The following is a 72,089-nucleotide window of genomic DNA, read 5'->3' as shown; positions in this document are numbered from 1 at the left end:
GTCGCGGGGGGGGAGGGGAGTGCAAATTGTAAACAAACTCGGTCGCTGTCCCATACAAAAATCCAACATGGCTGAATCATTAATTTGACACATTAGAACACCTATATGTAGTCACCTTGGTCATGACAGCAGCGATAAAAGCTCTGATGGTTTTCTGCTCGATTATCAAAGGTTATACAGCTATACAGGTAGGGTAGGATGGTGCAAAACGCACCGTTTAAGCAAAATCGTCAATTGCTGGCGTATGGAAGCTAAAATCAAGAAGAAAGTAATGGTGTTTGGTTCATTACCATGTTTTCTACGAAGATCAAGTGATTTCGAACTATAGAACGATGCATTTTCATGATTTTCAAGGTATTTTATAAATTGGTTCCAATATGATAGCGGGGCAAAACGCCTGATTCATGGTGATCTGACGCTTGATGATTATTCCTTTATGTTACATCAGAAATAAGGTCGCAAGAGTGTTAAGCTGTGATGCATTAAGTAAAACATCTAAAAAATATACGAAAAGTGAATTAGTTCAATTTTTTGCGATATATGCTGTTAAAAGCTTAATTTGAAGTCGACGATTTTAACAACTGTATCATATTTTGCACAAAATGCTATTTTCTAAGGGAATCAGTAGGTCAAAATATGATTTTATGATCAAGAATCAACTGTGAAACCTCTAGTTGAAAACAAACACAATCCGTTACCCGGAAAATGCATCTGAGGAAAAGTTATCGCTGTTTTTCTATAAGTGGGCATTTTACCCCAGGGGTGCATTATGGGCTGTTCTCCCTTACACACTTATCTAGTCAGTAATTTTTACCGAGTTTTTGAATTGCGGAACTGTTCGGTAAAATTTAAAAAATCTGTGGAATATTCAAAGTTGAGAAAATGTGTTACGGAAATTTACAGACTTACTTTTGTTAATTCCGATTAATGATGAAAAATAAAATTTGTCGGTTTAACGAATCTTTGCGAATAACGAACTGAATTTTAACCGAGTGTTTCAGGTATTCAAAAACCCAGTAAATAAATTCTGACTCCTGCACGCTTAATTTTGTTCGCCGAGATTCCAACAGCCGAGCAGTTCTGAAGTTATTTTGCTGAAATTCAGTAAAACAATTGCCGAGACTCAGCTAACAAATAACATTTTGCTGAGATATCAGCGAACAAACAGATACACCCAACCGGGGGATGTAAGATTTGCTTACAATTATGTGGAATTCATGATCAGAGGATGTTAGTGGAGACCGCATGAACCGAGGATGTGATATACCTAGCTGCGGTCCAATGCAAAAAAAATGGAGACCGAAAAATGTGATTGTTCTGCTGTTTTTTTTGATGATTGTTACACTATTCAATATCCAAACAGCTCAACATGCTTTTCTTCAGCAAGAAATCCCTCAACTATTGGTCGTAACTGATGTCAACTTTGTGGCCAATTGGTTACCCATGCTGACTTCGGTTCTGTTCACCTTTCAGTAACTTTTCAAATATCCTAAGAAATTATTTCTAATCCCAACAGCTCTACTTTCAACTACCGTAGAGCTGATTGGGAGCAATATCTAACATTTATGGAAAATAGCTTTGATCCAAACATTCATTTGCAAAGCAAAGATGATGTTAATTTTGTTCTTGAATCTCTGATTACTTCTATAGTCGGCTCTTGCTTCAACTGCTGCCTCATTATTAAAATGCGAGGTTAAATTCGATTCAATTATAATAGACGACGATCTTCAGCTCTTGATCCGTCTTTAAAATGTCCGTAAGAGGCAATATCAAAGAACACGTGATCCTGCCATGAAAGTTATCTGGCGGGATTTGCAAAACCAAATTAAAAAGCGATTCTCTGCAATGAGGAGCAAAACTTTTACTGGAATCTGGAAAAAGCTCAGAAACTTGCTAAGCAATTCGAGAGTTCCCATAATTTCAGTGTGGGTCTTACTAGTCCTATTGAGAATCATTCTCTGATTATCTGAATATTTTCTCTTGGGAAAGTATTTTTGATCATTCCTGGGGGACTGATTTGGCCGAAGTGAGATCTAAAATTAAAAAGTTTCATTATATGAAAGCTACAGATGATGATGGAATTTTCTATATCCTCATAAAAAAAACTCCCAGAGAGTACCTTGTCTTGCTTGGTAAAATTATTTAACAGATGGTTCCATTTGGCATACTTTCCTGATAAATGGAAAAATGCAAAAGTTGTTCCAATTTTGAAGCCGGATAAAAATCCAGCTCAAGCTTCTAGTCCAATAAGTTTGCTTTCTTCAATAAGTAAACTTTTTGAATAAGTAATTTTAAATAGAATGATGCTTCACATCAATACGAACTCAATTTTTGCAGATGAGCAGTCATCTTATCTTTTCTTTCTTTATTAAGGGGTTACGCCTACCTGCAAGACCGAAAAAAAGTGAAAGTTTGGATTTTCTTTTCTCGAAAACGACGCAACATATTGAAAATCGGTTTTCTGCCGTTTATTGAACACACATTAAATGGTACATTTATCAGTCGATGCTGTAAAAACGAGGTCCTGGTGCCCCGCACGGCTGCTCCCCGTGGACGATGTTCTAAAAAACGCTTTTTGTGGTGCCAACTGCGGTTTGTGATGTAATCATCTGAAATAAAAAAAAAAACCTTGCCAAATCGTTAAGCATGTGTTAAACTAGTCCTTGTTCGATCGTTTTTTTTTTTTAATTTTTTTGACAAAATGGCGGCCTTGCAAAGTTTAAGTGCCGATTTTTGATCCTTAAAATTTGTCTTTGATCGGCTGTAAAAAATCGAAATTAAATGATAGACGAAATCCGAACGATCGTGGACTGCACAAAATAGTACTGAACAGAAATCAAAACGAATCGGACGAATCGAATGTATACATTTCGAGAAATTTTTGGCACCGGTTTTGAAAATATGATCCCGAGATAATCGCGTTTAAAGTTTCAAGTTGGGTTTAGTCCACTATAAGTGAATATTTTTGTACGTCGCATAACTTTCACAATTTTCATCGGATCAACTTGATCTTTTGAGGAAATATTCTTGACTTTATATAATTTCGATTAGAGCAATATAAAAAAATCGATTTTTTGAAAGTTTGCAGGTAGGCGTAACCCCTTAAAGAGAATTTCAGCCGTGAGCAGTTTGGATATCGCCATGGGTAGAGGTACAAGTTACCAATTTAATTCGTTCAAACAAATCTGAAGGCTGCTCAACTGGAGTTGCTCTTCTAGACATAGAAAAAGCATTCGACAAGGTTTCATTCGTAATATGTAAAAGTTTTATTTTGAAATTAGTTCAAAATTATTTAACTGACAGAACTCTGCAGGTAAATTATCAAATTTTCAAATCTGATCGACTACCTGTTAACGCAGGAGTTCCTCAGGGTAGAGTTCTTGGGCCTATATTGTATAACATTTTCACTACGGACCTTCGGTTGCCACAAACCTTTGTTCGCTGATGACACAGGCACAGGCAACCCCTCACCGTCCCTTTCCAACTGGGGAGTTTGTTAAAGAGAGATGATCAACCCGATTCGTACCTTCCTCAAGTTTGCGGATACCAGTGGCATATTGAAAATCCAACATAATGGAGCAGTAAGTTCAGTTTCTAAAGTCTAAAAACTCCGTCAAGGCCAGGACCTTTAGATGCAGCTCAATTTTTTAAACCCTTTGAGATATATCGAACATTGATTTGACTCACGCTGATCATAATTGTAAATGTTGGATAAGATCCAAAATATTCACGGTTACTGTCCACTTTTGAAAACATAGTATAGATTTCTTGGAAGGAATTTGCAAACAAATTGCATATATCTTCCGAGTTCTCACTTACCCTATCGTCCAAATGAAGTAAAATTGTCAAATTTTAATTTGGTTTTCACGAAATTGAAGAAGTTTATAGGACAAGTTTTTAAATTGTGCTCCTCAAATGCCATATTTACGTCAGGAATTTAACTGATTGCTAATGTCTAAATAGTACACCAAAGATTCTACACTACTATATTTTTAAATTTTTTATTTACCTTTTGTACCAAGCCGGATGTTTTTCTCAAATAACACAGTATAGAATATGTTAACTGCACATTCAACATTTTCTGCAGTTCTCAATATTGCTTGCCAATCGACAATGTTCAATCTATTTCTAATGTTATCATAGTTTCCTGAATTTTAATCTAATATTTTATCAAAATCGCAGTCGAAGCTTCTTGCATTTTTGTGAACGAATAAAGAACAACTGCACCCAACCGGGGGATGTAAGCTTCGCTTACAATTATGTGGGATTCATCATCAGAGGATGTTAGTGGAGACCGCATGAACCGAGGATGCAATATACCTAGCTGCGGTCCAATGCAAGAAAATTGGAGGCCGAAAAATGTAGAGTGTATTAGTGAGGTAAATTAGTTATGTCGAAAAAATTGGGAACAGACTGCCGGCTGACTGGACTCGAACCACGAACGTTGCGATTATCAGATCTATGCTTTCTCCACTGCTCTCTCCATGCTTCTGAATATGGGAATCCTAAAAGCAAACATGAAGCGCTCATTTTCTCGCATACTCGACATCGTATGCTTTATCTGCTGGAGAGATTCGAGGCAAGTGTGTGTGTCGTTCTACAATGTTCTACAATGTGCGTCGTTCTACAATCTTACTGGTATAGTCGAAATATCCACGCTAACACGAAATAAAACAAGACAAAAAATCATTACATCGCTTGCATAGTCAATTCCTAACATTCGTTGCGATGTTCATGAACAGAGGATGATAGGAAACGGAACTAACATTTATTGTAATAGATTTTTGGTTTGCGTGGGAGTCGCTTTTTACGCAGTTTTTTTTTACGCGGATTTCGGAATTTACGCGGATTCTGAAATTTACTATTAGGATAACTGATGATGGTTGGACCTTTTTAGGCCGGTTTTACACGACGTCAACATTCATGTCGTATTTGTTTTATGAATTCAACATATAATTATAAAAAAATGCATGATTAGGGGAAAGATCTACCTTTCTTGTTCCTAATAATAACATAAAAAGTTAAATATTATGAACACATGATTTTATAAAAGGTTTTTATTCAGCAAAAAAATATGATGTTGGTTGGACCTATACTGATCTTGGTTGGACCTAAAAAATGATGATGGTTGGACCTATTTTTGCAAATGCTAGTTTAGCCCATAATTGTTCAAAAATTTTGTTTAGAGCTTATTGGTATCATGAAAAAACCCTTTTCATACAGTTTTTTATGAACTTGCTCTTTAAAAAAATCAAGAAATTTGAGTTTAACTTCGTTTTTAAAAAAATCCACTTTCCACGCATAAACTATTCATTATGGCTCATTTTCTCGGAAAATCATTGACGCGATTTGGAAAATTTTAAACGTCAAACTATAGATTATTGTGGTCCCGTTGAAAGCTATCGAATATTTTTGGAATCGGTCAACTGGTTCCGGAGATATGGCCGGAATAAGGTCCAGGGTATATGGAACATGGACCTAATTTTGACATGGAAGGAATAAAACCTATCATTCGATAACAAGATCAATAACAAAATTGAGTGCCTTGGACCACATTGGCCACTTCCGGGCATGTTTAGGGTGCCTCCGGGGAATTTAGGGGCTTAAAATGACGAAATATCAGAAATTCCGGTTTTATAGTTCTTTTAGCAATTTTTAGTTTGTTAACATTTTATTCCAAATTAATTCACACATAGAAGGTGTATGAGAAGTGCTTAATGTAAATTCATATTAACATATTCATTCGGTGCTTTCGTGGTAGTTTGGAAATCGGTGGTTACCCTTTCAGCCAACCTTACGATGGAATTCCTCCTTTAAATTTTCGCTCAACTAGTGACGCAAGGTCTTTAGCAGCTTCCTAGATGTTTTTTCCACTGCTCTCTCCATGCTTCTGAATATGGACAGACTAAAAGCAAACACGAAGCGCTCATTTCCTCTCATACTCGACTTCGTATGCTTTTTCTGCAAGTGTGCGCGTCGTTCTACCATGTTGTATGTATGTATGTAAGTAGCCACCATCCTAGCTTGGGTCTTGCCCTGCATGCGGCTCCACTCAACAGCAAGATCAAATTCTATCATCATTCTGAATTCAACATACTGCTGTATGAAGGGCCAAAAAGGGTTGGACGGGCCCGTAAGCAGAGGCACTTACGCGAAACCCGCGGGAATAAGAGAATCTCCTTCCAACAATATGATCCAACAAAATGAATAACGAAATTCGCAATACATGTTAAGCTTTCCACGGGATGGTTTGTTTAAGAAGAGCGCGTCAAATTCATTGCAACTGTTGGAGTGAAATGTAACTATCTAAAATGACAGTGCACATTCCCTCCTAGACTCCGGTTGGCACTCCACTCCATTGTCCAGTTACAACTTCAATGATGCCCTGATGCTCCCTCCCGTCCCAGTATTTATTGTAATTTACATTATGAATTTATATATAATCATGTGATATATAATGTATATAAAATATGTAGTAAAATGAAAAATATAATAAAAAAAAAGATGTTTTACAAAATACAAATAACCTAGATCGTTGGGTCCTATACACACACTTTTTGTTTTATGTGCCATGAAATGACATAATTCATCATTGTATGTTTTGAAAATATAATGCTAAAGTATTGAATCAATAGACCGAAAATTGAGGTTATATAGACATGAGACATTATATTTAAAAGGATACTACCAACCCGACCATCAAACGCACTGCCCACAAAAGCAGACACGTCCCCTCGAAAATGCAATCGAGAAATGTACAAGAACAATCCTCAACTGGAACGTACTCACCAAATCAATATATCCGGGAGCGCATTCCCGATGTCGTCGAACGGCAAAAAAAAGGGAACTCGGTGAGCAAATTTGTGATACGGAATTTTCACTGAAAACAACCACGAATTTCACCACACCCAACTGCGAAACCCGTTCAGAAGCACTTTTGGTACACTTTCGATATCAATTTCTTTCGAAAAACCTTTATTTTTTTTTTTTTGTAAATCGTTGACTTCACGTAGAAGTAATACAAAAAACATATAGTCAAAGTACTTATTTTTTTTTTTTTGCAAAAATAGTTGCAAGTGTACCAACATGAACACCGATCGTGCCAACTCTTTCACGCACCTTGCAGCGCGTACATAAACTGAAATTAAAATTTTCACTTGCGATGCCACAAATTTCTGGTCCACGAGAAACAATCAAACCACGCAGCGCCAAATCTTCTGATGCTTGCAATTTTGCAAACATGATGAATCATGTTTCTTTCTCGATTCTAAAACTTCTCGGAAAGCGAGAAAACCACCACTCACACACGAATAACCGTCCGGGAGGCAGAGTGCCAGCGCTAATCCGGCAAATGCAGCCGAAAACTATGAAAGCGAACGCACGCACAAAACAGAGAACAAACACAACCATATCCAAAGGGGTTCCGTGCGCAACTGTGCGCGTCGTTCTACCATGTTATACATAAAAAGCTTACTGGTATAGTCGAAAGCGTGGATAGAACACGAAATAAAAAAGAAAAAAAAACCATTACAATGCCTGCGTCGTCCATTTCTAACATTCGTTGCGATGTTCATGAACAGAGGATGATAGGAAACGGAACTAACATTCATTGTAATAGATTTTTGGTTTGCGTGTGGTCAGTTGTTCAGAATAAGTACCAAATACTCTACAGTATGGGTATTTTCGGAATGGGGACGAAAGGTAGATGCCGAAAATTAATGTCCGAAACCATTTTGGAATCCAAGATGGTGACCATCGGGTTCAGAAAAAGTGCCAAATAATCTGCAATATGGGTATTTTCAGAACGGGGACGACGTGTAGAGGCTAAAAATCGATCTCCGACACCTAATTGGAATCCAAATGGTGGCCATTGGTTTATACAAACCTGTGAAATAGCTAAAATCTGGGTATTTTCGGAAAAGGGGCAACTCATGAAGGCCGAAAGTCGATGTCCGATGCCATTTTGGAATGCAAGATGGAGGCAATCTGTTATAGAAAAAAATGTTAAGTATTATACGATATAGTCGCTATCCTGAATTCCAAAATGACGTAGGAGCATCAATTTTCGGCATCTACACGTATTCTCGTTCCGAAAAAAAACTTAAATTGACGGGTATTTAACACTTTATGAACCCAATAGTTGCATATTGGGTTCCAAAATGGCATCGGACATAAAGTTTCGTCATCTACACATCGTCCCCGTTCCGAAAATACCCATATTTTATGATATATGACACTTCTTATGAAACTGAAGCCGCCAGGACTTGAAGTTAGATATCAATTTCTGGCCTCCAGAAATTACCCCGATTCCAAAAATACCCATATTTGTATTTCAATCAGTACCAATTTTTGGCATCTACCGGTCGTCCCCATTCCGAAAATACCCATATTGTAGGGTATTTTGCACTTATTCTGAACCACTGGCTGCCAAATTGGATTCCTAAATGGCGTCAGACATCTATTTTTGGCATCTACACGTCGTCCCTGTTCCGAAAATACCCATATTGTAGGGTATTTGACACTTCTTATTAAACCGGAAGCCGCCATCTTGTATTTAAAAATGACGACAGATATCAATTTCCGGTCTCTGGAAATTACCCCGATTTCAAAAATACCCATATTGATGGGTATTTGATAGTATTTCTCACTTTCTATGAAACCGGAAGCTGCCATCTTGATTTTAAAACTGGCGTCAAATATTAATTTTTGACTTCTGGACATCACTCCGATTCCTTCCTTCTGAAAGAGAAGTTCAATTCCCCTACATCTGACAGAAAAGAACAGATAACAGTATTATCAGTATTGCCAAAGTCTTGGTCCGTGAATAAAGTCGTAGCAGAATTCAACGCACCAACGTATATGGTGAGGCAGGTCAAGAGCCTAAGCACACCCAACAAAAGAAGTGGGCATGGAATCAACGATGATAAAAAAAATAGTTAGGGAATGTTTTGATGACAATGACACCTATGCACAAATGATTTTGTTTCCGAGTTTAGAAATGGACTGAAAAGAATACGTTCAAAAAACGCCTGTTAATGATGTCTCTCAAAGAAGCGTACATGATTTTTGTTGATAAATATAAAGATATTAATATTGGTTTCACTGTATTTACACAATAGCGACCAAATTATTGCATTTTATTGGATTCTACTGGTATACATAATGTATGAATTTGTACATAAAAATGTAAAATTTATAATCAACAGTTTAAGAATTATGTCATAAGATGCAAATTTTCTTTTTCAACGAATGCAGTATTTTTTATTAAAAACATAAGGTTTATTCTTCAAAAAAACGTCAATGAATATTGAAGAAGGGGCCCTGGTCAGCCGTACGACGCAACTTAGTCGCGATGCTCTCACAAGAGCGCTAGACGGCACAGAAAACAGTGTCATTCTCATTTTTTTTTTTTATTAAACACCCGTTAATAGAAAAAAATGCTTTGTAATATTTCAACTAGAACAACTGATTGCTTTTTCCGTGCTTGCAAAAAGTGTGCTTCCAATGAACATATTGAAGAAGAACTTACTTTGCTATTAGAATCAAATGACAAACAAGATGTTGTGTTTCAACAGTGGCTGAATACTGATCGTTGTAATTTGGAAATGATTATCAAGCCTGTTGATGAATTTGTTCCATACCTCGTTGATAAAATTAACAAACTTATAACTCATGACTTTATTTACAAACAACAGTCATCTTTTCTAAGAAATAAAAAAAATCATTGAAGGAAGGGGTAATTCTAGCAATTAATGATTTTTCTGAAAATTATTCATTCATAATCCAAAACGCTGCTCAAGGATATCACTGGAATAATTCTCAAACAACAATACATCCATTTGAAGTTTATTATAATAAAGACAATAAACTTGAAAATGCTAGCCTCATTATCATATCAGAAGTAATGACTCACGATACAGTTGCAGTTCTGTTGTTCATCTAAAAAATGATAGATTTTATTAAACAATCGATGGATTTTTCTAAAATTACTTTTATGTCAGATGGGGCAGCATCGCAATACAAAAAAAAACTTTGCTAGTCTGTGTAGATTTCAGTCAAAGCATGTATTAGAAGCAGAATGGCATTTTTTTTGCAACGTCTCATGGGAAAAGTCCCTGTGAAGCCATTGGTGGCACTCTCAAGCGAATGGCAAAGAGAGCTAGTCTTGCTCGAGATTATGGAAACACCATAACAACTCCACTAGAATTATATAACTGGGTAGTTGAACAAACAGATAAAAATATCACGAAACTACGTTTCGAGTACATATACACTGAACAGTACATCGAAATGAACTATATAACAGCACAAAGACAATAACTGGCACACCTAAATTCCACAGTTTTGTGCCTAAAACTGGTGACAAAGAAGCGGCAAAAATTCAATTCAGAAGATGAACCAAAAATATTTAACTTGATTGGAAAAAGGAAAAAATAGCATGTATGAAAATAGATTTAAAACATTGAAAATATATGAATAAATGATAAATGAAAAATCTTCTCTTTTTCTCTCACATATTATCAGATTTTGCCTCAGTAGTAGACAACAAAATAAATGTTCACAAAAGCACTCTTATTAGTCCGCAAAGTGATAATTAAAATGTTATTCAATTGATTAAGAATTGTCGCGTAAAATTTGCGTGAATCATACATTACATGGTCAGGACCGTGGAGGCGAACCAGCCCCAGGCTGAAAGCCTCCCTAATAAAGTTAAATAATAATAATGGTCAGGACCTAGAATACTATGTCTAAATAACGTTTTGATGGGCATCATAAACCAAGCATAACGGTAAGCGACCAGGAGCACCTGTCGAATTAGCATCAGTTCTTTAATAAAGCACTGTATGGTAGAACAGGGGATAAATGCACGCCGAACAAAACGCCTGATTTTGTTCTTCATAGCTATTCCACTCTTAATTCTGGGATTTTTTGTGCCGAAATGCTAGTTTAAGTACTTAAATATCCCTGTGACTTGACAAATTTATGAATTAAAAACGCGAATGCTATGGACAATCGTATCGGGCGTTTTGTCCTGGGGTGCATTTTGGGCTGATTTCCCATATAGTTATAGCAAATAAGGGGCTGTTCATAAACTTCTCCATGAGAATGAACGAGATAGGAACGAATGGTGACCAAAGCAAATCAGGCATTACTGTCAATATTTGCGGGTGAGGAAAGGAGATGGGGAGATTTAGGTTAGATTTCGCGAAGTAATCTATATGGATTTTGATTTCATTCGCGTTTTTTATAGATGAACGATGTTTCAGTCCTGTGTGTCGAGTGTGTTAAGTTGCCATTTTTATAATGGATAGTGACGCTAGTTCTGAGAGTATCATTGATATTGATACGGCGGAAATAAATAGTGACGTAGAAAATGATGCTTCAGCGGAGTCAGCATTGTTTGAATCAGACATAGAGGAGGAAGAAAAAGACGAAATTTATTTTTCTAAATGTGGTACTGTACAGTGAATAAAATATTCAAGTTCATTTATTGAAAGTGCAGTGAGCGTTAGCGTTGTTATGATATACTTCGTAGATTGGATATTCTCAGTTAGACTACTTTTAGGAATAATGCTGAGGAGTAAACATTGGTTCCAAACTAAACAAGAGTAACAGAAGCATGACTGTCGCTATTCCCGGCCACGCCCATCTTTACCATAACTAGGGATAGGGAAGGAAATGTTGATGTAGTACTTACTTAACGAGAGGCCACCGACTTAGCGACACCCTCATAAGTGCTACGGATTTGGAGGGTTAAGTAGGGTATTCAGTTAGGATTCACCTCAAGTTGGCGATGCAACCAAAAGTATGTATTGTTTATTTGTTGTTTATTTAATCTCTCGATAGCCGGCTATCGAAAGAACATATTCATTTTGTTTAGTGATCATGAATTTTAAGAGTCATGACGAAGAGCTTGGGATTAAACCCATGATTTTCTGCTCAGTAAGCAAAATCGATCCCTCCAGGGTCATCGAGCATCTCATAATCCACAGCGCTTCGCGTCAAAGAACGAATATATGGATGGACTATCTATTATTGAATAACTATTATTTACGATAATTACATGAAAGAAATAAAATATAAACTACAAATAAAACGTGACTACTAAAATCTCAAAAAGATATTCTCACAAATATATTTCCTGCAACCAGCAATCTCAAAACCATAAGACGCTATAATGGTAATCTGCACATGTTAGACAAAAGAAGAGACCAAAAAGCAAGCGTCCGACACACAAAACCTGCCAAATCCACTTGCAGTCACAATCAACGATTCTACGAATCCCGAGCGCTCATAAATCATAAAACCGCTGACTGCGACACTCTGAAAGCGAAATTGACAGGCTCTATGCGTCAAACACCCGGCCTCCAATCTCCTCCCGCATCCAACAACACAAATCTCCATTACAACATCTAACGAATTCAAAACTTCGAAAATCACTCATCTATAGTAAGCGAGTGGAAGCAACCATTCTTCATGATACACTTTTTCTACTTATCTTTCTATTAGGCCTGTGAACATGCGTTAGCTTCGAAACTTCTAACCAAACTGGGAAATTTTCAAATCACAAATAAAAAAGAAAAAAAAAACTTAAAAAAACTTTCAAAGGTAACAAGTAAAATAAATATTGATTATTTTACGCAAAAACGAGCAAGTAATATTAAAACTCTTGTATCGTATGCTAATGCTAATTGACTGTAACAAAAATAATATGCTTAAATAAAATAAAATATTAATAAAATTATATGCAACATTTACTAGAAGATCATTACTTTATTGGTGAGAAGTTTCTAATAAGCCCTCCTAGTTCCTCTGTATACAGAACAAATCTGACACTATAATCAGAATTGCTCAGTCTGCATGAAGCAGCCGATTTCATCAAGGAAGTTCTATTAACAAACAAGAATTAATCGTTTGAGGCATACTGAAGCATTAAGAAGGTGATATGTGTCACTATAGGAAATCATCATCGTTGCAGATATAAAGAAATTAAACATAACCCTTTGCTTCAGTACCGTCAACCTCCATGTCCATGGGGAGGGCATTTATTAAAAGTGCAGTTGTGCGGCATAATCGCGTGGCCAATGTGAAAATGTCAACTCACTAAATCCATTACCTGCCGAGTTAAGAAAAACCATAACTTCGCGTATGAAGTAACATAAAAAAAAACACTTTGAACATAAAGTTTGATATGTCGCACGACTGGTTTTGGCTCTGGTCAAAAATTAAAAAATTACAATTAAATTTCTGGGGGCACCGTAACATTTCCTGGATGCCCAATGTGATCTTGGACAGTCGGTATAGCTGTCATTGGTCGATGGTACATCATTTGAGAAAAAAACATGATGTTCATCGTGTGTATACTTATTACAGAACAGTAAAGCTATATGCCGATCAAAAGTGACCCCGACGGGAACCGGAAAAACTCCGGAACCATGTATTGATCCAAATGTTTTAAGATGGATTAAAAAAAATTAATAGATCCCCGACAAAATGCAACTTGTTGTGAAGAAAAAGATTGAGAAATTATGTTTTTAGAGCTAATTTAATTTTGAAATCTATGCAAATTTAGACGTTAGGCACACAAAAGTTAACATGTCTTCGAAAAATTCAAAATTTTCTGAAATTTGGAAAGCATCTTTTTGATGACTATTTTCAAATCTGGCTCGAAATCTGACATCCAAAATTATCGTGGAGTTGTCATTATTTCATGCATCACAAAACTTTTCATCATAGACAAAATTTACCAACAAATAATAAAACCAAATAACAAGTCAACAGCATGACTTCTTCAAGGGCTACTCCACTGCTTATAATGCTAGGGTAATGGTAGCTCCGAAAAGCTCTTTACACTGACTTCAGCATTTGACAGAATTGACATAGAATTACTACTCTTCAATATCAGTAAGTAAAACATTGTAAATATTCTCACGCGTGATATTGCAGCAAAATATCATGCTTGATATTGATTTTACAAGCTCTTTTGATATTGCGAAACTATTCACAACGTGTAAAGTTTTTTTTTTTTTCCTTTGGTTTGTTTTTTCCGTCGATCTTGTTTTCCGTGCTGAGCACCAATGCTACCGACGTGCCAGGAAGGCAGCTCCCACACCTGGACCCTACCTATCGACCCATCAACTCATGAACCGGGGACCAACGGCTTTACTTCCCATCCGAAGGAAGAACGTGTAAAGTTGAAGTTATTCAAAAATTATTCCGTTGCACTTCGTTTTCATAGATAGAGAAAGCATAATAATGCTATCTCGTTTACTCTTCTCCGATGACAGACACGAAGCGACTGCAGCCAGTCGTTATGGAAGTTTCGGTAGCGTTCGGGTGTAAAGCAAAAATCAGGAAACTCAATCTCATCACAGTTTGGTGAGATTAGCAGTTGGTGAGTTTGGTTAGCTTGTTATTTCTAGCTGCGATATCACAGCTTGCAATATCAACCGCAGATGTTTGCTTGTTGATGTTTGTAAGAAATTGATGTCTGATCACATTGACGGCCGGCGGATTATATTGTGTCAGTTTATGTTAATGACGGGCTGTTCTTGAACGAGAACTTACGGATGGAGGACTTAGGTGAAGCTAAGAGCTGCTTGGGCATACACATCAGCCAGACTAAGGATACCATTACGTTAGATCAAGAAGCTTACGTTGAACCGAGTCTGACTAAATTCAACGTGTCTAGTGTTTACTACCTGGGACATCCCGGGAAATCAACAAAAATAGTAACTTCCCGTTTCCCGGGAAACCAGCCTTATTTCCCGGGAAATACCCGGACACTCTTTTGTGAATAAAAAAAATGCATAGGCGCTAAAAAGTTGTAGCGCATTATTTTATTCGTGTATACCATAGGCATACCTTCTTTTATTGTCCCTCAAATGTCATTCATCCACTTCCACTCGTCCGTCGCATTGTTTTTATTCGGCTGAAATTTCCATTCAACGATAAGGCACTGATTAAATTTTTAATTTGATTGCATTTTTTGGTTCGGAAATTTACAAAACAGTTGAATGTGCGTGATAATTCTACAATAAGAAGTGCTGTGGATGTAGTGCTGTGGTGCCAATTGAAACGACTATTTCATGTGTGGAATTTCCTTGAAGTAAGTGACAAACGAATTGTTGTTTTTATGCAGTTTGAAATTATTCATGGATCGCATGATATTGTTTCATTATAGAGCTTCAACTATGTCAAAAATATAGAAATACTTTCACAAAGTTCCGGGTGACACGGAGAAAGCCAAATGCGTAAAATGTTCTCAAATTCTCGCATGCAAGGGTTCTTCAACCAGCGGCTTACTGAGGCATCTGAGCTATAAACATAAACTTGTTCTAAAGCGTACTGCCGTCGATGACAAAGATGCTGGAACCTCCAGTGATAAGATTTCCAAGCCTGCATCAATGTTAAACTTTGTGAAACGTCGGCGCGGAGAAATCGGAGAGCAAATACATTCAAAATGCTCATTATTTTATCTCGAAATAAATAAATGAATTAAAGTGGTATTTTTCTTTGGATTTTACGTCCCAATTGGTGAGATGCACCTGCTCTCGTTTAACGCTAAATAAAATCGTTATTTGAGAGTAAAATTAAATCATTTTTAATTGATAAATAAAAAAAATTGTAAAATTTCCAGAATCCTGGGAAATGCCAATTTTTATTGCCCGTTTCCCGGGTAGTCAACATTGGTCGGGAAATGGAAACACTAAACATGTCTAACTGCAAATCAACGAAGACCCCGATGACCGACAAGCTTAACAAGGAAATGTCACCAAAACCCCAGACGAGACGAACCATATAGCAAACATCACGTATCAGGAAGCAATCGGCAGCCTAATGTACTTGGCTCAATGTATCCGACCAGATATTCTTTTCGCTGTGAACGTTACAATTAAAATCCAGGAATGCAACATTGGAGTGCTGTCAAGCATTTGTTTCGTTACCTCCGTAGAACTTTGAAAATGAAAGTGGTGTAAAAGAAGGATGCCAAGTTATTGGATACAGTGACGTGGACTGGGCAGGTGATCTGGAATTCAGGAAATCAACAAGTGGTTACATATTCAAGGTTGGTTGGTTGGTTGTCTTTAATAAGGAGATATTCAGCCAGACGCTAGTTCATCTCCGGGACTCAAGCTAAAGGGTGCAGCGATTTCCTGGTGCTGTAAGCGGCAGCCTACGATCGCTTTATCTACGTGTGAAGCTGAGTATTTGGGCCTATCTGCAGCAGTTCAAGAAGCAGCGTGGTGGAAAGGATTGATGTCACAATTCTAAGAGACTCGTTCGATCAAGATCCTTTGTGACAATCAAAGCACAATTGCCGTTGCTAACCCTAATAAAATTGTTATTGTTAAACCATTTGAAGAATAGCTCAATTGTTTGGGTTATCGTTCGTTTATGGTATTTTTTATTAGGGAAAGCTGGTGGTTATAATCCCAGGACAAAGCATACCGATATTAGGCATCACTATTTTCAAGATGCACTGAAGAAAGAAGTGGTCAACATTGATTATGACAACTCTGAAGACCCACTCGCTGATGGTCTCACGAAACCATTAACCCACGAAAAGCTAAGCAAAAATCGTGAAGCCATAGGATATTAGCTTAAGGGGGAGTATTAGAATAGTAAGCCATGACTCCAATCGACGAAGTAAATTTCGTCATTCAGTTATTGAACGTCAAACGAACAAGTCGTATTCTCAATAAATCATTACAATAAAAACACCTTGTTTCTCTAATTTGCAAAAATGTAACATATGACGTAATCAAAAAAACTTCCAAAGTTATTTTATCAATATTACTTAGTACCTAATGCATTGCTCAGCTTGAAGTTCAAAGGAATATTTAGCACTTATTATTCCTTTGAAATTCAAGCTGAACAAGTATTAGGTCCTAAGGAGGACCTATGAGGAAACAGCCAATGAGAATATCTCATAGCGAGAGTCACTTCTCAGTTGTATGATAAATTTATAAAAACTGCAGCGGTAATGGGGCCTATAGTCGCTATATTTATAGTCTGACGGATAGAATTCAATATATTGTAGACCAACAATTGAAAACGTACTATCAAGCTATATAAAAAAAACTTAGATATTTCTTTCCTCACCAACCGTTCGCAAATTAACAGCATCACCGGATAGTGGAAACTTTCCCTTACCCGATGATGGTGTTAGTTTGCGTATGCGAGCCATGAGTCACGAGAAAAGGGTTTCCAAAGTTTTGTTCGCAAAAGTTGATGTGCTTATTTCTGTTTTTGGTCGTGATATGCTCGATTGGTTCCGCTATTTGACAGCTCAACTGGTTCCCGAGATTCTATCCGCCAGACTATAAAATATACCGACTATAATGGGGCCACCCTTAGCTCAGTCGGAAAAGGCCCAGCTACAAAGCAAGACCATGCTTGAGGTGGCTGGGTGCGATTCCCGGTCAAGACTAGGAATTTTTCGGGAAGAAAAATTTCTTGACTTCCCTGGGCATAGAGTATGTTGAGAGTTGCCACACAATCATACAGTTAAATGGTACAGGCTCTCAATTAATAACTGTGGAAGTGCATCTAGAACACTAAGTTAAGAGCACGATATAAGCTAATATGCGATAAGCAATAAGCTTGAAATGCGATGAAGAAAAATAAAATATTCAGCGCTGAGTTCCTGCCGTTTTTAAAAATTTCTCCATACCTCTGAGAGGAAGTGACTCTCCCTTTCAAACTCACATTTATAAAACACTAACTGAGTGTGCCCGGCCTTGCTCGCAATTATATATTAGCTTGAGTTTATGCGCTGATTAAAAAAAAGCAAACTTTATTGTACGTAGCCCCCTCCCCCCTCTTACAGGGCTGGTAGCGATCACTGCTGTCAAAAATAGTGATTTTAGTGACCATGTTGAAGAAAAAAGTGACCAAATAGTGACATATAGTTGCAAAAATAGTGACTAAAAAGTGACCTAAGAGAAGAAAAGTAGTTGTTCTGATGGCACACCAAATAAATGTTTGATGTTTTAGACTTATTCAATAAATATCTCATAACACCTATGAACGATATGAACCTTTAAAGCGAAAGATCCAATAGAAAGTTTATGACCAAACCCACGGTATTAGTCAGGGTGTCTAATAACTGCAAAAACCGGGAATCCCCAGGAAATTTTCCTTAAATTACCTGGAAGGCTCAGAGAATTTAATAATTTTATGACTTAGGATATTTTAAAGAAAAAAATTAATTTCAAATACAAGCATTTAATTTGTCTCGTTATTTTCATTCACATTTTGAACATGGATGGGGTGGATTTATCTTCAGTAACAAATAAATGAAAAAAGGAGACTTGAAATGTTTTTTTTTTTGTTTTGTTTTTGAACATGCATGTTTCCTAGAAATTTTAAATTTGAACTAGTTCTGGACTTAAAAGCGACGGTACTTCAAGAAATTTTCAAAAATTTGGAGTCAAATTACATGCACAGTTTTAAAAGCTCATAGAATTTTATTATAATTTCTTAGGACCTCATTTCGAGTTCTGGGAAAAAAAAAATCTTTCAGAAAAACATCAAAGGCAATCTGCTTTCAAGGTAGTTCTGGGAATTTAAGATTTCTGGTGAAGCCTGATAGTTTTGAGTAGAATTTCAAGAAACCCTGAATTGAATTGAAAGCAAATTTTAATGAAAACTCTTAGTAAACAAATTATGAGAAGAAATCATAAGAATTTTTGAGGAGAAATGCCAATGAATTTTTAAGGAGACTTTCAATGTGAGTAGAATTCCAAGGGAAGGAGTGAGATTTAAACAGTAATCTGAAATGAATTCTAAAATAAATATTCGGAGAATTTTTCCAAAGGGTTTATTATTGTGGTGAATTTCAAGATATTTCCGAGGAAAACTGAAAGAAAATTGAATTCGAAGCTTCACCTAAAGGTTGAGGAAATCAGATTGGACTATTCGGAGGTCATCAGAACTACTTGAAAGTTCTCAAATTTGTTCTGAAGTTAATGAAACTGTTTTGCAGTTCTTTTTTGTTTGAGAAACTATCCTGATGTTCACAATACTTCTCATTAAATTATTGAACTTCTCTGAACTTTACAGGACTTCCTAAAGTTTCCTCAATTTTTCTAACGATCATAGATCTGTTCTAACGGTTTAACAATTCACTGAAGCTCTCTAAACTTCTTTAAAATTTATGTGACTTCTCTAATGTTAACGGAACTGCTTTGAGGTTCTCTGTTGTTTTCTGAACATTTCAATACTTCTATAAGGTTTTTTCAGTTCATGAAGGTTGTTGTACTGCGCTGAATTTAATTGAACCATCCTACAAATTTTTAGGCTTCACTTTACTTCTAAACTCATGGGAAGAATTAAAGTTTTAACGTATCTGAAGTTATCTGAAAATCTGGGAACTGCCTTAAATTTTCACTAATTTTCTGAAACTAATGGAACTGACCATCCCCTGAAATTTTTCCAATTTTCGAAGCTTACAAAACTTCTTTCAAATGCTCCAGAATTTTACTAATGTTCATACAAATTCCTGAAGTTCGCGGATCTCCTCTTAAGCTCTTTAGATTTCTATGAAGTTCTTGTTTCTGTTTCTGTTTCTGAAGAAGATTTCAAAGTTTTTCTAAATTTCTGGAACTTTTGTGCTCCTGCATTTTTTATGGAAAAAGAACGACATAATTAATAAACTTCTATGATTTTCTCTAAAGTTCTCATGATTTTTCTAAAGCTCATGAAACTTACCGTAAATTATTGGCACTAATTTAAAAAATTTTCAATGGTCTAGATTTTCTTGGTGGTATTAAAACTGCCTTAACCATTATTGAATTTCCTCAAAGTTCTCTAGACTGCCCTGAATTTATTAGTATTTTTTTAAGAACCCGCAATTTGACTGAAATTAAATGATTTGCCTTGAAGTTTCGACAATTTTTCTTGAGTATTAAAATAGTTATAAACGCTCACTAATTTTCCTTGCATTTATCTATGCCTACCTGTTGTCTCTAAATTTGTTTAATAATCCTTCAAATTTTCTGTTTTATATTCATAATTCCCTGACGCTTCTGACGTTTTCGGATCAATAGAATTCTAGGAATACCGCATAATTCCACGGAACTCCGTAAGTCGCTACAAATTTGCTTAAGTTAATGGGATTATTCTGAAACTATCTCATCGTCATCGAAGTACTCGGAACTTCACTGAATATCATGAAAACATCTAAAAATATCGAAATGTATTAGAAGTTCTTTGGATTTCTTAAAAGCTTGCTAAAAGTTCTCGCATTTTTTTTTTAATTATTGGAACTTCGTTGATGTTCTCTAATCAACTAAACTCAATTTTTGCTTTTTTTATGTTCTCACGTTTTTCGGATGTTCAAATAATTTTTCTCACGTTCCAGAAATTCTCTCGGAGCTTTGCTGAATTTTCCGGGTATTCTCTGAGTTTCTCGAAACTTGTTTAAGGTTTCAACAATTTCTTGAAATTATTTGAACAACCCTTTGATTCTCTAATCTGTCTTGATGTTCCTGAAGCTTCCCTAAAGCTCTAAATTGTTTTGAGGATCTCAGTTCTGCTCGAAAATCAATGGATTTTCCGTAAACACCTTTAAGTTTCCTTGAAATTCTTTGGGCTTCTGTGAACTTCCTGAAATATTTCTGAAGTTTTAATAATTTTTCTGAAGGCCTCTATATATCCCTGAAACGGAACATCTCAACAACTCGATTTTTTTTGGCACATCATGGAACTACCCTGGATTTCTAAATTTACGATTATAGATCTTTAAACTGCTCCAAAAGACAGGAACTGATCTTAACATCTGAAATTCCCCAAAGGATTCTGGATCTAGCTTTTCTGAGGTACTTAAAACTTGTTAACAATTTGCACAATACCGTTCAAGTTTCTATATTTCTCAATTTCGCTTGACACCTGTAAAGTTCTCTGAAATTCTACGAACTTTATAAAAGTTCCTGGAAATTTTCGGATGCTGAAGAACCGCTTTGAGGGTATTAATGCTTCCAGTAAGCTCTACATATTTTTAGCGTGTTAACTTCCATTATGTTCCCGCAGTTTGTTTATGGAACTTTACTGAAATTCTCAGCATTTCCTTTCATTCCTCAGAACTTCTCAAAAGTTCCTACAATTGTTGTGAAGTTAATGGACTGCAATGAAGATTTCTAATCTTTCATAATGTTACTTACGAACTTGAAATAAATCTTTTATTTTTTCATTAATTCTGACACTTTGAAAATTTTCAATATCTAGAACTAGTACATGGAAAACGGAACTTCAAGACATTGCATATTTTTAGATCTTGGACTTACTCAAATTATGTAAGTTTTTTTTTAACTTTATAAAGTGAGAAATTAAGTAATTGCTAAATTCAACATTCAATGGATTTGATTGTAAAGCGGTTTCTTTAAAACTGAATGCCATGTCTTAAAAATGTTTGGGTTAATTGCTATTACTTTGAAAGCATGTTTTTAAAAAATAGCAAATTTAAAATAGCTTTCTTATTATAAGCCTGGAATTTTTTCGTTAAAGTTCTGGAAAACTCAAGTAATTTTTAATTTAGACAGATGAGTAGGCACCCTGTAGATAGAGAAAGACGATTAAACGTCACAAAGCAAAGAATGATCCATCTTAAAATAAATTCACGCAAAAAAAGTTTAGTTGTCTTTATTATAGAGACTTTCAGCCTTATGCTGGTTCGAAAGTTGAAAATAGTGACTGATTACAAGAAAAAGTAACTGTAGTGACTTGGCCTTAAAATAAAAAGACGTTTTAGTGACAGGCTTGAAAAAAGTAACCAGCAGCAAGATCAATTTGAACTACCGATCTGAATTCACAATATCGCTGTATGAAGGGCCAAAAACGGCGGGGTGGACCCGTAAGCAGAGGCACTTACGCGAAATCCACGGGAATTTAAGAATTTCTTTCCAACGATACGATCCAACAAATCGAGTAACGCAATTCGCAATACTTATTAAGGATGCTTTGTTAAGAAGGGCGCGTCAATCTCTTTGAAACTGTTGGAGTAGAATTGACACCTCCACAATCCAATCGGTAGGATAAAAAAAATGATAGTGTTTATTCCCTCCTCGACTCCGCTTATCATACCACTCCAATTGTCCAGATGCAGGTCAAATGATACCCTGATGCTCCCCCAACCCAGTATTTATTTATATATATTAAATATATGTAATGGAGGAATGAAATATATTAGAACATTAAAATACGTAATAATGAAAATCCATTTACACTGAAGTAAAATAACACGGTTTGTTTTACGCGGTTTTTTTTTACACGGTTATTTTTACACGGTTTTTCGCGATTTACACGGTACGTTTTTAACGATTTCTCGACAACGATACAACCTATCGACTTGATTCCAATCACATTATCCGTTTCAAGCTATAGGTAATCGAATGGCGTACTTAGAAAAAATCACAATTTTTTGTGTAAATACAGAAATTTTTAAATTATGTCTATATGGACCATAGCATGCTATAATTAAAAATGGCATCAAAATCCGATTTTTTAAAAACATTTAAGCATGTGAAAAATCAAAATCTCGTAGGTTTTTTTTACACGGTACGTATCCCCGGTGTAAAAAAAGACCTGACTGTATATGGATAAATAATGGAAATGGAAAAGTTCACCGAAACTCATAATGACTCGCGAACTTTTCCCTTGGTGAACTTCGTGAAATATCGCAACATTTTCCAACGCTGATTGTGGGAGAACTTGGGAGTAAACCCATGATATTCTGTTCATTAAGCAAAACCGATCCCTCTAGGGTTATCGAGCATCTCAAAACTACAACACTCCACGGCAAAACACTTGGTATGTAATGAACAACAGAAATACGCGATAGGGTAATTGATTCTGGTTGGACCTATCCAAAAACTGATGATGGTTGGACCTATTTTTTCAATCGCTAGTTTAGTCAATCTTCGCTAATTTTTTATTTTCAAAGATCACTTTACTATCATAAAAAACTCATTTTCTTCAATTTGCATGGGTGTTTTATTGACAAAAAAAACTTCAAAACAATTGAGTTTCAATGTGTTTTCAAAACAGTTCGCTTTCCACGCATTAGCTCGTCATCATGCCTTACTTTCAAACATACAAAAAAGGAATATTTTTTACATTTATTTTTATTTTCATGCAGTAAAATACTGCTTTAAGGTGTAAACAACACGTTAGTACGCCATTTATCTATTGGTTTCACTAAAATGTTTGAATAATTGACGAAATTCGAATAGATAAATATGATCATGGTTGGACCTACGCATGATGATGGTTGGACCTATGTGTTTCCTAAGACGGCCGCTAGGTGCGCTTCTGTTTGTCTACATCCTTCATGCGCAGCTGATTTGAAATTCGATTTCGTTTTGGCCGAGTGATCAGTTTCTTCGATTGAAAAAATTGGTAAAGAAAAGAGTTATACGGTCGAAAATCTTCAAGAGGCTGTTCTTTTAGTAAGAAATAAATTACTTACCGCGTATCAGGCACAGAAAAGTTACAATATTCCGAAAACGACACTTCACGCAAAACAGCTAGCGGATTGGGTTTGTATGTGCGCTGCTTCTGGCAGTCTCAAGACGACCAAAAGGATCTTGGAAGCTGCTAAAGACCTTGCGTCACTAGTTCGGTGTAAATTTAAAGGAGGAATTCCATCTCAGGTTGGCTGAAAGGGTAACCACCGATTTCCGAACTACCACGAAAGCGCCGAAATAATCTGTTTATATGAATTTACATTAAGCAATTCTCATACACCTTCTGTGGGTGAATTAACTTAAAATAAAATGTTAACAAACTAAAAATTGCTAACTGAAACTTATTTCCCAAAAAAAAAAAACTCCTAGGAGAAAAAAAACTATAAAACCGGAATTAGGTTCTGATATTCTGTCATTTTAAGCCCCTAAATTCCCCGGGGGCACCCAGAACATGCCCGGAACTGGCCAATGTGGTCCAAGGCACTCAATTTTGTTATTGATCTTGTTATCGAATTTCGATGTAATGTGAAGTGTCACATGCTAGGTTTTATTCCTTCCATGTCAAATTTAGGTCCATGTTCCATATACAATTACCGCGGGATAACGTCGTTGAATGCTTGCTCCAAACTCTTTGAGATAATCGTGAACGATGCCTTGTTCGAAGCTAGCAAGAATTACATCTCTAGTGCCCAGCATGGATTTTTTCCAAAAAGATCTGTGACAACGAACCTCACTCAATTCACTTCATTGTGCATTCGATCGATGGACGCTGGCATGCAAGTAGATGCTATATACACTGATTTCAAAGCTGCATTCGACCGAGTGAACCATGCTATTCTGCTTCGAAAACTCGAGAAATTTGGAGTATCCGTCGCCTTTGTTCGTTGGTTCGAATCATACCTGTCAGGACGGTCTATGAAAGTTAAATTAGGCTCCTCACATTCAACCGCCTTCCCGATTGTATCCGGAGTTCCACAAGGGAGCAACCTAGGCCCCCTATTGTTTTCGCTTTTCATTAATGATGCATCGTTTGTTTTACCATCTGGAAATCGTGTTTTCTACGCCGATGATGTTAAGATTTACATGGTAATCACATGCATCGAGGACTGTGCCTACCTGCAGAGTTTGTTGGAGTCATTTGAGGATTGGAGCAAACGGAACTTACTGGAACTGTGTGTAACGAAATGCAACACTATTTCGTTTTCCAGAAAACGTCATCCGATCATCTTCCACTATCGTCTTGCTGGTCATGATCTAGAACGGCTGAATCAGGTTAGAGACCTTGGTGTGATATTGGACTCTGAACTTAACCTCCGGACACATTATGCTGATGTGATTTCAAAAGCGAATAGGCAGCTTGGATTTATCTTTAAACTTGCCGATGGATTCCGTGACCCTCTGTGTCTGAAATCACTGTACTGCGCCTTGGTTCGCTCGATCCTTGAATCTGCTGTAATAGTTTGGTGTCCGTACAGCAGTATATGGGTTGACCGTATAGAATCGGTTCAAAGAAAATTTGTGCGCCTAGCTCTTCGTTATCTACCTTGGCGTGAACATCTAAATCTACCTCCCTACGAACATCGATGCATGCTGTTAGGAATTGAAACACTGGAGAAACGAAGGTCTGACATGCAAGCGGTTTTTGTCGCCAAAGTATTAACTAGTGAGGTGGATGCACCTGCCATTCTTGCCGATATCAACGTTTATGTACCTGAACGCCCCCTTCGTCGGCGTAACTTCCTGCATTTGGCATCCCGCAACAGTCGATACGGGCAACACGACCCAATACGGTTCATGGCCTCTCGCTTCAATGATGTATCTGAGCTTTTCGACTTTGAAGCTTCTGCAGCTACTTTTCAACGCCGCCTAAGTAATCGATTGTAAAGCTGTTATGTGCATGGATTGATTATGAGCAGGTGAGTGACTGTCCATCCCCTGACGACTGTATGAATTGTGCTACCTGTTTTCATTTTTGTTTCCGGTTGCTTTCGACCCTTCCACGAGGACTTGACAATCAATGACGATGCTGCACTGTTGCTGACACACTTTTATGACACTGACCGCATTTTAACGTTTTTAATTTACACTGTAGTAATTATTGTATTTTGCATTGTTTTTGCTGTGAACTGTGTAATTGTTAATGTTTAGTTTCTGTTTCTATGTACTTAATTTAAGAAAAGAAACAGGGTTTTTATGCCAATTTGAGTTCACCATGACTCAATTTGGCTTTTCCCTGTCCAACTTCATTAAGACAACCTTGTCAGATGGAGGAATACAAATAAACAAATAAACAAATAAACAAATACCCTGGAATTTGTTCCGGCCATATCTCCGGAACCAGTTGACCGATTCGAAAAATATTCGAAAGCTTTCAATGGGACCACAATACCTATAGTTTGACGTTAAAAATTTTCCAAATCGGGTCAATGATTTCCGAGAAAATGCTAATGCTAATGCTTGCTAATGTGTGGAAAGTGAACATTTTTAAAAACGAAGTGAAACTCAAATTTATTGAGTTTTTTAAATAGTAAATTCATAAAAACTGTATAAAAAGGGTTTTAAACAAAGTTTTTGAACAAATATGGGCTAAACTAGCATTTGCAAAAATAGGTCCAACCAAGATCAGTATAGGTCCAACATCATAATTCTTTGCTGAATAAAAACGTTTTATAAAATCATTTGTTCATAATACTTAATTTTTTATGTTATTATTAGAAACAAGAAAGGTAAATCTTTCCCCTAATCACGCATTTTTCATAATTATATGTTGAATTCATAAAAAAAAAATACGACATGAATGTTGACGTCGTGTGAAACCGGCCTAAATAGGTCCAACCATCATCAGTTACCCTCATTCATACGCGATAACCATTCCGGCTGATGGTTAATTTTAAACATACAATATACATACAAAAAACATATTAATGTGTAATATTTCACACATTTCGTGAAAAAAGGAGGTTTGTTAAGAAGGGCGCGTCAATCGCCCTGAAACTGTTGGAGTAGAATTCACACCACCACAATCGAATCGGTAGGATAAAGAAAATGATAGTGTTTATTCCCTCCTAGACTCCGGCTGTCAATCATACCATCGTCCAGATTCAGTTTGAATGATACCCTGATGCTCCCTCCCAACCTGGTATTTATTTATATAATAAAAATATATGCAATGGAGAAATGAAATATATCAGAACATTAAAATATGACATAATGTAAATACATTTATATGAATAATATAGTTTTTTTGTTGTTTTTTTTTTTTTTTTTTTTATTATAGTCACTTTAACACTCTTGGGTCATTCGTGACTTGTTCGGGGGTGAGATTTGAACTCATGACTTTGGCGTGAGAGGTATGGATGTTAACCAGTACGCCGGGGTCGCCCCCGATAATATAGTTGCTACTGCAATGAAGAAGTATTTTACATATGCAGCTCTATACCTCCTCAGCTCACAATGACAGGTGGATGCAACACTGAAATGTATAGGATATATTAAGCAATTGAATATATTTTGCTCGAATGATACTAACAATAAAGCTAAAATTTGTGATGAATAACTAACATGATGAGAAAAAACCTGCTTAATAATTATATACATATAATATTATTTAATGTTGTTATTTCCTCTGCTCCGTCAGCTTTATATTAATTTCGATGACTTGCTTGAGTAAGCTGAAATATTAAGCTAAAAGTAATAGTATATCATGCAATGTATAATTTATATAATATATGTAGTGAAATGCAAAATGGATGTTTGTATGCAGGTATCTCATTAAAACACAGACGTCAAAATTCCAGATCCATCTCGTCAAAATCTAATTAATAAAATATAACAAAATACCAGTGGCGTCCCGTAACCTCACTTATTACCTGTGCACCAACTTTCAAAACCAGATTTAAAGCCATATTCATATTCGAATCGGTTGAAAATACACTTAATCTTCTAGTTTACTCGATATCTATCTATTGCAAGCAATATTTTGATTATTATTTATGCTTTGAGAGTTGGTGCACAGGTAGATCTAGGTAAAGGAAACGCCACTGGAAAATACAGACAACCTCGATTTTCGTCACTCAAATTGTTTCCACTCACTTGCTATAAAAAATTTTTTTTCGGAACTATGAAATCATGAAATAGAATAATGCAAATTAGTACTTGTAAGTTACAAGAAGAGGTCGTGAAGTATGTGTTTGACTCATAAAACGGCAAACATACTTTTGATTATAAAAACCAATAAATGATCCATAAAATATTGGAAAACGTTCCATAAAAAACATCAAAATGATCCATAAAACATCGGAGAAAATCCGTAGAAAAAGTGTGGATGATCCATAAAAAATATCAATATTATCAATATTCTATGTGAAATTTAGCAACACAATTGTAAAAATGTACCGCTAAATTTCTAGAGAATGAGCATTGAAATTGTACGAACTACCCATAAACATATTGCAATTGATCCATAAAACATTCAGCAATGAACTTTAAACTAAAGAAAGTGATCCATAAAAAATCAAGTTTGCGCTCTTAAAAAGATAGCCATGTTCGGATCAATGAAAGCAACTTCCTCAGAGCAGTATCGTTTTGGGCAGCTTAAAGCAGAAATAGGTTTTATTAAACTAATATAATGCTTATAATAAAACCTATTTCAGCTTCAAGCTGTCCAAAACGAGACTGCTCTGAGGAAGTTGCTTTCATTAATCCGAACATCCTTGAAGAACAACATCGGATATAACCTCAAAATGTCAGAGAAATCAACATCACCGTTGAGTGAAGAACTGAACAGCGATTGAAACTGTACGCTTTGTGAAGGCCATGACCACGTAGATGATATGGTCCAGTGTGATGTCTGCGATTTCTGGACCCATTATAGTTGTGCTGGTAGGACAGCAGCTGTAAAGGAGGTTCCGTAGACGTGCTCGAAGTGCACTCATATGCTGAAGGTGTCGAAAGGAACCAAGAAGTCTGTCCCAAAGAAACCACCTAGCAGAAAGAATAGTGCGAGGAGTGATACCGGATCCTAATCTGGAAAATGAAGTACCAATGAGGTCAACCTGGAGGAATCCCTAGACCATTTTCATCAGGAGAAAAGTGCAAAGGAGAAAGCGCTGGAGGAAGAAATATTCCTCCATGAAAAGCGATAGGAGGCTGAGCGGGATATTTTTCAAACCTAGAGTTATCTTCCGTCACTCTTTCAACAAAGATTTGACTAGATTAAGGAATTAGGGATTCAATTATTATTTTAGTTAAGCAAGCAAACGATGTAGAATGAGCTACTTACTAGTTACTTAGAGTAAATCATGGATATAGCGTTTAGGAACAAATTGTAGGTTACCAAATTTTAGGATCAAATTGAAGTATCTAGATTAAGCAAATATAGAGTTATTAAATTCAATATTTTCACGAACTCCTCCTTCAACTAACCTTCAATTAACTTAATTTAGCTGTAAAACGTGTTCAAGATGGTTTGGATAAACTCACAGTTCCGTTGAATCAAACGTGACGTCTGTCATTTCTGACACCGACCGTTACCGTAGCTCTCCGAATCTTCCACAGGGTTGTCACTGGGTTTGGCGGTACAGGGTTATCCCGATATTCCGAACAGTCATGATCCATAAATAAGACGTAAGTTATTCATGTTTTCGACACTATATTATTAATTTTGATCCATAAACCTCTAACTAAAATACACGGGCAGGACAGTAAATCTAAGTAGATATGCAGTGGAGCAATTTTTCAAGGTTTATGGATCAAAATTAAAAAAAAGTGTCCTAAACATGAATAATATAGTCTAATTTATGGATCAGCCTATCTTTTTAAGTGCGCAAACTTGATTTTTTATGGATCACTTTCTTTAGTTTAAAGTTCATTGCTGAATGTTTTATGGATCAATTGCAATATGTTTATGGGTAATTCTTACAATTTCAATGCTCATTCTTTAGAAATTTAGCGGTACATTTTTACAATTGTGTAGCTTAATTTCACATAAAATATTGATAATATTGATATTTTTTATGGATCATCCACACTTTTTTAGGGATTTTCTCCGATGTTTTATGGATCATTTGGATGTTTTTAATGGGACGTTTTTCTATATTTTATGGATCGTTTTATCAATTCTAAAGGTGCATACTTAGGGCTGCCTCATAAAACCTGTCAATTTCGCTTTGAGGGCGTCTCAATCAGCGGTCTTATGATTCGTGAGCGTTCACTCAGAGTGAGCGCTCACGAGTCGTAAAATCGCTGATTGTGACGCACTGAAAGCAATATTGACAGATTTTATGTGTCAAACATATACTTCACGACCTCATCTTGTAACTTACAAGTACTAATTTTCATTATACTATTTCATGATTTCATAATTCCGAAAAACATTTTTTTATAGCAAGTGAGTGGAAGTAAGCCTGCACTCAAGCTATATATATAAATATTTAAATTGCATGGTATGATTGAACTCAACTGTGCCTATTTATTGAATCAACAATTTAAGTAAAGAATCAGTTTGCTAAATAATCGAGGTTATTTGAGCATAGTTCAAAGCAAAGTTCACGATGCAACAATTGTGGAGTGCACAAGTGGACGGAATACGCAGTTCAAATCCCCTAGTACCTGGAAACGCACCGATATCAAAGCGAATAATAACATCTGTTTTCCTTTATTTTTTGATCTCAATGTACACCTACAAATGTACACCTTTTAATGTTTATTACCATGCTATTTGCAATCTACTCACATGACTGAATTATTAATTTTATTTTGTAGCGTCTCACAGGACGGTGATGCGAAAAATTAAATAAAAATTAAAGCAGGTTCAAAACTTCTTCCTCGTTTCCTTAGACACGCCCGAAAAATGAAAGAAATATTACATGCAAAATCGATAAAAATCGAACCCCATAAACAGTCGAATTCTTAAAAGATTCATGGTCAGTTATCAAACCCGTCACCGAGCAGGTATGGAACCAACTTGTTAATGCCATTGCGACCCTAGCATGCGCTACCTGTGGCACGCATAGTCAATTCCCTTGCGTTTGACGTTTACACACTACCGCCATTTGTTCAGCGTACTGCCAACCACAGTGTACTCAAGAGATGGTGGTTATGTTTTAGCGACGAGTGCGAAATATTCAATGTGCTATGTCTGTTCGTCTGTGCTAATATTTTGAGTAAACTGCGTAAGAGCTATGCAAAGAGCAGCAACGCTGACGATAAGTGTTTGTGCGCATTGAAGTGTTAGTTACTAAAGTTATTTGAAAAAAATATTTGATTGCAACCGTAATTTAATTAATTGAATTTAATTTCAACAACGACTAATACGAAGGGTGAGTATAATTAACTATCAATAATCTTAAAGAAATAAATATAAAAATTGGCTGGTGATGCAAGCAAAAACTAGCGTCACTTATGTGTTCGTAACTTTTCGACAAATATTTAGAACAGGAAAAAAGAAAATTGTTAGAGGGAGAATAAATTTAAATTTTCACTATCCGGGTATCCGGATAGTTACTATCCACATGATAACCATCTCAACGTTTTCTCAATTAATTTTATTTCAATATTGGGCACTAGAAAGCATGATATTCTGTAAACTGAAAATCAATTCAACGATATTTCATTTGTTGGAAAGTAATTCTATTGAAAAAAAAACTGAAGTATCCGGATAGTTGAAGTCCCAGCTCTAACGCAAACCCATCAAATCAAGGTGAAATACTGATTTTTTGCTAATATCACCTAATTCTAGCTATCAGTGGCCAATGCCACCGCAACATCCCTCAGACATCCGTCCCGTCTTCTAGCTGGCAACTCAACTGCATGTTTGTGCTCCTTCTGCAGCTGCTGCAATCCATCCGGAAAGGTACTTGAGCTGTCGACGGCTTACGGAAACCAGTCAGATTAGGAAAGCATAGTGGTCCTCGGAGTGGTCGATCAGTGACATTCATGACCAAACGACAATCAATCAGTAAGGAGAGTAAAATGAATTGAAGATTACAGATTGGCCTCATCAGCTTTTGTAAACAAAACAAATAAAAATTGCAGTTAACAGGTATTCTGCAACGATTTTGAATATGTTTGCGTCTTTCTATAATTCTGAGTAGTACAGAATGTACAATCAAATCCGAAAAAAAAATAATAATCTTAAAATAGCATCTGAAGCGCATTGCAAAAACCTATAAAACAGAAAAAAACGGAATTTTCGGTAAAAAGTAACATTTAAAAATAGGTAATTATGAACGTTTACGATTCTTTGGCCACTATACAACCACACATTATAATACCTAATTTTAGGTAATCGATGTTGACCGTTAATTTAGATATGTGCACTTTTGTTCGATTATCGTTATTTTTTTACCGAATTATAGGTATTCCTGTCTTAGCGTGCATATATGCTCGTGACATGCAATGGAAGACCATCGAAATTTCTATACTGCCATTCAGCAGCACCCCATCCTTTTAATCCATTTACTTCAAAGAGGCACATTTGCTCAACTATTCGGCATTCGCTTTCTTCGCCTATGTAAAATTCTGGACATGATAATGCTCGTACTTTCATTGTGTATCTTCGTCTATCTGCTAAAATGATGTAGAACAATTTATGTAAAAACATGCTTCATTAAAAGAAAAACACATAAATACCTACCTGTGGTAAATTGAAGTGCATAATCAATTGGTGGGCTTCCCTGCTCTCCATGTTGATATAGATCAAAATCAACTGCGGTGATGGGACAGTTAAAACGTTCTTTCGATTTACCTAAGAATCCAACTTCAAGTCTGTAGAAAGATAGATACATTCAAAAGAGCAAACAATGATTGTGTTATATGGGTGTTTTTACCGAGAGAAAGTAATTGGCATGCAGATGACGCCCACTGTTATGCGATCTCCATTTTCCAAGTGAACAAAGTGCATTACGTAACGGTGAAAATTTTTCCAATTTCTTTGATCTCCTGCAATTACATAGATATAATCAAACAAGTCATTCCAAATATAATCCATTAGAAAAATGTCACCTATGGGTAGCTTGGACCTAGGTGCTGCGGAGTCGATTGATTTTATTTTGAAAGTCAATGGAAAACTGCTTGAAAATTTTCTCAAGTTTAAAACTGTTTTGCTCTTTTTTAGTTGATTCCCACCAAAAGCACTGAGCCAAGAGTGCTCGAGCCTCATAACACTATCCAAGTTTGTTTAACTGCAATTGAAAACTCAGCTGAGTCATAAAAACTATATTGGGTTTTATACTTTTATCACTGAGCCTGTTGGTTTTCCCAACAAACAATTCAAAGTCATAAATAAGCATACATTTTGAATAAACATGATGTTAATTTATGTTAAAGCTCATTGAGATGGATAGATGCGCCTTTATTCCGTTTTTTTCTCTTTTATATGATTAATTTACTTATTACAAGCTTTATAAACGTTGACTGTCTTCTTGACTCAGAACCAGAAGTTTGATCAAATATCAAACTGAGTAAGTGTAATTTGCACATAGATTAATGCTTTAATACGACTGTTTTCAATTTATTTCATAAAATGCTTTATTAGACGTCTTATAAATGTTTTCTAGCTCTATTATTAGATTTCATTGCATTGCTTTACAATGTTACTGTATAAAATGAATACAGTCAGCAAAATAGCTCTTATACCACTATACGTCCATGTTTTAATTACAGGCTTTCTAAATGCTTTATAACAGACGAATTAGATTTATTATTTCACAACATTGGTTTAGTCTAGCAACAATACGATATCAGTAGAGTAGTGGTTACCGTTTCCGCTTTCCAAGTAGAAGGTCGTGAGTTCAATCCCAAGCTCAACCCTTTTTTTGTTTGTGTTCTAAATCGTAACCATCGATCACATCACTCACGACAACAAACTCATTGATTTAGTTTAATAAATAAGCCAGCATCCTTTCCTAAGAAATTGGAGAGGTGAAGAGGTAGAATTGATCTCATGTAAAACAAAGATGAATGAATTCATCGGGAGTGCTGATAGGTATTCAGTTTCAAGCAAGCTTTTATTGAATATTGAGCAGCCCATATGATGTATTCTAGGATAGCTCAGATGGCAAGGCAAGTGGCTGGTGATTGGGAAGACATGGTTCGAAACCCATGCAACGGACATGTATATATAAGTTATAAATTTTCTATTATCTGTGTGGTGCGTGCTTCTTCAGAATAAAAAATCACTAAAGAAAGGACAACTCTGTGTCAGTCAGTGCTGTAAATTCTCAAAATCATTTGAACATTTTTGATGAAAATGAGAACACGAGCTATTCTCTATCAAAGGGAACCTCCTCAGAATGGGTGATATCAGTTGCTTAGTCATTTGACGAAGGCATGGATCTTTCTCATTTGAGAAACGCTATATATCATTCAATTGAGTGTAACCTACACATAAACGGAGCTCTGGTCGACATTCCGGCGAAAAAGCTAAGCCAACCTGACACCAACCTGACTTCTACCAAACCCCAACCCGATGTTGACCCGACATTGACCCGACATTGACCCGACATAAACTCAAAATTGACCCGACAACAACACGACATTGCGTTGATATCGACCTTAAATTAGCCTTACATTGATCCGACATCGGGTCAACTTGTCTGTTCGGACCATTTTGCTGGATTTCTTCCATACTCCACTGTCGTATATCAAATGATAGTGAGTGACTCAATTGACAGTGACAATGAGCTTCTAATGAGAAAGGGGCTCTTCAAATTATGGTCATATGGACGGGGGGCGACCCCGGCGTAGTGGTTAACATCCATATCTCTCACGCCAAAGTCACGAGTTCAAATCTCATCCCCGGACAAGTCACAAATGACCCAAGAGTGTTGAAGTGACTATAATAAAAAAAAAATATATATGGTCATATGAGAATTCGTTTACACAGAATTGATTGAATGGTTGCATTGGTTCATCTTCAATCGAATGATATGAAAATTTATAGCACTGGTGTCAGTCTCTACCGTTCTGTTGTATTTTGTGGTTAATTTTTCTGCAGTTTGAATACTCGTTTAATAAATGTATAATAGCAAAGATGCCCAATAAATACTGAATAATAAAACATTTGGCCCCGCAATACCAACAACTACGGGAGCATCACGCACTTCCCAACAGCTTTAGGGACATACTAAGCGACGAACCTCTTCCACTTTAGCGACAGTTATTTATTTCCTCAAGGACGCTGGGCTATACAACAACGTTTAGGTCCTTTTAACTTTCTTTTGGCTGACGGGTCATCTCTGCCGGACGGGGGATTACCCCTCCTACGGTGGAACTCCGATCTTTTTCAAAACCCTGCATAACTTTGAGGTACCAGATTGTGATTTTTTTTCTCGTTGCCTCGTTGCCGTCTTTTTACTGGAATCTGTTTTAATTGCTTCTATTTGAGTACATGTGAATTGTAAGCCAACTCCAAAACAAAATTTGCAGGCAGAACCCCCCCTCTGGGGCCTCCTATTTGATAGAGATGAACTAGCCAACGGCTAAAAATCGCTCTAATAAAGTAAAAAATAAATAAAACATTTAATCGAATAAGCCTTGTTGCAACTCATAGAAGTCAAATGAAACATTCTCGTCAAACCTTAACCAACACCATGTTATGGTTGAATAAAAATAACTTTAAAGAAGTCGTTTCTTAAATAATCGATTGTTTGTTGGGGTTGCCTTTGTGCTTAAAATTAAGAATGTGTTATGACAAAATTTGAATTATGTATATGAGATTGCAATGCTTGACGAAGTATACACACTTTATCGGTTTCTCTGTTCGGTAATTTTATTTATAATTTTTGAACTGTAAATCACAAAAACTACCGAACATTGACTTATTATAAATACAACTACTGATGTTCAGGAGCTTTTGCGACAAACTACTGAATACGGTTTTAGCAAGTATCGAATTTACCGTAAAATAACAGCTTGCTTTACGGTCAATGACTAAAACTCAGTAAAATAGAACACCGAGTTTTCAGTACTGATTTTGTTTTACTGGAGCAGTCATCAAACTTAATTCCAAAATTACTAATTACACCAGTAAATCAAATTATTGTGTTTACGTCATCCTCCTACCTTCCATCTCGTGCACTTGACTTCCGAAATTTCTGTGTGAAATCATTGAAACGCCTGAAAGTCAACACAGGAGTGCATACACAGTTACGGAATTGAGTAATTTTTGCACTCTGGTATCGATTTCCAGATGATTCATTTACTTTGAAGCATAAACAATCAATTGCCTCTAATAGAGCTCCACGCTTAGGCACACCAAGAAAGCAACAATCCGGCTAAACAACGAGCAAGCGTTGATCACTCAAGCTGGGTTAGCTCTGCATTAGCTCAGAACAAGTTAAAACAGCATTATTGCTACTCCACCTCTAAACATACTTACCTCAGTCACCAACTTAAAATCACTAAGATTCGAAATATTTTATTTATTACATATTAATAATTATTCATCAAAATACTGCAATAACAATACTGAAAAAGTCAGCATAAGAAGCACAATAAGAAAACAAATATTTTACTCAAAAGGACAGTATTTACTGACTAAAGCGGTAAGTTTTGATAATTCACGGTTACAGTGCCGAGAAAATTTTAACGTTCGACCGGATCTAAATAAAAATGAAGAGCGTGGCACTATTTTACAAAAATAAAGCGAAGACGAGATATGACAGTTGCTTCATGACAGTATAACTACTGATTTGTTTGCAGAGCAATCTTTTTTTATTACCTTACATAATAAAACATTTTGATTCGAAATTCTTTTTTATCACTAATAAATGTTGTATTTAATTGAATCATCAAAAAATTAATAAATAGCAGATATCAATTATTTCGTGAAAATAATCAAACACTTTTTTCAGCACTGAGAACAATATTCCTTTCTGGTGAATTGAGCGAACAGTAATGTTTATTTACTTACTTTAGCTTTTGACGGTTCGTTTGATTCCTCTTACTTTAGAAAATACGGTGGCGAAAACGAACCACTTTTCTGTTAAACGCGAACCAGCTTGTGATTGGCCGATTTGAAGTGCGTAAGATAAAGATAGAGATAGATATAAATAGAGATAGAGATAAAAGAGTAAGAAGCCAGTTGTCTCCGCTTTCTCTTAGGTCTATGCGTGTCTCTATTCAACGTCTCTAGCACACATATCAAGAGCAAATTTTCATTATTTCGAGGGTAACATTCGCACCGATCCGAGAAAAATAAAGTTTTGTTTTGATGACAGAAAAGTTATTCCTATTTCCAATTATCACATATAATCTCATAGTGATAGCAATGTTTGACATATTCAGCTAGATTGTAATCGTACAAAGCAGATCGCTAGCTTTCATGCTAAAAATACTGGTTTTTTTATTCAAAAGTTATTATACGTCGTTTGGTGGCCCGGTAATGTTACTTAAGAGTAATTCCCTACAAATTCGCAAATCGGTTTATTTTTGTATATTTTTTAATTTGGTTGAAAATTTTCAGAAACGTTCCTTATGACCGACTATGCCATTTTGCATCTTCATATCGCCAATTTGAATCCATCCTTATTTTTGAAAAGGGCATTTAGAAAAATATCAAGCTTATCTTCAGAAAATTTTTACTCGAAAACTGTTTGCCCAATTGGTTTGGTGTCTTGGCAATATTGCAGATAATGGATGAGACTATTTGTCAAAAAAATACGCACTTTAAAAAAAATTATCCAACTTTTTTTTTCGATTTTAATGCTCATGCGGCTCATCAATATATTTAATAAATGTCTTCTAAAATATAAAAATAAAACAATGCAACCTTTTTTTCATGCACCTCATAGGTATAAACAGTATAAACTTGTTGCTAAAATGCTTACATGCTACCTATTACTAAGCAATTCATGGTAACAATTGGGTTGGTTTTGAATTACTTACGTCCATATATAAGACGAATCTGACACGTAATCATCATTAGAATATAATTCGCAGTGTATCTGTGAAAGTGACCTGCTTACGTTCAGTGATTCAGAAGACGAAGTGGTAGTTAAAATGAATACTTTTCATTATAAGTGCATAAACGTGTTTAAAAAACTTGAAAAATTGCCGAGATCTCATGGATACTAGTATACAGAAATTGGTTAACCTGGGTTTTGCGAAACAGAACAAACTTAACAGTAAATTAAAAGTTTGTGGTTCTTGTCGTATACAGCTTTCTAAACGCAATTAAAATTTTGAGGTATGTAGTAGTTTCGGAAGATTTGCGCCATGATTCTGTATCTGTAAACTTATTTATCTTTAAAATGATTGCTTTTCTTCGTACAGAACAGCAGTTAACTGCGAATAAAATTTATTTCATGTCTGATTGAGCTGCATCCCAGTATAAAAATCTGATTTTTTTCTAGTCTTTGCCAATTTAAGAATAAATATGGAATAAAAGTCGAATGGCATTTCTTCGCAACATAGCATGGAAAAGGTTCATGTGATGCTATAGGAGGAACACTGAAACGTATGGCTACCAGAGCTACTCTAGCTAGAGAACGTGATCATCCGATAAAAAATGTAAGGGAATTATACTATTGGGCTCAGAAGCGAACCGAGGATCAGCTGACTCAAATTTTCTTTTGTTATGCAACTACTGAAGAATATAAAACTCATAAGCACGAGCTCAACGAACAATACTCAAGGGCTATAACCATTCAAGGAACTCAAAAATACCACTCATTTATTCCTATACCTGAAAGACAAGTAGAAATCAGACACTTTTCAAACTGTAATAATCAAAAGAAAATGGTTGATATTACTAAGAATAAAAGTATGGATTTCTATTACAACTATATTAATCTAACAATGTAAACATAAATGAAAATTCATAATTATAAGTTCTTTGCATAGGGTAGAGCGCTACTTCGTCGTAATCGCCTATTTCTGTTCTATCGATCAGAAAAGATCAATAATATCAATGATTTCATCGTGCACAAATCAATAATATGTTTGTTCCGATGCGTTAGTTCATTAGCTACAACATAAATCCTATTTGAGCGCATTGTATGAATATTTACGCTCACTGTTCTCAAAAACAAAAGAAACGCTCCTAGCGAATCCCTTTTTTCTACGTTTATCCGTAGAACGAAGAAATATAATGGCGTTTCAATGCGTTAGGACGGAATTGAAACTCGTAGGACGAATTTTGAATCAAGAAGCTGTATTAGATTTTAAACAAAATCTCAACAATTTGTGACTCTTTTCAAATCTAATTGTACGTATGGAGAGGTGAATAAATTTAGAAGTAATATTAGACAGAAATGTTCAATTTTTTGTTTAAACTCGTTCAGAAAAGAGAGGTAAAGCGCGGGTTATGCTTAGTAGGATGGAAATTAGATCAAAAACCCTACGATAACTAGCAAAATATGTATTTGCAAGAAAATAAATTGTTTTAAAACATACTCATGCTGGATAATTTACGTGCATTTTCATTGTAAAATTTTCGAATCTTTCAGAAAAAAATATTTTTGGAACTAAAGAACTACGAAATACATTTAAAAATGGCCAAAAACTACCAACATTTTTAAAATATCTACTTTTAAACCGCTACATATAGAAAACGGTGTGACTTAGCAAAATTTAACTAAAGCGCTTTTTTTATTGAAAATTTGGTGCATGAATCAACACACATTTTGCTCTGGACTTTTCCGGGTTTTCCGTTCCGGCTGGCCAACCACAGGTCCAATAGGGTTTCTATATATTCAAAATAAAATTAGATAGCCATAACTTTCTATTAGTGGCTGAATCATAACGATGGGTCATCGCATTGCTGAAAACCAGCCATGTCAACTATGAATCGACACGCATTTTGCAGCCTTGGTACTCTGAGGAAGTTTTGATGGCTTGGGATTATGTCAGTTAATAGCAGTTAGCGTAGATAAAGAATCAGAGCAAATTTCAATTTGCAAATGTAGGAAGTTCGACCATGTTTGGGTTAATTTGTTTATTGGAGATCAATTTCAATTCCATTTTTTCAGCAGTGTATTTTTCTCCAGAACACGCAAACAAAAAATCATTCGAACATTTTTTAAGTTTGGCAGATAACATTATTTTAGGGTTTGAGGCTGAAACAAATGTTCATATATATGGAGATTTAAATCAACGTGCAGCCAATTTAATTGTTGATGATGAAAATGAATTCTTTTTGAAGGGAAAAATGAAACGCTGTGCAGCAATTGGTATAATTCAAGTGAATGACATAAAAAATCGAAATCACTGATATTTAGATTTGCTATTAACTAATATGGCTGATGATTTTTGCATATCAGAGTCCCCCACTCTGCTTTGGAAAAATTAAGTGTTCCACACAGCAATTGAATACTCTATATTAATAAATGAACAATCCGCAATGTTGGATAATAATTTGTCTTAACCGTTCTCTGATTTATGAACTAATCGAAAATAATTTGGACTGTACCTCTACTAAGTATTGAAACATAGCAGTTGATACATTCTATCAAATTATGTATGGTATTTTAGAGCAGACAGTGCCGATGAAGCAAAGAAAGAGCATAAATACAAAGGCACCAATATAGTTCAACAGATTTTCAAACCTAGAACTATAAAGCAGAAAGCGCATAAGGCTTACAAAAGAAATAATAACGATGAAAATCATAAATATTATCTTTCCTTATGTGACCAGCTGAACCTAGCGATTAAAACTGCATATGAAGAACACAATATGCAGTATGTATGTATGTAAGTAGCCACCATCCTAGCTTGGGTCTTGCCCTGCATGCGGCTCTGCTCAACTGCAAGATCAAATTTCGTCATCATTCTGAATTCAACATTCTGCTGTATGAAGGGCCAAAAGGGGTTGGACGGGCCCGTAAGCAGAGACACTTACGTGAAACCCGCGGGAATAAGAGAATCTCTTTGCAACAATATGATCCAACAAAACGAATAACAAAGTTCGCAATACATGTTAAGCTTTCCACGGGATGGTTTGTTTAAGAATAGCACGTCAAATTTATTGCAACTGTTGAAATGGAATGTAACTATATAAAATGACAGTGCACATTCCCTCCTAGACTCCGTTTGGCACTCCACTCCATTGTCCAATTACAACTTCAATGATGCCCTGATGCTCCCTCCCGTCCCAACATTTATTGTAATTAATAGTTTAAATTTATGTATAATCATGTAATATCAAATATGTAGTAAAATATAAAATGTTAAAAATATATGTTTTGCAAAATACAAATAACCTAGATTTAAATTTATTGCAATACAACTTCTTTCAATTCATGTGTGCCCTGAAATGACATAACGCATCATAGCATGTTTTGAAAATATAATACTAATGTAATGAATCAATAGACCGAAAATAATGCAAAATAATATAAAAACAATGCAATACAATATAAAATAATTTATGTATTATGTATTGTAGAAAACAAAGTGAAGTGAAACAAACGTGTAATCTAAAAATAAATGGGTTGGGTCCTAGACACGACCACCGTATGACGTAGAACCACACAAAATTGATGTTTTTCATGCATTTTTGACTATTATACTTTATCTTAAAATTTTCAAGTATTTCATTGTTTCGGTTATGGTTCACTCAAAACAATTCACACATTCTTCTTTTTTTTATTATTATAGTCACTTTAATACTCTTGGGTCATTCGTGACTTGTCCGGGGGTGAGATTTGAACTCGTGACTTTGGCGTGAGAGGTATGGATGTTAACCACTACGCCGGGGTCGCCCCCACACACATTCTTCTTTACAAATATCGATATGAATTTCATTTGACCACAACATACACAAAATCCACTCAGAAGTACACGACCAATTCCACGCCAAATCGGTCAGTCACCAAACTTGACTATCTTCGATCTGGATGATACTTGGTACATGAATTGTTGCAACGTGATCAACAAATGATATCTTTGTGTTGGCCACATACTTAATATGTGCACATATAAAAACCATGCGTGACCACACATACTATTCATTTGCCTACAAATTTCGAGGGATTCCATCCAGAATGAGCTGAAAAAACCTGAAATCGTGCTCGACCATCTTCGATTTGGATGATGTTTTGCCCATATTTTCTGTATGATAGACCAAGTATTTTCCGCAGGAGAGGAGACCCTTTTGACTCAAGGGTAATTTTTGAAAAGGGCCTATGTGTTTTTGCACACATACTCTAAAAAAAATGTTGTTCGAAAACAGTTGGTTGTAGAAAAAATTTACTGAGAAGGAGTTGTAGGAAACTAATAAGGCCTTATAAAAAAATATACACGGAATTTTTTTTTTCTTTTTTTTACAAAAAAAATTAAAAATAAACCTCAAAATTCAAATAACAAAAAAATACGTATTTTTGATTTTTTTAATATTTTTTTTAATAAAAACTTGAATAGAAAGCAGAAGTTTGAAAACAACTCCAGGATGGACAAACTTTTAATAAAAAAGTTTTTCAAAGAGCAACTTTTAAGGCATTTTTGAAACTTTCATTATTTACGGCAAAATGTTCAGTTTGATGTCAATAGGGTTAACTACCCCATTTCCGGCCTATTAAACACAACCCGCACTTAGTATTTCTTATTCTAGCGCAGTTTAGCACCAAACGGAATGTTATTATTACATATGGCTTTCAAATTTATTTACCTTTCCGTACGTACCATAAGATTTGATAAAGAGAAACCAATCGTTGAGATATTGTCAAAAGCCTAACACTGCTTCTTGACGCTAAACTCGGCCTACGGATTCTAAACTCGGCCTAACGCATTGAAACGTCATTGAAACGCCAATGAATTCACTTCGGCCTATCGTATGAAGATAAAAATTGATTCTATCGGAACGCTTCTTTTGTTTTTGGGAATAATGGGTGCAAACCCTCATATCACGCGTTCTTATTGACTTCGTTCCGTAGCTTATTACCTAAGTATCGTACCAATCGCATAATTGACCTGTTAACTCTGAAATCAAGGATTTATTTGAAGTTTTCTGCTCGATAGGCCCAAAATGGGCGATTAGGCCGAAGTACTTCTCTACCCTATATGATTATTAAAATCATTTCAAACGATAGTGCACATATCGATAAACTTCCTAAATGTTACCGTTTTCGAGATATTTCAAATTTACTTGCATCATAATCAATTTTTTGTAGAAAATATGCCCTTTTCGTAAGTTATACGTGATTGTCCATCAAATATGATAAGTTTTGCAAGCTATGCATGTACTTACCTTCAACTTACCCTTGCACCAATAGACTATTGGAAAATTGGTTTTAAACTTATAAGATAAATAAGACAAATAAATGAAATACCCATGCGTTTTTATTTGCATCTTACATTTATTACTTTCGATCGTCTTTAATAATAATAATTAGTACATAAACCTTTTCGTTGGATATATTTTTATTTGATGAACTTTTGATTGGCATGCTTTTATATATTATGAATGGTGCGTTCTTCGTCATTCGAAAATAGCTTCGCTGATATTTTATTTTCGGAAATCGGAACAATACAGTGATATTTTCTTGTACCTGGGATCGTTTTGGCCTTTTCAAAAATGCTTTTCCATTCTGCAGCCCCTGTTCGTATTCCTTTTGTGACACAAAACAAAATGACAGTTTTGATAAATAATCATTACTCTTCTGGTTAGCTCATGCATATAACTCTGCTGCACTTGTGATTGGATATTCGTGTTCTACAGCCACACTTGCGTTCCTTGCCATTCGTTTTAATGTGCCACCAATCGCGTCACATGGTCCTTTGCCATGCGAAGTTGCAAAAAAGTGCCATTCAACATCAATATTGTACTTTGTTTTAAATTTACAACGACTTGCAAATTTTTTGCAATTTTTATATTGGGGTGCAGCTCAATCAGACTTAAACATCGCCTTTTTTACTTGTATTTTTGTTTGCAAAAAGGTCAGTAATTTTGAAATAAATACTTGCACCGCAATTGTATCGTGTTTTATAACTTCAGAGATTACGATCAAACTTAATTTTTTAATTATACCTGATTCTGAATAATAAATGCAAAAAGGATGAATAGTAGCTACAAAAAATTGATTTTGATGAAAGTAAATTTGAAATATCTTGAAAACGGTTACATTTAGGAAGTTTATCGATATGAGAACTATCGTTTGAAATGATTTTTATAATCATATACTAACATCAAACTGAACATTTTGCCGTAAATAATAAGATTTCCAATAATGTCTCAAAAGTTGCTCTTAGAAAAACTTTTTTATTAAAAGTTTGTCCATCCTAGAGTTGTTTTCAAAACCTCTGCTTATAAAAAATCAAAAATACGTTTTTTTTTGTTATTTGAATTTTGAGGTTTATTTTTAATTTTTTTGTAAAAAAAACGAGAAAAAAATTCCGTGTATATTTTTTTTATAAAGCCTTGTTAGTTTCCTAGAACTCCTTCTTAGTAAATTTTTTCTACAACGAACTGTTTTCGAACTACATTTTTTTTAAAGTATGTGTACAAAAACACATAGGCCCTTTTCAAAAACTACCCTTGAGTCAAAAGGGTCTCCTCTCCTGCGAAAATACTTGGTCTATCATACTGAAAATATGGGCAAAACATCATCCAAATCGAAGATTGTCGAGCACGATTTCAGGTTTTTTCAGCTCATTCTGGATGGAATCCCTCGAAATTTGTAGGCAAATGAATAGTATGTGTGGTCACGCATGGTTTTTATATGTGCACATATTAAGTATGTGGCCAACACAAAGATATCATTTGTTGATCACGTTGCAACAATTCATGTGTTGGACACAGTGCTGTAAATTTTCATATCATTCAATTGAAGATGAACCAATACAACCATTCAATCAATTCTGTGTAAACGAATTCTCATATGACCATAATTTGAAGAGCCTCTTTCTCATTCGAAGCTCATTTTCACTGACAAATGAGTCACTCACTATCATTTGATATACGACAGTGGAGTATGGAAGAAATCCATCAAAATGGTCCCGAACAGACAAGTCAACCCGATGTCGGATCAATGAAAGGCTAATTTAAAGTCGATGTCGACCCAATGTCGTGCTGTTGTCGGGTCAATTTTGGGTTTATGTAGGGTCAAAATCGGGTCAATGTTTGGGTCAACATCGGGTTGGGGTTTGGTAGAAGTCAGGTTGGTGTCGGGTTGGCTTAGCTTTTTCGTCGGAATGTCAACCAGAGCTCCGTTTATGTGTAGGTTACACTCAATTGCATGATATCAAGCGTTTCTCAAATGAGCATGATCCATGCCTTCGTCAAATGACTAAGCAACTGATACCACCCATTCGGAGGAGGTCCTCTTTGATAGCGAATATCTACTTTTCTCATTTTCATCAAAAATGTTCAAATGATTTAGAGAATTTTCAGTACAATCATATTTTTAGTGTTAGTGTTCAATGTTAGTTCAATCAACGGCGCCGCTGCTGAACTAGAGTGGGCTTGGATCGGAAACAATTGTGGCATTGGTAATAAACGGACTTGACAAGATTTCTATCACTTCTGGCGAAGAGTGGCTAACAGGAGTTGTGGACCTGCGTGCAGTAGCCTTACGTGGTAACTGCTAGCCCAGCAGCTAGCGGATGTTTGGCGGACAACGCGATTGGATATTTGATCACGTCGGACAGTGTGGCATTACGTAGACGACCACCAACGCGGAGGGTACTGTCTTCATCTACGAACGGTGTTAACCATTTCAGTGCTGATGACTTGGCGACACGGTCGCCGTTTGAGAGATCTGACAGTTCCTCACCGAAACTATCGCGCTGTGCTAAGCGGCAGAGTAGTTGTAGTTCAGCAGTGTTCAGCAGTAGCAGCAGTAGAACGGAAGATGATTTATCTCGGACGTTCATGTTCAACGTAAGAGAATCCGACCTGGACTGACGCAGCTGTGCGCGATCCTGCAATCGATGCAGATAGCGACCGCAGAATGCTACTACTCGTTGTAGTTTTCTGTAACGCGAGTAACGTGAAAACAAATCCTCACAGAAATTGGTTTGTGCAGTGGCCATTGCCACGATCGGAACCTTGCGCCCTTCTTCAGATACCGTGGAGGAACATTCTTGATCGATGATGGTCTTTGGCCAGCGATCAGAAGTGACCTCGAGCCAAGGCAGACCATTCCACCAACGAGATGAATTCCGGATATCAGACGGATTTAAGCCACGCGAAATGTCATCTGCGGGATTCTCGGAACCGGCGATGTGCCTCCAGTGTTCTATGTTCGTAGTGGTCTGGATCTTAGAAACTCGGTTTGCAACGAATGTCTTCCATCGATTTGGAGAGGCACGTAGCCACTGTAGAACGGTACTGGAATCTGACCAGAAATTGGCGGTGGCTTTGATCTTCAACGACGCGTCGATCTTCTTGTATAATTGAGTGGCTAGATGTGCGGCGCACAACTCTGTGTGTAGACAGTGGTTTTATCTTTGACTTTGACGTCAACAGATGTACGTGAACTCCATTCGCAGATTCCAAACGTACGTAACAACATGCACCATACGCGACAGTGGATGCATTGGCAAAGAAATGCAGCTGAACAGTACCACTTCCGGAAGAAAGCACTAGACGAGGAACACGGACTTCACCGAGAATATGGAGTGTGGTGTGAAACTGCTTCCATTCATGTTGTTGCTTTTCTGGCAGCGGGGAGTTCCACCCACAAGAAACTCCGTCTCGTTTTAACGACCATAGACGCTACATGAACAGCTTCGCCTTTGTTATTACTGGACCCAACAATCCTAGTGGGTCGAATATCTGGGCGATGTATGACAACACTTTGCGCTTAGTGAGGGTAGCAGCAGGAAGGGGTATTTCCACTTGGAAACGGAGATTGTCTGCCTTCGGATCCCATAATATGCCAAGCGTGGAGATTGTCTGTTCATCTTGGAGATCGTGGAGAGAATGAATGGCCAAATCTTCTGGCGGAACGTTCTGTAGTACCTCACGGGAGTTTGATGCCCATTTCTTTAATGTGAAACCAGCGGAACCGAGCATGGCGCTTACTTGTCGACGGAGGGTTACGGCAGATGCCACGTCTGGAGTCCCAGATAACAAATGGTCGACGTAAAAATCTTCTACAACAGAATCAACTGCAGCAGGATACAATTCTCCATGATCCTTGGCAATCTGCTGGAGTGTTTTCGTTGCCAGGTACGGAGCGCTAGCCGTACTGTATGTGACGGTCTGTAATTTGAATGTAGCGATGGGGTCGGATGGAAGTCTGCGATACCGTATACGTAGGAATGGAAGGTCGTCGGGATCATGCAACACTTGCCTGTACATCTTTTCGATATCTGCTACAAATGCGATGAGTCGCGTTCGGAACCTCATGTCGATCATGTGGAGGTCTTGATGAACGACCGGTCCAACAAGCAGGGTATCGTTTAAGGAGTGGCCTGATGAAGTCTTACATGATACGTCGAAGACTACTCTGACCTTTGTGGTCATGCGAGACTCTTTAAAGACGACGTGATGCGGAATGTAGCAGTGTGGATCTTGGTCATTAACCGGCTCTGGCACTTCCTTCATGTGGCCAAGTTGTAAATACTCCTCCATGAACCGATGATACGAGTCCTTGGTTGCGGGATCTCGTTCAAGTCAACGTTCCAGGCTCAGAAATCGTCTATCTGCAATTGATCTGGATTCGCCGAGAACCTCTTCAGGGTCTTCAACGCTTGGGAGACGCACGATGTATCTTCCTTTGGAATCGCGCGTAGTAGTTGTCGAATACAGCTCCTCACATCGACCTTCTTCTACAGATCGAACTGGCTCGTATGGAATCGTCTCCATGTCCCAAAACTTTTGTAGAGCAGTTTCCAGACGATCGTCAGCGGTAGATAGATGGCAGAAATGTGGAATACAGGTAGCCGAGCGAGATGCGGGACCAGTGACCGCCCAACCAAATGAAGTTTCGACTACCCACGGAAGACCTTCACCAAGAGAAATCTTCCGTCTCGTGTGGAGTTCCCAGTAAGTTTCACTTCCGATGACAAGATCAACACTTCCGGGAATACTGAATTGGGGATCTGCTAGCTTCACATTCGGAATCTTCCATGCCGAAATGTCAATCGGCGTTGTTGGAAGCTGCGATGACGGCTGCTTCAGTACCAAAAACTGCAATTTCATCGAGATCGTTCGATCTCCCGACTCGATGGTTGCGGTAATGGCACTATGACTTTTTGTGAGGATGATCCGATGCCTGCAACGGACACGTTCACAGTTGATCGGCGACTGTAGAGATTCTAAGCCAGTGGTTTCGAAATGAAATTCGCCATCGATGCTGAATCGAGGAAAGCTCGGGCCTTGTGTGTTTTTCCGTGATCGTCGATGATGTTGATGACAACCGTTTCCAACAATGTCATGATGGTGCATGCAGTTTGGACTGCCATGCTGACTTGCCGGGAGCCAGGAGATTCCACGATTTGTGACGTGGAAGGAAGCGGCTGTTGAGCCGAGGAAGCTGTTGGGACAGCTGAAATCGATGACACGGTAGATGACACAGCTGAACTAGTTTGAATGGCTGGCGTCGCAGATACCTTTGCCGGAGCGAGATCGTGCAGAAGCGAGTGGTGCTTCTCGTGACAAGTACGGCAAGTAAATTTGGAGCCACACTTCTTGGACTGGTGACCGAAACTGAGGCAGCTCATCGTACTTTACGTCTTCATTTTGGCTAGTTTTCTCCTCCCCTCCCACGCACGTAGTGTTGCATGATCCAGTTTATTCAAGAGAAGGCTGGGATAATGGCAAGTCCCAGTGATCTACCGGTTCATCAAGTTTGGCTAGAGTACGAATATGGCGTTGATAATCGTTGACCAACCCATGGATGCGTGTCGCACACTCCTGCTTAACTGCTGATAAATTATACAGATCCTTAAAAAGTTGCTTCGTTAGGTACTTGCGGCTGTCGTACCGCTTCATCAATGCGTCCCATGTCGTAGCGTAGCTGTCAGCCTGAATGTCCACCGATTCGAATGGCTTCTTGGCACTGCCTTCAAGAGACTGGAGCAGATACTGAAGTTTAGCGACCGTGGGGATGTCACCGTTTACGTGGACCATCGACGTAAATGTATCGCGGAAAGAAATCCAACGCGAGAAGTCACCGTTGAACTTAGGCAGGTCGATCTTGGGTAGACGAAGGTGAAAACTTGGTTGGTGTTGTTGTGAAGCTAAGATCGAATCATTCAGTGTCGGATAGTTACTACCTCCAGTGCGCTTTGAAAGTAGGAAGCTTTTTGCCTGGCAGTACCGCTGCTCGTGTCCAGATGTGTGTCCAGATTCTCCGATTTGTCCAACTTCTCTATCACGTCCTGGCAGTCCATGAAATTTACATTCAGCTTGTTCAGTGATTCAATTCTCACACACAGTTGCTAGGCATCACGACCGTGGTCAAACTCACGAATGAACCACTCTAGAGCATCTAATATTTTATGAAGACCTTTCCGCTGCGTTAGGTGGTCAGCCAATAGCTTCTCCTCTTCGGCAGGCCCGCAAAAGAAAACGAACGAAAACGGTAGTTTAATCGAAACGAAAAATCCTTCCCGACGCAAACTAACCGTTTCTACGCGGAACCGACACGGCGAGGGTGATTCACAATCGAACGAAATATCTTCTTCCCGACGCGGTGTAAAAACCCTCCACGATATCGACGGAAGTGAGTCGTTTTTAAATTGAATCGATCTCTCCTTCCCATCGCAAACGAACCCACCTCTTTACGGTATCGCAAATCGAGGGCACGAACGGTTTTCCACTCGATTCGCGGCCGTATAAACCACCAAGCCACAATAGCAAATAGAAAAGCTATCCACTTTCTTATGTTCTAAACAAGGCTACTGCTAGCCACATGCACTAGTATGGAACAGACTCACCGAGAGCAATCTTGGGGATCGCATGCTTTCCAAAAGGGCTTGGCGAAATTGCGCCAAGTAGTTTCAATGGTGCCAGGTGCCGTCACACAAAATACACGCACTTACAGTTTGCCGACGGCAGAAAATGTTTCGAACGATTTGATTTCGTTTTTAAACCGCGATCGAAACACTAGAAGCGATAGTCACTATCGTTCACCTAAATACCGTCACAAGATCGTATGCGCTAATTGAATTATCTCCCACTGCTGCCGAATAATACCCGACTTGGTACTATCCCAACGCGCGAAGCAAAAGCACGAAATGCACTGATTGAAAATCTTCTTCTCCACACCACTTAGGATCACCCGGCTTGGTAAAACCACACAGCGCACAGAATAGCAAATTTTGCCAAAACGCAATGGCAGCAACACCGATGACCAGTGCACGTTTGGTCAGCAAAATGGTCACTTTTACACCCCGTGAAAGCTTTCTCGATATAAATTGCCTTCTACCCGGCTCGAAGGACCAATGTTGAAGATAGACGTTTTGCCGCACTAGAAGGACTTTCTTCGCTAGTAGATAGACGAACACTGCAGTAATAACTGCCCACAACTGAACCACCGATCACTAAGTCCCTTCTTACGGGGGAACTTTAATGCACACTCGATCACTTTGTCATCGACCGACCAGAGAAACAGGCGACGTAGGTACTATTTCCTTTAACGTGTATTTTGTAACTGAACTATTTACATAAATTTGCTCGTCCCTTCTCTCCTACTGTGACCATCGCTATCTATAGGTAGTTATCGTAATACAAAATTCTCTCTCTCTCTCTCTCTCTCTCTCTCTCTCTCTCTCTCTCTCTCTCTCTCTCTCTCTCTCTCTCTCTCTCTCTCTCTCTCTCTCTCTCTCTCTCTCTCTCTCTCTCTCTCTCTCTCCCTGCTCGCAATTCAATAACAGTCCGTACCGTTTGGAATGGTAATTCAACACTTAACTAATTGGATTGATATTTACAAAATCTTATTCCTATCTCCAACAAATAATTTCAGTTAGTTAGTTGTGAGAAAACTTATCTGGGAGAAAAACTGGCAGCACCGGCCCAATCGGTTGTTTTTCTACTTGTTCTCGTAGACGAAGATCCTCCGGCAGCAGTTTGGCCCACACCAATACATTTTACTCCACTTCTTTTTATTCCTTCTCTCGGCAGCACTTAACCTTTATCCACGCATGAACCGTCAACACTTCAACATAATTTTCTTCGAAACCAGCACAACACAATAATTATTATTTGTTTCATTATTATTTTTCAACACAGAACGTTTTTAAACACACAAAATCCATACCATTCTCAATGATTTTCCAGTATCCTCACACAGAAAGCTTTAACACAAGTGAAAAACAAACACTATCAACATTAAGCAAAATCAATTTCATTGCTGCGCAGAGACCATACACAACGGCTTTATTCGAGCAAAACTGCTGCAATTTCAATTAACTATCCACCATTCCTCCATCTTCGCATGAGCACACATGGGTCTCACAAAAACCATTTGATACACGAAAAGCTCAGACTGGTGACTTCTGAGAAAGCCGTACCGCGAAAACGAGAGCACAAGCACAAAACAACCGTTTCGAATGAGAGTCGTGAGCGAACTACGAAGAACACAATATTCAGTTAGCATTAACATTAAGTCAGACCCAAAATAGTTTTTTTTTAAGTTTGTTAAAGAGAAACAGAAATCAAGGAGCTGTCCATCAAAAATGCGATTCAACTACAACACTGGCAACACGCCTAATGAGATCAGTAACTTATTTGATGGATTTTTTTTTCAGGACATTTATGCAACTCATGATGAGAACGAGCGAGATTATCAATATTTTTCAAATCTCCGAAAGCCAATGATGAACATAACAGTTGATAATGTACCCGTCGATGAAATTCTTCGTGCTCTTGAAACCTTGGATGCTTCAAACTCGGCTTCAAAGGGCGCTGGACCAGGTGGTTTACCACTTATATTTATAAAGTCACTTTCAAAGGAGCTAGCTTAACCTTTATTTTGGGAATTTAATCCCTTTCTGGAGTCCAGTGTTATCCCAAAAACATAAGTACCGTGGAATTGCCGTGGAATTGCTGTAATATAATGCATTCCTAAACTATTCGAATCCATCATTAACGACAATGTAATCTCACAGGCTAAATTGAGTAATTTAATTCATAAACGATGTTATTTTGCAAAAAATAAACGATCTAGAGTTTAAAGATATTTACAGGGTGTTTGGTTCCGGGTTTTACATATTTTCACGGTAGATAGGGCTCCTGAAGTTATGAAAAAATCCCCAAGAAACATAGGGTCGGAAATGACTGCTAAGTGAGTTATTCAACTTTTTATGTTTTTTTTTGTATTGCCAACTTTGGTTAGCTATATTTTTTTAATCTTAATGTGGTTTTCTGATTTGAACATACCAAATGAAAGATTAAAGTCTTAGCTATCAATGATCTTTGAAAAAGAACTCGATTAGAGTTAATTATCATGCATTAAAATTGAAAAGTATGTTGAAAGTACCAAAAAAACTGGTGAAATTTCATACATTTTAGTGTTTTTAATTTGAAAATTTTCATTTCTGTTTATTTAGTTGTTCTACAAAACATTTTCCCTGCAGTTCCCTGGATTTGTGCCTTTGGTAGTAACCTTGTAGACTTTATGGTTTCTTCGTAGTTATTGATTTAAAACAGCCATAAAAACTTGTGACGTTTTCATAAAATGCGCTATAGTCACGCTATTCGTTCGTACGTTCGGCTGTTGCAGTGGACTACGCACATGAAAATTTGGTAGAATGTTATTGTAAATGTTTAGCTACATTTTTAACTTTTGATTACCGCACATCTCCTGCGCCGAAAGAAAACATAACTGCGGAGATGTTTCGCGGTATCGAACATTGCTCAGTCTCAGCAGAAAACACAACGAGAGACACCGAATCGGCGAATTCTTAGAGCGGAAGGGAGAGAAGTAGGTAGTGGTAATAAGTCGATGTCCTTTTTATTTCATAGCATTCGCATCTCAGCTGCGGTGCTGTTTCGATGGAAGAGTGTGGAGCTCCGCTGCATCTGTATACATACTTAGAATTTTTACAGGAGTTAGTATTTTTACTGGATTTTTGGATTACTGACTCGGTTAAAATTCAAATGACTGTTACTCGTAAAGATTGGATAAAATCGATTTTTTTTTTTATTTTTGATCATTACACGGGGTTAACAGAAGTTTGTCTGTAAATTTTCGTAACACATTTTTTCAACTTTGAATTTTTCACAGATTTTTTAAATTTTACCGAAGAGTTCCGCAATTCAAAAACTCGGTTAAAATTAGTGACTTGATAAGTGTGTACTGATGTATGGTTGATGAAGAGGCTAGCATGTGGAGGGTATTCTCGGGCTAGTGAATGCCACCCATCCCCACTTATAATTCAGTAATACACTATTTATTCATTTCTGTTTGATATGTTTAAAGTTTTCAAACAGAAATGAGCATTGCAGTGTAGTTACCAATTTTCCAAATCATAGACTTCAGATAACTGTTCAAAGTCTAAGATTTTTTATAACGGAATCATCAACAAAAAACCAAATACCACTATGACAAACGCGATCGGGCTTAAGGGATCTTTACATAGAAATTGTTTTAAGGTGATACGATCCAGAACCTCGGGCTCTGGTTCCACTTCACTTTTTCCAGGAGGCCATTATCTGCTACCGGAAAACATACAATAACAAAACTGTGATGATAATTTAGTGCCTCAAATCGCAATAGTGCCCGAGATTAACTCCCTAGAAAACTCGAAGTGGCAGTGAAAGTGCCTAGGGAGTTAATCTCGGGCACTATTGTGATTTGAGGCACTAAATTGTCATCACAGTTTTGTTATTGTATGTTTTCCGGTAGCAGATAATGGACTCCTTCGTTGTTTGATAAATTGCTGTGACTCGAGTGACACTTGCCTTTGATAAAAAAAAACACGTCTACTGAGAATTCATATTTGTAAAAAAAAATCATCTATCAATGAAACAGTCATCGGTCGTCATTGAAAAGCAATGCAACTATGTTCTGTCAATCTAATTGAAACTTTTATTGGCTCTGTTGTCTTGTGAATTTTAGCTATAACGGCCTCTTTTCTAATTTTTATCTCCCAATCTATGGAATCTACACGAAAACTATATTTGAACGAAATTTCTAGAACAGTATAAGGAACATTATGCCGATGCCAGAGAACTCGTTTTGGAGATACTTGTATTGTTTAAATAAAAAAACATTGTTCCGTAATACATACATCACACGTGCATGGAAACGATGAAAACGCAAGGTAGTTCACAATGCGTCTCCATCAAGTCAGGGCAGCTATGAGTAACTTACAAGCTGTGTGGACCTTGACTAAATATGCCACTTTGCATACTTAGTTTTTCCAAAATTTATCTAGACTAACATTTGAGAAGGGTCCAACTTTTTCTACCGATTTTTTTCAAAAAAATATTATGGAAAAATGACAACTCCTACAAAAATGTGTTGTATGGATGACTTTTAGGAAATTGTTCAAATTATTGAAAAAAAAATACTGTAAAAATTTCATTAGAGACCTACACTGAAAAAAAATCGATTTTTTAAATTTAAAGTCGATTTAAAAAAAATGGCCATGTTTGATTTGGATAAAACTTTGCCTCAAGATAGGTAATTATGTTAACTACATTGCGAGATGGGCACTTTTAAGGCAAAAAAAAGTTTTTCTTATAAAAACTTTTTCATGTCTGAACTGATTTTTTAACGTACCATTTTTACACAACACTAAACCAGTGAAGCTCAAAATCATCTCAGAACCCAATGAAGCTCCATTTGTGATTCAAGTTTGTTTAATCTACTACTAATCACTTGGATTTATCGAGAATTCTATATGAAAAGGGCTTATATCATTAGAAAATAATATAATTGATTATATTGTCTACTACTGAGGCAAAATCCGATACTCCTATAGCAACTTAGAGTTCTTAGCTCAAATTATCCATAAAGAATAAGGTATGAATAAAATTTAAATTGAGATCTTCTTTCGAATCAACAACGATTTGAGAAGTCAACGTATCGCATCATAATTCTATATGCCCTTTTGTTATTTATACCTAAACCATTAACATTATATACCTATCATTTCATTCCACCTATGATAACTATAAAACTAAGGTTGATTTCATACAAGCAGCAGTCAATCTGATAACGAAAGTTGTGAAGACAAATTGTAGTAAAATTATTATCATGGACCAAAGTAGTAATTTAAGGCTCAAAGGATTGAAATGTTGTGCAAATATAAATAATCCTAGATGCAACCGAAATAAGTTACGGGCCATATCGGCAACGATGGTAGAAAAAATACATTCTATGGGATATAACCACGAAATTGATGAAACGATGAGCATTTGTGAGTCATGCCGTAGCGTGATATCTCATAATAGAAGTCCAATTATGAAAAAACGCCGATCGGTTGGACATGAAGTAAATATCCAACCATCAACTAGTGGGCAGCAGCATAGTGATGATCCAGGTCTATCAATGAGTGGCCATCAATCCGTAGATGAGCTAGGTAAGAACAGTCATCCTGATGATTCTATCAACTTTTAACTGCAACCTCCTTATTGCATTTATTAATTATTTGTTCTTCTTCTTTCCTTCAGATACGGTACCATCAGTTCCATCATTGGAGTCAGTTCCATCAGCAGATGATCTGCAACGCCCATACAATGTTGAGAAGTTTAATGGCTTTGTGGAAACGTTGAATTTATTTCCAATTTCTTCAAGGAACATGAGGAGCATGGACTATCGTTCAATAAAATCTCTAGAAATTACACAAGCAGTGCGAAAAAATATATTTGGCCTAGATACAGCAGACATTAGCAAAGTAGAGGCATACGAAGAAATGATTGTGCAGCTAAAGGAGAAGTTCAATTCCCCTACAGCTGACAGAAAAGATCAGATAACAGTATTATCAGTATTGCCAAAGTCTTGGTCCGTGAATAAAGTTGTAGCAGAATTCAACGCACCAACGTACATGGTGAGGCAGTTGAAGAGCCTTGTTAATGAGCAGGGTATTCTAAGCACACCCAACAAAAGAAGTGGGCATGGGATCAACGATGATACAAAAAAACTAGTTAGGGAATTTTTTGATGACAATGATATTAGTAGACCTATGCCCGGAACAAATGATTTTGTTTCCGAGTTTAGAAATGGACGAAAAGAACACGTTCAAAAACGCCTGTTTATGATGCCCCTCTAAGAAACGTACATTGTTTTTTGTTGATAAATATAAAGATATTAATATTGGATTCACTGTATTTACACAATTGCGACCAAAATATTGCATTTCGCTTGATTCTAGTGGTATACATAATGTATGTATTTGTACAATTCATGGAAATGTAAAATTAATGATCAACAGTTTAAGAACTATGTCACAAGATGCAATAATAGAAAAAATGCTTTGTCATATTTCTACTAGAACAACTGATTGCTTTTTCCGTGCTTGCAAAAAGTGTGCTTCCAATGAATGAAAAATATTGAAGAGGAACTCACTTTGCTATTAGAATCAAATGACAAACAAGATGTTGTGTTTCAACAGTGGCTGAATACTAATCGTTGTAATTTGGAAACGATTATCAAGCCTGTTGATGAATTTGTTCGGTATCTCACTGATAAAATTAACAAACTTATTCTAAGAAATAAAAAAGAATCATTAAAAGAAGGCGAAATTCTAATACCTAACAGTTTGTGATTTTTTCTGAAAATTATTCATTCATTATCCAAAACGCTGCTCAAGGATATCACTGGAATAATTCTCAAGCAACAAAACATCCATTGGAAGTTTATTATAAGAAAGACAATAAACTTGAAAATGTTAGTTTCATTATCATATCAGAAGTAATTACTCACGATAGAGTTGCAGATCAGTTGTTCATCTCAAAAATGATAGATTTTATTAAACAATCGATAGATTTTTCTAAAATAACTTTTATGTCAGATGGGGCAGCATCACAATACAAAAATAAAATAAAAAAAATTTGCTAGTCTATGTAGATTTCAGTCAAAGCATGGATTATAAGCAGAATGGCATTTTTTGCTACGTCTTATGGGAAAGGTCCCTGTGATGCCATTGGTGGCACTCTCAAGCGAATGGCAAAGAGAGCTAATCTTGCTCGAGATTATGGAAACACCATAACAACTCCACGAGAATTATATAACTGGGCAGTTGAACAAACAGATAAAAATATCACAAAACTACGTTTCGAGTACATATCCACTGAACAGTACATCGAATTGTCAGAAGAACTCTAAGAACTATATAACAGCACAAAGACAATATATGGCACACAGAAATTCCACAGTTTTGTGCCTATAACTGGTGACAAAGTAGCGGCAAAAAGGTATTTTAATTTAGAAGATGAACCAAAAATATTTAACTTGATTGGAAAAAGGAAAAAATAACATTTATGAAAATATTTTTTGACAAGGTGTACATGTCCAAATAGTTTTATTGAACTCTGAGTGGGTGCTGCCAATTCCAAATACGATTTGGCGAGAAATGCATCATGAGCCCTTTTCATATGAAATTCTCGATTAATCAAAGTGAACTTAAATGTACAAAATTGAATCACAAATTGAGCTTCATTGGATTCTGAGATGATTTTGAGCTTCACTGGTTTAGTTTTGTGTGAAAATGGCAAATCAAAAAAAAATCAGTTCAGACATGAAAAAGTTTATGTACGAAAAACATTTTTTCCTTAAAAGTGCCCATCTCGCAATGTATGGACGGTTGGTAGTAAACATAATTACCTATCTTGAGGCAAATCGACTTTAAACATAAAAATCGATTTTTTTTTCCGTTCTTTTTGTTTCCGATAACTTGGACGATTTCCTAAAAGTCATCCATACACCACAGTTTTGTAGAAGTTGTCATTTTTCCATAATATTTTTTTGAAAAAATCGGCAGAAAAAGTTTGGCCCTTCTCAAATGTTAGTCTAGATAAATTTTGGAAAAACTAAGTATGCAAGTGGCATATTTAGTCAAGGTCCACACATCCAGAAAGTTTCATTGAAATCTGAGAGGGTGCTGCCTGCTCCGAATACGATTTGGCGCGAAATGCGTCAATTTTGTTTATAAATACATTTGCGTCGTTTTCAAATGTTACGACTGATATGTAAAAAGTCATTTTGTTCCCCAATATTCGATCAAGTTAGCGCTTCTGTCGTGAACAAATCATCAGAACTACCCTAGCCTCTCTACATATAAGCATTTGTTGTGCCAAGTGAAGCCGCATTAACTGATCAAAACGTTTCTTTCAACCTCCGTTGGCCTTATGTCTCATGATACCTTGACAGCTTGTGCGTCTAAAGCCGAAGTTTCATTTTTCACTTTGATCCTTTTTTGTGAATGTTTTGAAGAAATTGATTAAGGTACCCCGGTCACACTTTTCCCATTTTTATCCTCTGATATCTCAAGACATCATTCATAATAAATTAAACATGTGTTGGTTTTTATAAACCAATTTTTCGGTAATGAAAAATTCATGGTACTTATATTCAGGAAATATGCAATAAATGAGGAAAAAGTTTGAAAGCCCCTTATTGACCGTATTTATAACAAGCTCAAAAGATTAATTAAGTTAATTATTTAAAAAATAGCTTTAAAACTAAAAATTGCCAAACAAAAGATGCGAAAATTAAGCAAGACTCGACAACAAGAGATAAGTAGATTTAAAATAAATTTCTTTGACAATCTATGGCCATCTATGAAAACAAGATTGATGTTTCTCGGTTGGCTTTTGTTTTAACAACTGATGTAGCTTAAAATCAGTTAGACCCTTATGAAGTGAAATGAACAGTTATAAACCAAGATTAAAAGATACACAGGATACAAAGAATTTATAAGATTTACAAATTAAAAGGTAAATATGCTTTTTTTGCTGAATAGGCAGCTTATTTCACCAAATATTGTTGCTAGACTTTCAAAAGTCCGAACGGCACTAAGTTGCTAGCCCATGCTATTGTATAAAAAAAAAACATTTTTCATTCATAACTGGACTTCTCAAAAGTGCGGCATCGCTAATAAAAATGCGCTTTTATGTTATATCGTCTGTGTGTCTGCTGTGCACTTTTTCTTTGTAACCCAAGGAAAACATGGGAACCGAAACTATTTAACGTAAAAGCACACTTTTTTTTAACAATTCCGTGCTTTTAGTCGCACTTATAATCAGGTGAAAATTTGCCCTATGAGTCTTCATTGCAAGACACCCTATATTACACTATATCTGCTATAGTCTGATCATACTATTAGATTATGATTTAGTTTTGAATTACAAATAAACCACATTGTTATTGAATATGAACATAAGTTCAATCTGTAACATTTGAAACACTTCAAGGTGCAAGTTTGAAGTTCAAAATAGTGTTGCAAAAGCTGTTTTGTAATACAATTTGTATGAATACAGCTAAATGTCAATTGAAGAATCTTAAAATTTAATATTTTTTATTTAAATTGATACTTCTTGATTATTAAAGTCGATCAGATCAGTGAACTTATACTAATAAAACAACAACATTTGGATATAAAATTTGTCGAAATTACCGGTAATAACAGTTACGGCAAAACCAGTTACGGTAAAACCATATAAACATCCCTAGTATATAAACCTGGTTTATAAGATAGAATCTATCTACTGGTTCATAAAGAAATATGTTTTGTCAACTGTGTGCAAAGTTATTACAAAATCCGTGAGCAAAACTATGTATGCCAAGCATGAATAAAACAAACAAAACATACCAAAGCTATGATCTCTCATGCAATCTAATGACAGTGGAAACGTCTGGTCATCAATTTGCACCTTTCCTTCTAGTGTTCCAAAATGTTCGTAATGGGTTTGGTGGTACCTAAAAAGAATTAAAAACCATTAAATATATCCTGCCTTCCATCTTGAAACAGAAAACAAACTTTTTCAAATTCTTGAAATGATCTCTACTCCATAATTCTTTCGCCATGGCACGTGCCACTGGTTTGGGGTCCATATCGTTTGCAAAGTTGTAATATGGCATATCAGTCTTCCAAAATGCATTCAGCTTGACATTCATTTGTTGAGAGTGGTCATTCTCAAATCGCATTATTCCTTGATACTCTATCTTCCATTTTTTCATTGGTATGATGGGAATCAACTTCAATCCTTCAACTTCATAGCTTCCCAATTCACTATCTAATTGTTTCATACAAGTATCAGGAAGTCTTGGCGATACCAAAAGACGGTCACTAAATTCTGAGACCTTCAGGTACAGGAATCCGTTTACAGTGTTATTTTTCCTTCTAGCAGTGCCACATACTATCCATGATGATTTAGAATTAGCTCCATTGAAGTACACAGCATCGATAGCCTGTGTCGTTAAAAAAAATCAGGTAATGGCAATTAAAAAATATCATAAATATCTCTGAAAATTTAAAGCTGATGATCGTTGTGCGGATTCTTGCATTTGTGCATTTTAGATTGAGGCTTGAGAAAAGAACGCCAGGAGGGGGGGTTTGTTGAAACAACTTGGACTGGATCAAACCATCGAGCTTTGCTGTGATAATCAGAGTACTATATGCATTGACAAAAATGGAGGATATACGCCGCGAACCAAGCATGTAGACAGGCTCATACGTCATCACTTCATATGATATGCCCTCGACCACTAGATTGTTAGGTCGAATTACGTAAGCACCGATCAACAGATTGCACATGGTCTGACGAAGACTCTTGAACGGATCAAGCTGGAACAAATCCGAGCTGCTATGGGGGTGGACGCATCAGCTTAATGGGGAGTGTTGAAATGCGATCGAATAAGCTGTGCTTTATCGGTACAGCATATCTATGATAGAGTATTATTTAACCCAACCTTGAATGGTTTTATACCAGTGTGTCATGATTTTTAAATTCTCTGCTGTAGTGTACTTTTTCTCTACACTTTGTAACACACAATTAGCAACACGGACGTACATTCGAATCTGCGCGTGTTTCTCTCTATAATAGTAATTTATCAAAGCTAACAATATTTCAAGTGAATGGGCGGTGGACTGAACCACCGAACCCGTCTGCCAATGCACTGGTCGAGTTGCCGTGAAATTCGTCCTATGTTTAAAATTGTGCCGACTATCAGAGTAAGGTAATATTGAAGTCTTATAATAAGTAGGCCAGTAAGAATTGGACGATTCTTGAGTGCTGTGACAAAGTGGAAATTACCAGCTCAATAAAACTATTCGTAGATACTAATTTGGTCTATGATTATACCCCTACAGGGTTCCTAAAATATTCTTTTAGAAATCATTAAACTCAACCTACATGTATACTCGATGAAAGAGGTTGTGGTCTATCTAAGCTTGCATACAGTTGTTTATCGTTTTTCTCAGTAGATACCCGACTTTGCTCTAAATTCTTTTTTATCTGAAAACAAAGCTTGATGATAATCGATTAATATCAACATAGTTTAATCATTGTTACCTTCCTAAAGCGTAACAATGTACTCATCACACAATATTTAAGAAAATATAATCTGCCTGGCTCTCTATAAATATTGAACACTGGATCTATCTTAATGATCATCAGAAACCGAATTAACCAGGCGACTAGGACTATCAGCAGAATTGTGATGAAAAATCCACACGCCATTGAAATCAGGTGTTAAATAGCCAATAATACGAGTTGACAAGTCGATGGTTTAAACTGTACTGATGCACCGACATTTTGAGGTTTGAACATATCTACAGCAGTAAATGGCGTCCAGCTGATAATGAGGAGATAGGAGAAGCATTGCTAGCAACAGTCGGTGCACCTGGTTAATAATAGATAAGATTGTTGAATTCTAAAAGGTTGTCGAATGTCTGTACATATTATTTTGAGATAAACTTACATATGAGCTAAATTAACGAACCAATAATAAAGCGATTATATTACTGTGAGTGACAGAAAAGTGGAATCAACAGTTTGAATTGATGTTTACTAGGGAGCGCGTGGTTTTTTTTTTTCAAATGTCTTTTAATTATTCGTAAAACGTGCACATTTCATTTTCATTTTTGTCCCAGCTTCCGGGAACTCCTGAAAATATCCGGCTATGCCAAGTAGCCGGAATAACTGGTAAAAACGCGGGAAATTAGTGGCAGAAAAAATAAATAATTATACCTTGTTATCAATACTGGTGACATGTCTTTTAAGTTTATCAGTCTTCATATATGTTTAAATTGTAAAGTTTTTTATTTCGATTTAAGTGTAATGTACATTATTCAATTCCTATAATTTGATTTATGGCTCGAATTCATAATATAAAAAAATAAAGAATTAAATGTTTTATAAACTAGTTTTAATAGTGTTGTGTTCTTTCCCATAACAGAATTTTTACATCTCTTCGAGTTGATTTTGTCTCTGCTACAACTTTGCTGAAGACCAGTTTTAGATTGATCGTCAGGATAATTAGGTATTAATTGATTAGAAAGCTGATATTCTTCTGTCATGCTCCAGCAACTGCTCAGCAGGCAACATTGATGAATTTGGCGCGAAGAATAGGGCAATTAAATTCACCATACATGGGAATCACAAAATACTCAATAATGACTATAAAGTAACAATTTTTGATGGAAAATGGGACGAACCATGAAATGAGTAATGTTTGACACATTTGTGAGTAATTCTTACTACTAACATTTACTTAACAGATACTAATTAATTTATGTTGACAAATAATTTAATTTAATTTCTCCTCGAAAATGCTAACTTTATAGTTATTATTGAGTCCTTAATAAACATTATTGAGTATTTTGAGCTTACCGTGTACTGCAAGATGCAGTGTTGCCCTGGATAGAGCCGATCAGTTACATCAGAAAATTATCGGTTTTAAAATCAATTAGAGTAGGTGTTAAAGTAATAGCGGTGTACTTATAGTTGCGGTATGGGGATTATTATGTTGGTAGTATTCCTATAATAGTGGAATCCACTAGAAACCAATGCATTCCACTAATATAGGAACCACCGTTAGCAACTACAACAACTATTGGAACAGTGTTCCTATTAATGGAGTTTTCGAAATATTCAGAATGTTATATTTTTACCGTTTAAAAATTATATGCACCATCCCTCTTCAACGAGGGAGTCTGATAAAGAGAGATGATCAACCCGATTCGTACCTTCCTCAAAGTTGTCCTTGCTCGCTTTCTACTCAATATATACAATTTTCACACTACCGTACTCTAACGGAACTATCAACTCTATACTTTGATCTCCTCAGCTGTCGTATAAAATTACCACTTTGAGCCTGTTATTTGAAACTTAGCATCTTTAACTATGTAAAATTCGAGGGGGGCGACTCTATCTACGATGCAGAAAAAAATGTGTTTTGCTTTGGGCTGAGAAGACAAAAAGAAGATTGATGACTATTCTGAAGATTTCTTGCGAAAAGATGATGTGAGATGCAAGTAGATGCGAGAAATGAAAGAAGATTTTTCGAAGATTGATTCGCTAGTGTGACATTTGTTGAGGATCTAGAATTGAGATTCAGATGTGGTAAAATTTACATATTTACACATTATTTTCAAGAAATAAAGATCGTTTTAAAATTAAATAAAGTGTTGTGTAAAGTACGAGTGGAAGTTTTATCACTCCTTGGTGAACTTGAGTACCTACTCCGCCGATTTTGCCGTTCCGTTTTTGGTGACTAGTGTTCGTGTGTGATCCCGAAATACCCCGCCGGAAAACCGCGATCCTGCCCTAACAAATTATTATAACATATTATAACTCTCCGGTCTGAACCTAGCCTTATGTTCTAATATCACAGCATTATGAATACGAAAAAAATTTCACCACGTATTTTTTATTACATCCCACAGTGATCATCGGGAGGTAGCTGTTACGTCGCGAGAGTGTCGTGTGTGTTTTTGTATAGGATAGAGCTTTTCGTTTCAGATCTTATGCTTGGCTCCAACTATTTCCCAGGTTTCAGTTCACCTTCGTCAATCAAGCCGCAAGGAATAACTTTTCGTCGTGCTCTCGAATGTGTTCGCGATCCGAGGCTTTGAGATCGTGGTAATCATTTTATTTTTGTCTGTTCCTTCTGTTTGGCTTAGTCGTTGGTTTTTTATTTTTGTCTGTTCCTTCTGTTTGGCTTAGTCGTTGGTTTTGGCTAAACGTCGGTTAGCCGGGTTCGTCGTTGTGCGCGGTTCGTCGGTATCATCACGCCGTCAGGCATCATTGACTTCTATCAACACGGTATTACCGGACCAAAGTGGTGCTTCCTATAAATCTTCTTCCCCGGGGTGACCACCGTGTTTTCAATACCAGAAGAAACGGTGCGCTTTCTGTTGTATAGTGGATCGTTTTCTCTTCGTCCTGCTTCCATTGTGGAGACTCTACGGTTCACAATCTCGAATGTTATCGCACTTTTTATATTTTATTTTAATTTGATATTTTATCACAACCCAAACAATCTCGAAAGGATGGTCGACAAAGAAGGAAGAGACGAATTAGCGAGCAAGCGAAGATGATACGGAATGGAAGTTAAGTCTCGCACGGAGTTCAAGGAGCAAAATAAGATTTAAATGTTAACCATAAAAAAGGCTTGTTTGTGAGGTGTTGAGTTGATGTTTTATTAGTGATGATTACGTTTCCACAAAACAGAATCTATAAGTGGCGCGTAGCAAAGTGAAAAATTAAGTTGTGATCAATCAATTATGTGTAACAGTGGGTGGTATGGCAGAGGCTCGGCTAAAGGCACAGATCTACTGACAGCTTCTTATTTGGTTTTGGTAAATGTGCATCAACGAAAAACCAACAGCTCTTCTGGATCTCCGAAAATAATGCTACGTGTCCGGGGATTTTATGCTGCTCGTGAAGAACACTAATTATATGCTGCGCATTGAACCATTTCTGGAAACTGGCAGGTCGATTAAGAGGGGTGATCTTTCTTCCTAGGCACTAACTAATTCTTTCAATCAAACTGAAGGCCGACAATTTCAAGGTGATAGGGGATCTATCAAGCAAATTTTATTCGTAATAATGTTGCATAAACATTTAAGTTACTTGAATCTGTGAATAGTTACCTCTCTTAACCTAGCCACTAAAGGCGTGGTTTTGAAACATGCGATGGCTTCTATTTACTACTGGACCGATTTATGAATACTGTCCGGTAAGAGATTTTCTCGTCATCCCAGAGCATATGTAGTGTGCTTGCCATGCGATGTACGTTGCAAATATAATGGAGACTTCGACAGCGCTCATTAACACCTGTGAAATTGCTTAAGGGGAACTTAACCACTCCGAAAAAAAATAATTGCGTTTTGATTGTTCAAAAAATATTGGAAAAATATCAACAATCTGAAATAATTTTTTTTTGTTTTCTAATTTAAAAAAAATCAACTCTTTGGTTTTCATGGAGGTCAAATTTTTTCAAGATGAGAAAAAAAATTTAACATGGAAATTCTCCCAGAAATCTTAAAAAAAAACTGATTTTATTGGATTTTTGATAATTTTTCCCAAATTTTTAAGAAAAATAAAAACGTTTCAGAAAAAAAATTCTCAGGGCGGTAAACTTCCCCTTCAAAAACCAATATATTTGATATAATTGAAAACGGGCGTAAAGTCCCAGTTGATCCTGGAAAACCTTTACGTTGAAGAATGTATTATGAAATCTGAGTGATTTAGAAATTACATTTGCTCAGATCTCATATTTGGCATTCAATTGTAATCCGCAGCTATTTCACTGCGTAGCTATTCAGATTTACTATCCTGCCCGCTTTTGTCTAGTCAAAGGAGCGCACAATGGGTTACAGGTCGGTCGTAATTCTATGTTTTTTATGTGACTAGCTTACATGTTTTACTTTAAAATAGGAAAGCATATGACATATACGATCGGTTCGCAACGTTTGATTACTATCGCTGGTAATTTGAACGTAAATAAGAAAGATTAGCGTTTATAAAAAAAAAGTTGAATATTGACAACTTCATTGTTTTACAACTCAGAAACATTTGTATTTTATCTTAAATAGTCATATTTATATCACAACAAAAAATAAGGAATTTAAAATGACATGTAAATTAAAAACATTTTAAAATTACATCGCTTTAAAATATGTTTTAATTTAATTTTTCATTAAAAATCGTGCACATTAAAATAGCATGATAAAACTCAAAAAATTTCACGGTTATTCGATTAACTTTCTCTTGCAGTGTACTATTCTCCACCCGATAAAAAAAAACTTATCGAAAAACATCGAATTTTCAACGAAAAAACCTATAAATTTACATGCTCGTGTAAATTTAAATAAAAAAAAACATTGAGAAAGCCAATATGGTGGACACAGCTAGATTATTCCTTTATCTAACGTCGGTCTCTGTTCCGCAATCTAGTGCAAATCACCGATATACATCGATTGCCAGTCATTGACGGCAATCGAATGTGCAGGAAGGCAGCTTCCACACCTGCGTAGAATATCGCACCCATTCAAACACACATGGGTCCAACGGCCTTGCTTCTCTTTCGAAGGAAGACGTGACCAGAGATTTTTATGCCTCAGATAAATCCCATCCACCTCGGCCGGGATTGAACCCAGACCCATTGGGGTGAGAAAGCAGTCATGTTTACCACTACACCACCAACGCCGGCTATTCGATCAGTTTTTTCTCCGCCGCATATAGCTCGTGTCACTTCTTAGTGGAAAATGTCGGAAAAAGTGTATTGTATGTGTAACGGTTTATCGTGAATAGGACGCTACAAATACAAAATGATTGACAGACCAAATATTGATTAACACTCCGAAAAGCGTTTAACGGCAAGTTTGCAACGGCATAGCTTAGCCATTTCTTGATGAATTTAAAAAATTGTGGTACTTCTAGGGCCTGTTAATTATTTTGATTGAAAAAGGATTGAAAATAGGATCATCTACTTTTATTAAAAGTGAAAAGAGTCGTTACATCATGGGATCGTCCGATATCCTCCGAAAGATCCGTAAGAGTGGTCCATGGATTATACTGATCCTAGAGCTCTGCGGTTTTTCGAAAACACTTGGAACTGTAATATAAGATAGAATTTAGGATAGTGACATAAAAATGGACCCAGATGGCCAAAGGACCATCCTCCGGAACATCCGTAAAATTGTCAATCAATGAAACTGATCCTAGAGCTCAGCGGTATTTTGTTTAAACACTTGGAACTGTGACACAAGAAAAATGTTTACGTCGTTACGTAAACATGAACCTGAGTGGCCATTGGACCATCCTCTGGAAGATCCTGAAGATCCGTAAAAGTGGTCAATCCATGAAACTGATCCTAGAGCTCCATGGTTTTTTTTTTCAAAAACATTTGGAACGGTGATATCAGAATGAATAAGGGGCCGTGACATAAACATGGGAGATCTGAAACATCCATAATTCCTTGAAACTGATACTAGAGTTCCGTGTTTTTTTAATCGTCTTCTGAAATGTTTACATTTTGCCCTCTACCAAAACATACGGAATGGCTCCACGCCACCAGGTTGAATGAACAACTGTTTTTCTGAATGTGCACGGACACACCTAGGCAGTTAAAGTTAGCTGGTTCAATTCAAGATTTTTGGCTAAGCTTCAACCATTTTGAAATCCTCAGCTGAAGCTGAACACTTTATTTACAAAAATGTCGAGGAATTTCGTATAAACAAGTTCGTTTATTGGCTGATGCCCATAGTTATCTGGGCCATGTTTATATCACGACCCCAATATTACAGTTCCTAATATTTTTGACAAAAACTGAGGAACTCTAGAATCAATTTCATGGCTTTACCACTTCTACGGATTTTCAGGATCTTTCAGAGGACGGTCCCATCGGCATCCGGTTTCATGTTTATGCCACGTCCCTAAATTCTATCTTTTATCACAGTTCCAAGAGTTTTCGAATAATCCATGGGGTTTTCACAGTTTCACGGATCTACTTTTATGGACATTCCGGATCTTACAGAGAACGTTACAATGGCCATACAAGTTTATGTTTATGTCACGACCCCAAGTTCTTTCATATATCTCAGTTCGAAGTGTTTTCGAAAAAACCGCGGAACTCTAGAATCAGTATCATGGATGGACTGGTCATTCGGGTCCATGTTCATTAGACTATCCGACTAGATTTGTGCTTTAAGGTGAAAAAACCTTTCTCTGAAAGTTTTAGCTCATTTAGTGGTAGGATGAGCTGGCGCTTATAGTTTGCATTTTGTATGGAGATTTTGGATTAAAGACGTGACAAAATACACTCCTACACTCCATCGATAATAAAAAAGTTTTCTTAATCTCGATTTGATTGAGATTTTCAAAACTTGTAGTTCAAACAATGAGTAACAACTTTGCTGAAGACTGCATTATGAATCCGGTTAGTGTCATTAAGATATTCGCTTTTGAATGTATATGAGCATTTTGTATATAAAAATTTCAACCAAATCCCCTATACAAACATTAAACCAACAGCACCAAGTTACGTCCAATACAGCTGCAGCATTCAGAGAGTGGTTATCTCACCTACTCATACGAGTCTGGATGTTGGCCTGTGGAAAATATGAACTTTTTTTTTTAGTGGTAAGCTGCCTGTATTTTGTTGCAATATACGATCAAAATGCATTGACAAAAAAATATCCTTAATACCAACTTGAATCGTGATGCTGTCTGCAGCAAAGATGTTCCTTATTGTTTGAGCTACGTGTGCTGAAATTCTGAGTCGGGTTTGCTGAACCAGTTCTATGTATGAAAGAGTGTAGGAATGTTATTTCTCCATACATTTCAACCAGTATCCCCATATCAATTTGAATTCAAAAGCGCCAACTCGTGTTACATCCGAATGAGCTGAAATTTTCAGAGAGTGTTTTTTCATGGCACAAATCTGGGGGTTGGCCCATCGAAAAAAATCTCCCATATAAATGTGGGCCAGTCTAATGTTGATGTTACGACCCCCATTTCTTTCTTTTATCACAGTTCCACGTGTTTAGAAAAAAAAAACACCGTTCCGTTGTCTCTAAGATCCATACTTAGGAACCATGACTGTATTCTTGCTAATTATGAACACTTTTACCCATTAATCTAAATTAACTTGCAAAACTTATTAACACACCTTTAAAAAAACGTGTACTCATTTCACTTTAAAAAAAAGTCGAAAACCCTTTCTTCAATCTTTTAACGATCAAAATAATTTACAGACCCTGGAAATTCTAGAGGCACCACATTTTTTTAATTCATCAAGAAATGGCTAAGTTATGTCATTGCAAACTTGACGTCACACGTTTTTCGAAAGCTTCGTAGTCGGCGCAAAGTTTTTTACCCACCATTTTTGGAGTGTTAAAACCGTACGGAGAGCACTTTCAGTTCGTTCAGAACATCAAAAATTTGTAAATTCATGTGTATGAAAATTCGTGTAAAATTACAAAATAATTTTAACTCTGATCATAGATATGGACCAGCTGTAACTATCAACATGTTTAGCTGGGCTCTGAAGAATTATATATTTGCTAAATAAGTCTCTTTGTTATATATTTAAGAAAGTTTTGGGACGGGGGTGTTTTGTCAATCTTTATCATATATTTTACTTATCATTGCGACAACACATTTGATATCGAACGAAAATAAGACCCCATTTGCATTGGGCGATCTTGAGGCAAGAATCGATCTTACCGAATCGTTTTTTTTTTTTTAAATAATCGATTTACCGATTTATCAATCATTTTGAATCGATCTTTTGAATCGATTCATTTTTCAAAATGGGACAAAAATATTTTAAATATAACAGATCATACACTAAGACAATTTCAAAGCTTGTTTTTATGTGTCCCACACATGATTTTTTGCAATGTGATCAACAAATTATATCTATGTGTCGGAAACATTTTGAATATCAGAGTTGGTTGGAAATGCTAACATGAGCTTTAGTGTGATAATTTATTATCTAGAGAATGATCTTTAGAAGAGGGTAGGTGGATAGTTCCGTTAGAGTTCGGCAGTATGAACATTGAATAGAAGTTGAAAATAAGCGAAGGGCCATTAATGCGACAGTTTTTAAAGTCAAACGCACATCTTTTGCCTAACCCGTAAGATGTACGCGGAATGAATATGTGTACAGATAGAAGCCATGTGGATCCACACATAATATTCATTTGACTCATATATTTCATGTGTACTTCTGAGTGGATTCTGTTTGTGTGTGGTCACATGAAAATCATGTGGAATTTCACATGGAAATTCGTCAATAAAAATGTGTGGAATTTTTTGAGTGTATCTAAATTGGACTGTATTTCCTCTACCATCCTTTGAAACACGCTGCATGCTCATCAATCTACAAATACTACACGCTAACTTGAAAGTACCCATTAATGGTTGAAAAAGACCCATTTTGAAGAAAAGTGGCTTAACTCATTAAATGAGTAAATTTTTTACCCATTAATGAGTATCTGTTACCCATTAATGAGTAATTGTTAATCATTAATGGGTAACAGATACTCATTAATGGGTAAAATTGTTTAATCATCAATGAGTTAAACCACTTTTCTTCAAAATGGGTCTTTTTTTACTCATTAATGAGTACTTTCAAGTTAGCGTGTAAAGGAACGGCGTGATTTTGCAAAGCTTTTGTTTATCAATGACATTATTTCTCATCGCATAGTATCTGTAGCAATACTTTAACAACTAAATTTTTATGAGCCCTTTAGACCTCTTAGAATTCAAAAACTATTCTATGAAAACACATGTAGGACAAATTACGCAAAAAATGGTCCCATAAATCGAATAATGCGCCTGCAGGGGAAACAGGCTCTCCATACACAACAAAAGGCTTCTAACGCTGCTAACGTACCGCAACAATAGGGCTGTTTCCCCTATAACAAAAATTGCGAAGAAATTTACATCACTATGTCCAAAAAGCAAATTAAAACTCGACCAAGAGGAAAAAGAAATAATACATAGCATGTAAGTAAAACATTGCAAACATTGTATGTAGTCTATTGTAACTAATTTTACACGTGACGGAATCCATCTTTGACATAAAGGATGAGACGTAAACAAACATGTCATGTAAAATTAAGTGCTCCAAGACTGAAAAGTTCGTTACTTGACAAAAAGTATGTTCGATTGACCTGAATTTCTATCATTACGTCTATCATTGCTCAATTTCATGTCAAAATTGACGCTCGTATATGTCAGTCTCAGAGCACGTAATTTTACATGAATTTTTCTAAGTGAGTTGCAACAAATTCAGGCAGCTTATGCAACTAGATTACCACTAAAAATTAAAGATCATATTTTCCACAGGCCAACATCCACGCTCGTGTCGGTACGTGAGATAACCACTCTTTGAATGTTTCAGCTGTTTTGACTTAAGACGGGCGGTGCTTTTTTGACTTTAAATGATTTTTATTTCTGTTATTTGTGTGGTTTTACATGTTTGAATTATCAAGTGACACAGATGCGTCTTTTCAACTTTAGTTTCAATTTTAATTATTATTTAAAGCTCCTAGTCCTATCAGGCCTGTTTTAAAGAATGACCACCTTGGTGGGATTTGTTTATTTTTAATTGGAAAAGGGAAACTACTTATAACTACTATTAACAACTACATAACTAAGCTACAACTACCATATACACCTAACCTACTATATAAAAATTGCTTATCAAGGATTGTTCTGTTATATATTATATTTTTGTGCAAATTTAGTCTTAATTTCGTTAATTCTGGAATCTATTTTGGGAATGCCTGCCTCTTCTTGTGAATTTGTTATTCTAGTTTCGAAATGACGATCAAGGATCATCCTAAGCACTCTGTGTTGTGCCACCTGGACTTTGTTCCTGTGAGTTTGAGCACTTGATTCCTACAGCGGTGCAGCGTAGAAAATTGCAGGTGCTATAATTTGATTGTAGACACCCATTTTGTTAACCCTAGAGAGGCGGGATCTGCGAGAAATCAGCGGATACAAACACATAACTAAGCTTGAACAGTTAACTAATGTTTTTTTTAAATATGCGAGCGGAACAGGAGCTTCTGATCGTATACCATTCCAATGTACGTAATTTCAGCAGACCACTCAACCCTTGTGCCATCCATGACTACTTTGCAAGTACGGGCTGGTGCTTTTGGTTTAGTGTTTATATAGAGGATTTGGTTGAAATTTGCATTTACAAAATGCTCATATACATTCAAAAATGAATATCTCAATAACACTAACTGGATTCATGATGCAATATTCATCAAAGTTTTGTCTCATTAATTGAACTACAAGTTTTGAATTTTTTAATCAAATCGAGAATAAGGAAACTTTTTTTATGATCGATGGAGTGTAGGAGTGTAATTTTTTAATGTATTTTATCTAAATTCCCCATACAAAATGCAAACTAAAAGCGCCAGCTCATCTTACAACCAAATGAGCTGAAACTTTTGGATAATGGTTTTCTCACCTTAAGGAACAAATCTATGGATTGGCCCGGGGAAAATTAGAACTTTTATTTTTGTGGGCCAGTTAAAGAGCATTTAAGAGGTTTAAGGATAATTTCATCGTTATAATATTGCAAAAACCATTTTCTCATTGTTATCTGAAAATTTGAAAATGTTTTTTTTTTTTTGAGCTGCGAGTGCTATGAAATAAAAGGGACATCGACTTATTACCGCTACCTACTTCTCTCCCTTCCGCTCTCAGAATTCGCTGATTCGGTGTCTCTCGTTGTGTTTTCTGCTGAGACTGAGCAATATTCGATACCGCGAAACGTCTCCGCAGTTATGTCTTCTTTCGGCGCAGGAGAT

At 36.4% G+C, this 72,089-nt stretch overlaps 1 protein-coding gene and 1 long non-coding RNA gene across 2 annotated transcripts; one reads left to right on the top strand and one right to left on the bottom strand.

The window, feature by feature from the left end:
- Positions 1–14,914: 14,914 nt before the first annotated feature.
- On the top strand, positions 14,915–16,734 carry LOC135714714 (uncharacterized). The gene is made up of 3 exons (XR_010518869.1): positions 14,915–15,109; positions 15,185–15,537; positions 15,641–16,734. It is a non-coding gene; the product is annotated as an uncharacterized LOC135714714 (long non-coding RNA).
- Positions 16,735–31,836: 15,102 nt separating this feature from the next.
- On the bottom strand, positions 31,837–60,759 carry LOC135714717 (uncharacterized; the record flags this gene model as incomplete). The annotated part of the gene is made up of 6 exons (XM_065238111.1): positions 31,837–32,033; positions 32,104–32,234; positions 32,297–32,408; positions 59,115–59,221; positions 59,283–59,713; positions 60,658–60,759. Coding segments are annotated over 6 exons (1,080 nt in total), but the record flags the coding sequence as incomplete, so codon positions are not given.
- Between the last annotated feature and the right edge of the window lie 11,330 nt (positions 60,760–72,089).

This window comes from Ochlerotatus camptorhynchus, unplaced genomic scaffold (assembly GCF_037179485.1).
Source record: "Ochlerotatus camptorhynchus isolate MF236.1 unplaced genomic scaffold, CSIRO-AGI_Acam_v1.1 ptg000700l, whole genome shotgun sequence".
Classification (NCBI taxonomy): Eukaryota; Metazoa; Arthropoda; class Insecta; order Diptera; family Culicidae; genus Ochlerotatus; species Ochlerotatus camptorhynchus.
This window is presented reverse-complemented; position numbering and strand designations above follow the sequence as displayed.